The sequence below is a fragment of the Podarcis muralis genome, chromosome 4 (assembly GCF_964188315.1).
Source record: "Podarcis muralis chromosome 4, rPodMur119.hap1.1, whole genome shotgun sequence".
NCBI lineage: Eukaryota > Metazoa > Chordata > Lepidosauria > Squamata > Lacertidae > Podarcis > Podarcis muralis.
Genome location: NC_135658.1, coordinates 92,912,988 through 92,985,076, shown reverse-complemented (window position 1 = coordinate 92,985,076; position 72,089 = coordinate 92,912,988).

Sequence of the window (72,089 nt, the reverse complement as noted above, 5' to 3'; positions counted from 1 at the left end):
CCTCTGGCTGATTAACATTTTATACCCCTTTTAATTGTGTTTGTGGGAAAGGGGGGGTATTGTTTTGTGAGAGTTTTGTTTTTCTTCTTGCTTCTTATTATGCATTTTGCATTTTTATCTTGTATTTTTATGCTGTGTGAATCACCCAGAGATCTACAGAGAAAACAGTATGTGGGCTGAAGTTACAGGAAAATAGGTTTTAGGGCAGCGATGGTGAACCTGTGACATTCAAGATGTTGTTGGCATCCAATGTCTGAGCAGGCTGGACCTGATGTGAGTTGGAGCACATCATCATCTGGTTCTCAATCCTGTTTTCATAAACATGATAAACTAAAACCTGACATACTAGCATGTTGTTGTTTAGTCGTTTAGTCGTGTCCGACTCTTCGTGACCCCATGGACCAGAGCACGCCAGGCACTCCTGTCTTCCACTGCCTCCCGTAGTTTGGTCAGACTCATGTTGGTAGCTCCGAGAACACTGTCCAACCATCTCGTCCTCTGTCGTCCCCTTCTCCTTGTGCCCTCAATCTTTCCCAACATCAGGGTCTTTTCCAGGGAGTCTTCTCTTCTTATGATGTGGCCAAAGTATTGGAGCCTCAGCTTCAGGATCTGTCCTTCCATTGAGCACTCAGGGCTGATTTCCCTCACAATAGATAGGTTTGTTCTTCTTGCAGTCCATGGGACTCTCAAGAGTCTCCTCCAGCACCATAATTCAAAAGCATCAATTCTTTGGCGATCAGCCTTCTTTATGGTCCAGCTCTCACTTCTATACATCACTACTGGGAAAAACATAGCTTTAACTATACAGACCTTTGTCGGCAAGGTGATGTCTCTGCTTTTTAAGATGCTGTCTTACTAGCATCTGAAAGATAAATGAGAAGCTGGTACTCACCACAAACGATGCTGTTCCTCAAAGGTTTTTTGTAAGCTCTTTCCAAAGCTCAGTCTCCAGTTCCATCCATTCAAGCTTGCTTCCACCTACCACACGTTGGAAAGTATGATGGGATGTCCCTATTTTTATTGGGAAAATGTTGAAAGGTATGGAAGAGGACATCCCCATGGCTTTTTTTCAGCTAGAACTCATTGGAACTCTCAGGTGGGCACCATTGCCATTCTAAGAGAATGAGGGAGGTGTTTGTGGTGAATTCCTGCACCTCTTTTCTAGAGAAATAACACAGAGAAATATTGGAGGGTATGCTCAGGTGAGACATGCTTTAGGGTGGCTGGTGTATACTGTTGAATTGTCACTTTAAAATGTGAAGGTTCATTCACAAGTTGTGTATGTCTTTAAGGGCCAGGGCAAATAATGACACCCAGTCTTACAGGTGTGAAACATAGCAGGTGCTGCTGAGTTGTGTTAATCAAGCTGTGTCAGCAATTGGGTATAGTATATAAGGAGCAGCACCTAGCTCTCCCATTACCCTGGGGGATGGGTTGGTGGCTGGGTATGGTTTGTTGTTGATGTATTTAGTGTATAAGGAGTTTTTGTTCTTGTTATTAAAACCTTGTTTAAGTTATTTTTGAGTCCCTTTTTAATGCATGGACTCCCCAGAAAGCTCTCTGCAGCGCTACTAAACTGCAAATAGCCAAATCTTTAAGAGCCAATGCCATGGATAAGGAGGTCTAAACCAGCCTGAAGGAAACATGTTAAGAATTCACAAGGATGGCAGAAGGACAAGCACAACCTGCTGTATCAAATAAACTATATATGTGTGAGACTTGAACATTCAAGGACCAATCCCAAGACAGTTTGCAGAGCTTCAACCGGAAATCAGGCCTTTGCAAAGAAGCTTGCCACAAAACAATAAAAACACGTAAAACTTTGAAGGTATACCCCCAATAATGTGGTAGTCCTACACCCACCAAAAGATGGGTGGGGAATGAAACAAGGTTAGCTAACCATATAAACTGAAGCATTCTGAAGACTAGCTCATGCTGTGTGCAAACAGTTTGCAGTGACATTAACCTAGATGGCTGTTGCTGGCAAACAAACAAACAATGAAACCATCAATGTGACGTAAGTCTTGCAGGGCTGACACTTGTCTGTACACAAATATTTCTAACCAACTCCTATGGAAAGGTGATAAAGAAAAATAAGTTGGCCAAGTGAGAACTGATTTGATAAATTGTACAGGGATATAACAATGGTCCATTCGTTTCATGAACTGCTTATGTTGCAGTTTCCACAAATTACCTTTGGCTTTTCCTGGTAGTTCTCTAAAGAGCTAAGCCGGTTAGCCCGTCCATTGCCAATATCACTTTCCCAAGTAGTATGAAAGCAGAAAACAAGACTAATGCAAGTTTGCAAAATATTAAGTGAAAGGGCTTAAGGGGCTTATTATCCCATCACCTTTGAATCAAACTTTCTCAGTCTGAATATTGTCTGAGTGATTGTAAGCTAATCCTTTTAATGTCCTTCACTTGTGAGGCTCTATTGCCTTTAAATGGCAAGTACATATGTATATATTATCTCCAGTAAAGGGAGAGCAGGACGCCCTAAAAGCAATTGTTTAATGCAATTGATTTATAGGCTTGGATCTGATTGGGACATAATCAATTTAGACGTTAGCTATACAAAGATAGAACTGCACAAGGCAACACATTTGCCCTGAAGGAGTGTGGACATTCTCTCCTTGTACAAGTAAGGCTCCAATCAAATGACACATAGGAGGATGCAGTATTCTCAGGAGCCTATGATTTCTGGGGAGACAGGTAAAAAATGGATCTAGAGGATTTTCACTGACACTAAGGGCTTGTGCACAGTTCCTCTTGTTCCACTGCTTTCCCACAGGGAAAACCACTCTTTAGGACTCAGTAGGAGCAAATGGCAATCAGACTGTTCCAATTTCGAGCTAAGGAGCAACTTTCCCCTGGGAAAGGGGCAAGGCAAGGGGAAAGCCACTTGGACCCATGTTTTCTAGGCATGGGAGAAACAGAAATGTGGACAAGCCCTAAGAAAGCAAGAGACTTTAGAGAACAATACCTATCATTTTAAACTCTATTTCTCTCTCTTAAGAAGACACCAGTGTAAGATAAGGAACAAAGCTTCTGTCACAACAAGTTTTAAGGCCAGCTTTAAATCATGAATTAAATTGCAGCTGCCCCTGAATTTATTATAGCTACATCTTAAATGCTTTGCTTCATATCGTTAAATGTTATTGTGATTTCTAAAGAAATTTCTTTTTATGCAGGTAAAACAAATACAGAAGGTGGGCTGCTGCGATGAGCACGCTAACATGCCCTCCCCATTCTGGCTGCCTTCTCTATCATGGAATGGGACCCTTTACTCAAAGAAACTCCATGCTCCCTTCTAAACCCAGATTTCCAGGATACTAAAACATGCAGTGAGCCTTCATAAGTGTAGGACGCCCCCACTTTGCAAGCTCACACCTCCAAGAGTTGGAATTACTTGGGAGCAAATGTACCATCAGCCGTGGAGTCAAAAAGGATGAAAATATCTGCCCTAAGCTATTGATCTGTTCCTTCTAGGGGAGTGTAACTCCAACTAGTACAGGCTGTTTCCCTGAAGAAAGAATTAAGATTACTTCACATTTTCTCAGGATTCAGCTTCAGTTTATTGATCCACACCCAGCCCATCATCATCTTCAAGTACTGCTTGACGATACCTCAGCAGATACCTCAGCAGAGCCAATTTAGTGTTCCAGCCAGTGCGCCACACAAACGCACCACTGCTCTGCCTTGTCCTAACCAGGTAAGCTGCAGTAACAAAGGGGATGGGAGACATTTGTCATTACTGGCACTATCTAGTAGCAATAGGCTCCTCACACCAGCAAACCAAGCGGTTGCAGCCCTAAGAAGTTGGAGCCACATGTGTCCTCATTCCTTCTGGCCTGCTTGGTGTCGGTGTTCCCATTGCGCCAGAAGCGGCTTTCTCATGCTGGCCACATGACCCGGAAAAACTGTCTGTAGACAAACGCTGGCTCCCTTGGCCTGTAAAGCGAGATGAGCACCGCAACCCCAGAGTCGTTCACTACTGGACTTAACTGTCAGGGGTCCTTTACCTTTAGGATTTCAGAACTGCCCTGCCTCTGTGGCTATGGATGTAGAATTAGATTCCTCCTGCAGGATTGTTCCTTAAGTCAATCCAAAGCCATTGCCTCTCTGAAGCAATTAATATGTATTTCCAAATAGACAAAGTTTGCCTGATAATAGGTCTTTCTGAAACCAATTTCTAAACTGCAGATATGGAAAGCATTTTGAAAGGCTAAACTTTTAACGAGTTCTCCATCCAGTGCTTTTACTCAAAACTTTCCATTACAAAAAGAAATTGCTGAGCTACATATGTTTCCTGAGGGGAGCGGGGGCAGGAAATCAAATTTAAGGAATATCTCTTTGTGAAGATGTGGCAAACAAATAATTACCCAATATCTTCATTCTGTGTGCATGTTTAGGGACCTTGCATGCTGAAAAGAGTAAGAGAAGTGTTAAGTATAGTAATTTAATTCACTGAAATTGTAAATGTTTGTATGCATTACTATGTTTTTAAATTTAATTGGTTGGTAACTGGATTCTAGAGAGTTCTCTAGTAGTTCTCATGTGATTGGCTAACATTGGTCACATGGGAGGTATCTAGTGAAGAAGAGACTCCATTTTATGTGAAGCAAGATGAGTGTGTTTTAGAATCCACTGTGAACACTGCTAAATTGAATGGCATGTCAGGGTGCTTCTTCTCTGCTTGTAAGAAAGAGAAAAAAAGCTGCAGGAGAAAGTAAACATGGAAATCTCTCATAGGAGCTGCAAGGCATGGCCTGATTGAGATACAGAAGGCTGAGTGCTGTACTCTGGAAAGAGAGGAAAATACAGTTGTTTGGAAGTTAGAAGAAGAGACTGTAAGCCCATGCTTAGAAAACTATGTGACTGCAAATATTATGTTTTAATTCATCTATAACTAAAAGTTTCTGCAAGTAAAGTTTTTGAACGTTAAAGTTTGGACATTGGTTTAATTTCCAAAGAACAGTGTCTGTCATATACAGTGGTACCTTGGTTCCCAAACGGCTTGGCTCCCGAAGAAATTGGCTCCGAACCTCACAAACCCAGAAGTAAGTTTTCTGGTTTGCAAACATTTTTTAAGAAACTGAATGTCCGTTTTGGCTGTCATCATTGTTTCCGGGGCCAATCAGCCAACCAGAAGCCACACTTTGGTTTGTGAACGTTTTGGAAGTCAAACAGACTTCCAGAACAAATTGAGTTTGGGAACCAAGGTACCACTGTATATGATTTGAGCTTCTGAGCTGTGATTTTGCTACTCATACGTCAACAAGAAGAGCCATCACGAAGAAGCTACGTAAATCCTCCTTGTACACCAGGAGTAAGAGGAGCTTACACCTGAATTATCTTTGTTGCTGTTTTTACTAGCACACCACTAAGCAGAGGCAGGTACAAAGTAGCAAGACAATGAGAAACGGAGAGAAACCAAAACTGACAGATTTGCCCATTCTTAACTCATTAAATATAACATGTGAAGGGGTGCGTGAACAATACATGATAAGGGGTCGGCAGAAACACACTGACAGACAGATGGAGAGTTCTGCAGAAGCAAAGGCAACAAGCCCAAAGCACATGGAGGAGCAAAGGACAATCTGTGAATGGAAAGGTAGCTAGAGACAAACCAAACAGTAAGATGATGCCAAATCTGCGGACCTAACTGCCTTCTGATATAATTGTTTGGATGATGGGTAGGGAAATCTGCAGTCTAATTAAAGAAAGAGACCAGGACATCTTTCTGCCTTTATTGCAGGTCAGCATTTATCACAGAATGAAGCTTCCTGCCTCAGTCAAGCTGGAACTTATTAGCAGTCTAAATAAATGGCTTATCGGAGAACAAATCTTTGCCAATTATGGCTAGATTTCAATGGACTCTCCAATAAGCCAGAGCCAAATAAATAAAATTAGAGAGGACCCAAATTACAGCGCTCAATTAACAAGATGAAATTGGTCAGGGGACAACTTCTAAACCAAATTTACCTAGCAGGTGGGAAATGTTTACGTTAGACTCAATGAAACCAAACAGGGAGTTAGTTGCAGAAGCTTGCAGCTAATAAGTCACGAGGCGTTTTCGCTTCTTCTTTTTCCCCAGTGCAAATTTTAAAAATGTCGAGATGGCATTCTGCTGAGGAAGAAAGACAGGAACTGGTCTTGCAGAAAGTGACTGGTATAGATTCCTGCCTTCCCTTCTTCCACCACTCAAAGGACCAAACCCATCTCCACTGTGGTTTCTTCATGTTCCCTAGTGCTTTAATAGCACTCTAAGATGGGGACAGGGAACCTCAGGTCCAGGAGCCACATGCAGAGCATCAGTCCTCTCTGTTGGGCCCTCAGGATTCTCCCTACACCACATGCACTCTCCATGCCAAACCTCCTCTCTCCAGGTCATCAGACCCTCCAAGTGTCCCTATTTTCCAGGGACAGTTCCATATTTACAGAAGCCATCACGGTTTCTGATTTGATCCCAAAATGTCCCAGGTTTCCTTAGGATGCCCCTATTTTCATTGGAGAAACATTGGAGGGTCTGGAGTTATGTAAGCTCCTGAGTCAAGGAGATAGCCAAGGAGATAAGTACAGGTGATAAGTACATCTCTTTTCTGATGAGAGCAGCTTTTGCATCTCATTTGGAAACCAAGGCCCCAGAGTCTGGAGGAAGAATGGGGAGGCACACAATGCCAGATGCTTGAAGTCCAGTGTGAAGTTTCCACAGTCTATGTTGATTTGGGGTTAATTTGGGTTTTTCATCAGCTGTACGCCATGATCATCACAATTATAACAAAGACTTGACATATCTTGCTTTGCATGTCATGAATCTATCTCATATATTAGTTTTACCTTTTAAGTTGAATTACTGAAATAAATGAACTTTTCCATGATATTCTAATTTTCTGAGTTTCACCTGTAACTATCTAACCTTTAGAAGACATCTGAAGGCAGGTTAAGGAAGGTGTTTTTTTTAATGTTTAATGTTTTATAATGTTTTTATATATGTTGGAAGCTGCCCAGAGTACCTGGGGCAACCCAGTCAGATGAATGGGGTATTGATGATGATGATGATGATGATGACAATTGTTGCTCTGATTTGACCCTCTTTGGATGATTTTGCCTCTCTTAGATGTGCCAAGCTCTGGAAATGCCTGTTGGTTGCATGGATGGAGGAGGATAAAGAGGGGGTTATTTGGGCAGAAGCTAGCCTACTGTACAAAGGTAGAATTTTCATTTGTTGCACTGTCTGCTTTTGTCAGTGGCATGCACTGGTATACAGCCCTGCCTTGGTGGCAAAAGGCTCAATACCCGAAGCAGACAGTGATATGACTCTTCGTTGATCCAGTCAATGACCCAAGAATATTAGAACAATTGGGATTAATTGGAGTGATGGCAATTCCTTCTCTTTTGTATATATAATCCAAGTTCCATTGCTTATCCCACAGCCATGCAATTCCACTGTATTTATCGGAAGTATTTTATATTCATGCTGGCGTAAACACAACTTGACTGATTGTGTCTCTAATATTTAGATACAGAACACCATTACATTTAGCAGATATAGGAGGTGGAATATGAAAGTAATTGTCTCCAAATTAGTTTTCAGCTCTGTGGATCTTTCGGTTTCATTAAAAAAGGGGGGAGATGAAAGAAAGAAGAACCATCTTCTCTTTTAGCGTTCCATGAGTGTGCTTAATATTTACATAATGATTCCACTCCAAAGATTAAAAAAAGTATGCCTGAGCAACAAATAAATTTTGACCTCATCACATAAAGACACTACCTCTAGAGACTGATTGCTGGAGATATGCTTGGCTGAATCCAATATATCAATATTTATTAAGCAGGCAGAAAGTCAATTTCACTATAACTTGCTTCGCACTAGGTAAAGAATATGTCTTTTAAAATAAAACGCTGGTCCCCATTTCACTGGGTTCTATCAATGTTATTAGCAGGAACAACTTTTAGAGATTGCAATAGCAAAAGCAAGGAACAGCAGAGAGAGAAGACTAGGCTGCTGGACCTCTGTGTAGATCAGGGCTGCAGGATCTGGTGTCCTCTAGATGTTGTTGGACTGCAGTGGCAACATCTCTGACCACTAGCCTTGCTGGCTGGGGTGAATAAGAGTTGAACTTTGACCACATCTAGAGAGCCACAGATCGTCCGTCCCCCCCGTGCGGATGGAAGGCTACCTGAAGGTTAGAAGAAGTTGGTTGTCCTTGACATAAACAATAGTCCTCTAGTGTCTGTTTGGCACACAGAGACGCTTGCACACTGGCTCTTGCACTATCATTTTCACAAATGTTCCTCTATTGTCATTGCACTAGTTAATGTTCCATCAGCTACAGCAGAAGGAGAGATTTCAGGGTCTCTCCATCAGCTCAGCTGAGAGTAGTATATCAATAATAATAATAATAATAATAATAATAATAATAATAATAATAATACCCCACCCATCTGGCTGGGTTTCCCCAACCACTCTGGGCCACCCCCATCATCATCATCATCATCATCATCATTATCATAAAAAGCAATAAAACATCAAACATTAAAAACTTCCCTAAACAGGGCTGCCTTCAGATGTCTTCTAAAAGTCAGATAGTTGTTTATTTCTTTGACATCTGGTGGGAGGGCATTCCACAGGGTGGGCACCACTACCGAGAAGGCCCTCTGCCTGGTTCCCTATAACCTCACTTCTCGCAATGCCTGAAGCAAGATGAGCGCTGCAACCCCATAGTCACCTTTGACTGGACTTAACTGTCCAGGGGTCCTTTACTTTTACCTTTTTATAGGAGGACACAAATGCACCCTGTTTTTCCAAGGAACATAGGAAACTGCTGTATGCTGAGTCAGGTCATTCTCCCCTCTAGCTCAGTAAAAAGGGTAAAAAAAGGTAAAGGACCTCTGGATGGTTAAGTCCAGTCAAATTCAACTATAGAGTGTAGCGCTCATCTTGCTTTCAGGCTGAGGGAGCTGGCGTTTGTCCACAGACAGCTTTTCCGGGTCATGTGGCCAGCATGACTAAACCGCTTCTGGAGTACGGAACTCCGTGACGAGTGCCAGAGCGCATGGAAACCTTCCTGCTGCAGCAATAGCTATTTATCTACTCATGCTTGTATGATTTCAAACTGCTAGCTTGGCAGAAGTTGGGAGAAAGCAATAGAAGCTCACCCTGTCTCAGAATAAAGTCAGGAAAAGCTGCGCTGGTAAATAGATAGTTGGAAAAATATATATTTACAAATAAAGTTGTATTCGATGGATGAAAGGACATATGATTTTTGACATGACTGAGAATCGCATAGCCAGGGACGGAGAACTTTAAGTGTTAAGATCAGAAGGCGGAAAATATAAAAACAATGAGAAGAGGCAGGAATGAAGATTTGGAGATATGCTTCAGAGATCCAGACTATGGGGAGCCCGGAAAAATTAATAATCACAATTTGGAGTACAATTTGGTCATTTTTAAATTTTAGTTTATTGTTTTTAAGTAGATTATGATGCGGATATGTTGATTGGCTGTTTTTATTGGGAAATCAATAAAAATGATTTATTTATTTATTTATTTATTTTAAAAAAGAAACTCACCCTGTCATGCAGATTCAAACTGCCGACATTATGATCAGCAAGCCCAAGAGACTCAGTGGTTTAGACCACAGTGCTACCCTCATCCCTTCTAGCTCAGAGTAGTCTACTGAACAATGATGGACAACAGATCTTCAGGGTTTCAGGCAGGGAACATGCCCAGCCCTTCCTGCAAATGCCAAGGATTGAGTTATAGTTCTTTCCTTCCCTTCAAACCCACTAATCTAAAAAGCATTCCCACAGCCCAGTACAAGGGAAGTCACACATGATTTCAGCTGCTGGCAGCATATCAGAAACTTCCATTTTGGAATCAATCAGAAAGGAATAATAAAGACCTTAAAAGCATAACCTTTATAGATATGCACATGGATTACAGTCCACATAAACTTATACCATAATAAATTGGTTAGACTTTAAAGGTTCTACAAGACACCTTGATTTTTCACTACCAAACAGGCTAATGTGCGGAAATGGAAATGTACTCCTACATTCTTTGCAAAAAAAAGTGCATTCCTGCTTTTTAAACTCTTCAGGCATAACATCTTAAACAACAATAAGGAAAATGCTTTTCAACTGAAAAACAAAGCTAATATTCTCATTGAACATCCCATCTGAAAATAGATGTGCATAATGGTAAATGTTAATTGTTCTTCAAAGTCACCTTTCTGTGAATTCGTAATGAAACACCAGAGGCCTGCTTTTCAACACAGCGGCTTCTGTCAAGAGATTTTCATTTACTTCAGACCTTGATTAAACTACCCACAAGGCTTACCATGCTAAAATTTGCTTTGATGTGCTGAAGAGGGTGTCCTTTAATAGTGGCTTGTAATAGCAGTGTTTGTAATGGCAAACATCGCTATTACAAACTGTGAAAAAGGGGGTGGGTGGGTAGGAGCAAAGACTATCATGCACCTTGACCAAAGTTTAACAGTGCGATGTACATTTCTTTTTTTAGGTATTTATAGGCACTGACAGTTATTTGCCTCACAACTCCCAAAAAAACCAAGAGAACGCAGCTCCAAAGTGCTAGCTGTGTATACTTTACCCATAACTCTTGATCACAATGTCTGGAATTAATACATCTTAGAAGTCATAGCCACCATCAGTTCTGAGGCAGAAAATGTACATCTTGCACTTACTGATCACTTACAGTCCTTTTTTATTTTATAAAATTCCATCCGCATTGTAACGCCATTGATAGTCAGGATGCTGTATAAAGACAAGGAAAAGCTTCTTATCATCCTTTTTTATTTCGAACTTTACAGAGAGAGGCTATAGAGCCCAGCTTATTGGATAATGGCATTGTCCCTAGTGAATCTCCACACATACCCCATCTCTCTCACTTCTCCATTCATCACTTCTACAGGTGTTGCTACGTGCCCTCTGTCTTTGAAGTCTTTGCTCTCCTACTTTTAAGGCTCGCCAGGTTCTGGGAGATGGAGGGTCTGGAATGCTTTCTAATGACAATGTGTCATCCAGCTGCTTCTCTGGCTTGCTCATTATTTCCCCTCATCTGCCTCTGAGCTGTAACCTCCAGAAAACCCCTGTTGTAAATCTATACTGTCTTCTTCCTCTTCCTCCCTGGAAGGGTCGGGATGGGGAGGCGGTCTCCACCATTCCTCCTCCTCCTCTGCCCAGTCCCTGACAGCAGGAGAGATCCCAACCCCATTAAACTGCATACCCTCCAACGATTCTCTGATGAAAATAGGGATGTTCTGTTCTACTGTTGTTGCTGTTGCTGTTGTTATACCCATTTGACTAGGTTGCCCCAGCCACTCTGAGTGGCTTCCAACATACAGTCATACCTTGGAAGCCGACCGGAATCCATTCCGGAAGTCCGTTTGACTTCCAAAATGTTCAGCTTCCAAAGTGTGGCTTCTGATTGGCTGCAGGAAGCTCCTGCAGCCAATCAGAAGCATTGGAAGGCCCATCGGATATTCGGCTTCCAAAAGAACGTTTGAAAACTGGAACACTCACTTCCGGTTTTTGATCGTTCGGGAGCCGAAACATACGAGTTCCAGGGTGTTCAAGAACCAAGGTATGACTGTATAAAAACATAATAAAACTTTAAACATTAAAAAACTTCCCTAGACTCGGCTGCCTTCAAATGTCTTCCAGATGTTGTATAGTTATTTATCTCCTTGGCTTGGAGGTCACATAATTCCATACCCTCCAACATTTCTCCAGTGAAAATTGGAACATGCTAACTGGGGACAGTACCACCAGTTTCAAAACTTGTCTGATACAGAAAGGATCTCATCTAGGTTGTTTGCTTGCAAACCCTTTCAGACTGGTGTCTGTTTTTTGAGAGTGTATTCTTCAACATCACCAACACAAGGACGTCACATTAGTGGTGAAATTATTTATTTATTTATTTATTGAATTTCAATACAGCCCTATACCTGGAGGTCTCAGGGCAGTTCTCAGAACAAGATCAGAATATAAAACCACAAAATATATAATCAAAATAAAAACAAAAACCCAATAGCACAGTGCACAAACCATTGTTTATTAGCTGTTCTGCAATGCTTCCCCAATGTTACCGCACTATTGCTGTCTGTGATATGTATATAAAATAATCCCAATACAGATACAGAGTTCATTCTTAACATTGAGACCCTCTTTCCTTCCCAGAACTCAATGCTGATTCCCAGTTTTTACTGGGTATCTCTCTGTCTGCTGTACTGAATGAGCAGTACTTACACACGACATAGAGTTCCTTTATGCTTTGAAAGCCAAATCATCCTCTCCCCCCTTGATATAATTCCTTACATCTATGAAATGCAATCCTTTTCCTACCCCATGAGTGCACATTTGTGCTCTCATGCCAATCTCCAGACACTGAAATTGAGTGCATCAATATTAATCACATTGCCATGTTGTGTAAATGTGCTGCCAGAGTTGAACAAGTTGACTAAATGCAAACAAATAAGTAAACAAACAAACACACACACCCCATAATACAATTAAAAGGACAATTCTTTGTCTTTGAAAAACTTAGCTTTTGTTGGCCTATTTAAAAACAATAGCAGTCATTTCATACTGTGTAGGATTGCTTTTCAATGCTGTAAAGTATGCCCCACCCTCTGATACTGATTTAGGTAAAGCAAACCAAGCTATTCCCCCTTCCATCAGAAAATAGCTTGTTAAAGTCTGAGCCCAATTTGGAACCAATACATGATGCAAAAACAGAGCACATGGCTCTTTTCTCTGTTTGGAATAGCACGTTCACCAACTTGGCTGTTTCAGATTTCAGATGGGCTCCTGCAATATTAGCATCCAGGAAGTTCGAAGTGGGCTCCGATTCAGGGTAAAATTGATTAAACTTTTTTCCTGCAGGGACTGGGTATCAGGCGATGAATGCGGTCCTATCCAGGGAATCACGGAATTCTTTCTAGTACTTTAAAAGGTAAAGGTAAAGGGACCCCTGACCATTAGGTCCTGTCGTAGTCAACTCTGGGGTTGCGGCGCTCATCTCGCTTTATTGGCCGAGGGAGCCGGCGTACAGTCATGGGGCCAGCATGACTAAGCCGCTTCTGGCAAACCAGAGCAGCGCACGGAAACACTGTTTACCTTCCTGCCAGAGCGGTACCTATCTATCTACTTGCACTTTGATGTGTTTTCGAACTGCTAAGTTGGCAGGAGCAGGGACCGAGCAACGGGAGCTCACCCTGTCGCCGGGATTCAAACCGCCAACCTTCTGATCGGCCAGTCCTAGGCTCTGTGGTTTAACCCACAGCGCCACCCACGTCCCTTCTAGTGCTTTACTTACAGGGAAAAGTTTGAAGGATAGAACCGAAGTAGGAAACTCACTCACTTTGTGAATGAATTTAGCAGGTCTGGTTTTTATCCAGCACTGTCCTTATGCAAGCAGAGCAACATTTTCCTTTGTTTACTACCTTGTGTGGCCCCTAAATCTGTTCTGGAGAATTGGGGGAACCCCTGGAGAAGATAAGTGGGTGCAGGAGGGAGAGAGGAAGGGGGACTTCTATTGCACAACAGGAGTCCTTTTGCACAATGTTGGATGCAACCAGTGCTTTTTTTCTATAAAAAAAAAAGTTTAGAGGAACTCTCATTTTGACTCAAGAAAACTACCATTTAATAGTTCAAATCAGGAAAAATAAATTCAGTAAATGGACAAAAGTGCAAAGATTCACAAAATTATGGCAAATGATCCATAATGAATAGGTGAAAAAAGTTTTACAGTACTTTCTCAAAAAAAAAAAACCAGAGTCCTTTCTGTTGGGGATAATTCAGACTGAATTTCCCAGGTGTCAAAAAAGGTTATTTATGTATGCCATTACTGTGACCTGGGAATTTCCCTCTGAATTATCCCCAACAAAAAGGACTACGGGATGTTTCTTTTAAGCCGCTCTCATCCAAATGCACAGAAAACATACTCAGGTGCACAGAAAGCGTACGAGGTACGAAGAATCTATTGGATATATAAGTATGAAAACATGAGAGTGAATTTTTAAGCCGCTCTCATCCAAATGCACAGAAAACATACTCAGATGCACAGAAAGCGTACGAGGTACGAAGAATCTATTGGATATATAAGTATGAAAACATGAGAGTGAATTTTGTTGCCTAAACAGAACAATTGCCACCGAGGACACGCTGTGAAAATTTAGAATGAGAAGGGTGACTGTGGAGCACAGATTATTGAACTTTAATTTTTAAATGAGCTCAGACATCTGTGAAATTTAAACCCCAGGGCCAACAATTTATGTGACACTGTGTTAAAAAGGGAACAAAGCTTTGACATGCAAATTCCAAGCCTTACATTGCATCAGAACAGGTAACCTTGCAAACAACCTTCACACACATACATACACAGCCCCGTTCTCGTCTGTCTGATGCCTTACATATGGATCTGTTCCTCCTCTCCCTTTTCTAATCAAGTTGACAGCACTTCTCAGTTCATTTTCTACCAGGACTGCTAAAAAGCCAGGCTCGTCCTGTTATTAACCTCTCTTGTACTAGAACTACCCATATTTTCTCCTTTGAGATAAGCTGCTACACTGCATGATCTGATCTTTGCATATGGGACATTATAACGCACACACAAAATAGGTATTGCAAATGTCAGCCCATTACCGGGTCATTAAAGTCAGGGCATGATATTTCTGAATTTGATGTTTTTAACCTTTTCAAGAGTTAACCAACACGCGTTAGACATTTATTCATTCCTGCTCTTAAAGGAGTTTTGTTTATTCTTCAGTATGGGCTCGCATACACACTATGCCATAAAATTAGGTCACATTGGATAAACTTTGCACTCAATATTAACAAGTGCTGCTTGAAGTTTTCTTTAATTCAAACGAAGAGCTTTTAACATAGGTAAATATCCTGATTTTATAAATTACTGGCCAAAGATTAAAACAAAGAGAATCAACCTTATAGCACAATCCAAACTATGTCTTCTCAGAAGTAAGTCCTACTGAATTTAATGGGCTCCATGTAAGTGGAGATGGTTCCTACTACTCAAATGAACATATGTCTTAGCAATTTGTCTTAGCCAAAAGGCTTTTCTTGAAATAATGGTTCTGATTCATCAATTCATAATTTTAATTTAAAATATGGCAAAACCTCAGTGCAAGTACCTTTGGGAAGATCTTGAAAGCAATAGATGATTTTAAGTGGGGGGGAAATTATTGTACTTCTCATCTACTAAATAACCAAAGAACATGATTTAAATTGTAATTCCAGGTTCATTAATAGGCTATTATCAGTGTTTCATTAATTAAAATTTACAGCCCATATTACAGTAGAATATCAACTTTCCATCTACAAATATTTATAAATATACCCATTTTCTTGCAACTTTATGCCTTCCTAATTTTGGCTGTCTGGTGACCAGAGCTTGAGTTCCTCAGGCCAAGCAACCAACAGGACTAGGGGATGAATTTGTTTCAGTTATTAATACAAATTAGCTAATTGGCACCTCCCAAAAAAATACACAAACTAAAACAAAGTCATCCATCAAACTTGGCACTTCTCTGAATTTTGCAATGCAGTTCTCAAGCCATGGAATATGTAGGAAAAGTGCATAGGGTAAAATGTTCACAGCAACGTGTATATTTGTGAAAATTAAAGCATTCTATTAGTCAAGCCTGTTTTCAAAAAATATGATTAGGTAAAATCCCACACAACTATATGTATATTGGTAGAAACTCTCACTAAAATACTAATGAGGTTTTTGTTTTTTTAAGCTGATAAAGTAATACGTAATACAATTAAGATTGAGGGGAATTGTAATACGTAATACAATTAAGATTGAGGGGAAATGAGAAGCTCAGGAGAAAACACAAAATGGACAGATTCTCCCACCCCAAGCAACCAAGCATACCTGCGGGTGATTAGGTGCCACCCACTTATTATGCTCTGATATGTACGTATCGGAATCAAAGGTGCAGAAGGGGCTGGAAAGTTATCAGCTCAACCAGAGCTGGAACTACCAGTAACCCTCTGAAATTTAGGAGCTGGGGGCTGATGATTCATGGACATGATAAAGCACAATGCATGTATCTGATAGCATAATTTTATGCTTGATTACTCAGAAGCAAGGCCCATTGACAATAGCTTTAGACCCTCAAACTGGGTCCTCCAGATGTTTTTGGCCTACAACTCCCATGATCCCTAGCTAGCAGGACCAGTGGTCAGGGATAATGGGAATTGTAGTCTCAAAACATCTGGAGGGCCCAGTTTGAGGAAGCCTGCTTTAGACTGCCCCCTAAAGCACTTTACACAGTTGATTCTAATCCCTGGTTCAGACATCCTCCATAAATCAGCCCACAGGGCTCACTGGGGACTTCTTAGAGCCTTACCTAGGAAGAGGCTCTTCCCCACTATAGAGCCTAAACCCCAATAGCTTAGAATACAAATAGCTCTGACATGCATTCTTTCAGTCTCTGGAATAACTGGTTTGTATCCAGATTAAATTAGTCAAACTGTTCCATTGAAATAAATGGCAATTCACTTAAGAAATTACTGATTTCACTGCTAATTTCAATAGGATCTAAGATCAACTATCTGATCAAGCAATATTTACTCTGATCTGCATCGCTGGGGATGGAGGTAGGCTTTGGTTGAGGTGTCCCTTGGGTTTTTCTGCTGAGGGTGCTTTTCTGGCAGATATGTTGCTGCTGAAAATGTGTGGTATTCTGGAGTTCCTGCTGGCAATGTTCCTGCTGGCAATAGGCAGTGCAAGGTCCCAAGTGGATGGGATAGAACAGGGTTGGCCAAACTTGGTCTCCAGTCCCAAATTTTTGGACTACAATTCCCATCATTCTTAACAACTGGTCTTGCAGGGATGATGGGAGCTGACGTGCAAAAGCAGCTGGAGACCTAAGTTTGGGAAATACTGTTCTAGATCTTTGAATGGCTCATTTGTTGGAGATGGACCCAGTTGTGGGGGCCTGCTTCATCAGCCTGGAGCCCGTGTAGTAAAAAGACAAAGGATAACCCAATCCTTTCCATCTAGACCAGAAAAAGCCAGCAGGAGTTTGGGTCTGATGGTGGCTCCACTGCACCAAATGACCCCAGGGCAGAGTTAGGCTTGTTCTGCCCAACTGAGCCCAACTCATAGCTGTCAACCGTCCCTTATTTGGCGGGAAAGTCCCTTATCCCAGTGCCGTGTCCCACTGCTGTCCCTTATTGATGATGTCCCTTAAATTTCCCGGGTTTCAAAGGAAGCAGCTCCTCTCCCTCCCTCCCTCCCTGCCGGCCAGGGAGGAGGGAGGCTCCAACTGTGTTGCTTGGCTGCGTTGCTCACCCAATAAGGAGACTAAGAATGACTGGGGGGGTGGAGCTTGCATGCATTGTGCTGATCAAATCGGCTGTGTTGCCTGGGGACTCGCCTTTGCTCAGTGCTTCCCAGCGGAGAGATGACGGTGCTTTTACTTGCTGCATCCCCTTTGCCGGGTTGCTGCGCTGTGGGAACCACCGCTTGAGGCTTCATTTGACTGCTGGTTGACTAAAAGCCCTTATTTTGGCTGCTGATCCCTTTTTTTCGAGGCTGCTGTTCCCTTATTTTCAAATCTGTAAGTTGACAGCTATGACCCAACTCATTCATTTTAAACCAGTTAATCATGTTTATAAATTTAAAGTTAGTCTCTGTTCAGTGTTACGACTGAAGATCATTTTCCATCTTGCGACAACCTTTTATAGGCAACAAAATGCCAAAGGATGAGGAAGCCGAGCAAAAGTTCACAGATCTGTTGAATGAGAAGGCTTTTCTTCATCTCATAGCCTTTGTTTTGGTCGTGTCTGACATTCCTTCATTGCTTTTTGGAATGTCATATTTACAGGCCAAGTTCTGTGCTCCTCTTTTTGACTTTGTTTGTACTTTGCCTTTAAAAAAAAAAAGTGTCAGAAATCTCAGGAGAGCCACCCTCCTTCTGAATTACAAGCCCTTTCGGCTTGTGCAAGGTTTGAAACAAGAAACAAGAATAGTCTTTCTCTTGGGAGCCTGGCGCTTCAGTTGATTTTGGTCCTGGCTGACACACGGAAATGCAGAGCAATGATGAATTAAGCTTCTGTGCCCCGTCCATGTGTCCTGTGCACTCTGAGCTAACAAAGACAGGAGGAAGGGAAGCTCACGGAGGGAGAGGAGAGGAAGAAAATTCATTAAAAATGTGTCAAAACAGAGAAATGAAAGAGCAACTTTCAATTTGGCAGCATACAAGGGATGTGAATTCAGATCAATGCGCTCATCTTTTGTAAAGGTGCAAATACACAAGGGAGATCCTTGAATCTTAACTAATGCCCAGCAGGGAAGAGTGCCAAAGGAAGAACAAAATTCTGCTAAATTATCATGTTTATCATACATTCTGGGTGTGGGAAAGTGACTGTCTCCACTTTTCCCTCCATGCAAATATGAATGTACAGGGTTGAATGAATTTTCAGTTGCTTGAAACTATAGCTGGAACAAGACCATTGGCTTCCATATATTTCATTAAACAGCTTGATCCTATGCAGATTTAGATGCAGTTAAAGGGGGCGACAGAGGACAAGATGGTTGGATAGTGTTTTCGAGGTTACCAGCATGAGTTTGACCAAACTGCGGGAGGTAGTGGAGGACAGAGGTGCCTGGCGTGCTCTGGTCCATGGGGTCACGAAGAGTCGGACACGACTAAACGACTAAACAACAACAACAAACCCCAATGAAATCAATGGCACGGGACTGCAGCTTTCTATGTATGTAAATTATCGATTTAATTTTGAAACACATTTCTTGAAAGCTGACCTGGTTTTACAAAGAAGCGTAAGAAACTTTTGAAACAATCAATTTATTTTGTAAACAATGGGTTGTCCAGCTCCTGCTTTTCCCAAGCCATTTTGTTCATTGTACAGAGTCTAAGAGGAACACATTTTTCTTAGTAATTGCAATGCTAGTAGATGATTTTGGACACCATAAAGGCAAAATATTTCTCTTCCATCCTATAGCAGAATTAATTATCTTCAGTGAAGGGAAGTTGAAGCAGCAGCTTCTTAGTCAGAGGGAGTTTTATCATCACAAACTCATCAGATATTTGTGCTGCAAATAAATTTGCTTGGAAATGTGACCTCACACTTTCTACTGTGTACTCCATCTTCTGGTGTAACTTCCCTCCCTGCAAGAAGTGAGGTTACAGGGAAACCGGCAGAGGGCCTTCTTGGTAGTGGCACCCACCCTGTGGAACGCCCTCCCATCTGATGTCAAGGAAATAAACAACTACCTGACTTTCTGAAGACATCTGAAGGCATCCCTGTATCAGGAAGTTTTTAATGTTTGATGTTTTGTTGCATTTTTAATATTCTGTTGGGAGCCGCCCAGAGTGGCTGGGGAAACCCAGCCAGATGGACAGGGTATAAATAAATTGTTGTTGTTGTTGTTGTTGTTGTTGTTGTTGTTGTTGTTGTTGTTGTTGTTACTATTTGCCCTGCAAGGGAAAAACAGCTCGTTCACAACAGGTGAACTGCTCAACACAAGTAGGAAATGCCCTGAAAAGCAAAGTAAAGGTTTATCCCACACCCTGTGTTCATCTATATGAGTGATGGCACTGATTTTCCTGCCTTCTGCCTTGACCTTTTTGACCTTGTCATTTACATGGAATCCAAAATTTTGATGGACACAAGAAATGGGGAAGGAGTGGGACTAATGACTTTAAAGCTCTTCCTGTGCCCAGTGCCTTGTACAGGGCAGAAGAAGACCCCCCCAAAAAAATATTAATAACCGTATACCAGGGGAATCTGAAATAAAATGCTAGCCTATAAAGCTGGAATTCAAGCTTGCAAAGAAATTAAACGGATTACACAAAAGTTAGACTTCACTGTCCCTCGCCGCATCTTGCTACCAGAAAGCTTGTCTTATCACAGATTTCAGAACAGGTGCAAAGGTAACTGAAACCCATTATGAATATATTTAGTGATAAAACCTCCCCAATAACAGCTTACTGTGTCTGTCACAGTAAATAAGCATACTTGGCTGAGTTGTCTTCAAGATTCAGCTCTATGTATCATAAGGGATTTCTTCTTTTAATTGTCAACATGGACTTTTTCCAACCATAGACCCAATTAAGTAGCCTCCTGTTTCTCTCATGTCCCCTGACAAACACGGAGATAATCCTGAGCATGCACATTGAATCAACCACAGATAGGAAATGCAAATATTTTATTTGGCAAGGGAAATCGGTTTGAAAACACTCTGAGAAACTCTTAGTATTTCACTCTGTCAGTTTTGATTGCTCGTATAATTCCTTGCATATGCTGAGGGCTCTTTGTTGCAGATGATCTCCAATCTGCTAAGGGTGGGTCCATCGACTGGAAATGCCAGTCTCTAAATGCTTCGTCAAAATGGAAATTGCAAGGTCTGTGCTGCCTGAAGGACAACTGGAGAGGAAAGAACAGTTGGTACTGCATATGGCATGGGTGTCTGGAAAAAGGGGGTGACAATAGTTTTGCAATAATAGTGGATAAAATATGAGCAAGTGTGCATAATATTTTATGTGGCTATGTAATTACCAAATTACCCTGTTCCTTAGGGCACAGGGAAGAGGAGAAACCGGCTGAGATATTTTCCTGTTCACAAAGGTGGCAGTTGAGTTGGACATGCATGAGCAAAATTTGGCCTCCCACCGTCTCACGAGACTGGAGAGATAATCCTTGAGAAATCTTTTGGACCAGGTATAGCCAACAGGGACACGGGTGGCACTGTGGGTTAAACCACAGAGCCTAGGACTTGCCAATCAGAAGGTCGGCGGTTCGAATCCCCGCGACGGGGTGAGCTCCCGTTGCTCGGTCCCTGCTCCTGCCAACCTAGCAGTTCGAAAGCATGCCAGTGCAAGTAGATAAATAGGTACCGCTCCGGCGGGAAGGTAAACGGTGTTTCCGTGTGCTGCTCTGGTTTGCCAGAAGCGGCTTAGTCATGCTGGCCACATGACCCGTAAGCTGTACGCCGGCTCCCTCAGCCAATAAAGCGAGATGAGCACCGCAACCCCAGAGTCGGCCACGACTGGACCTAATGGTCAGGGGTCTCTTTACCTTTATAGCCAACATTTGGACTAAACCTCCCATTAGCACCAGCCAATGATCACACATAATGGAAGTTTCCAGTCGATGACATCAAGAAGGCACCATGATGGCTACATTGATTGAGACCAGCTTCCCAATACTACAAAATCCCCACCCCTGAAAACTGTTGCTAATCTTAACAAAATTATTTATTTTGTCAACGTTCTGGCAGGTTACTTGTCTTTGTGGATCTTGGATTTTATTTTAATCTTACTAAAAACAAGCCGTGTGTGTGGATTGCCTGCAGTTATGCTGGAGAAAACAAAACAACAACAACAAAAAAGCCAGCCAAAATTTACCAGATAATCTGGTTCATCAGACTTCATCATTGAAAATTGTAAGGTAAAGGTAAAGGTACCCCTGCCCGTACGGGCCAGTCTTGACAGACTCTAGGGTTGTGCGCCCATCTCACTTAAGAGGCCGGGGGCCAGCGCTGTCCGAAGACACTTCTGGGTCATGTGGCCAGCGTGACAAAGCTGCATCTGGTGAGCCAGCGCAGCACACGGCAACGCCGTTTACCTTCCCGCCAGTAAGCAGTCCCTATTTATCTACTTGCACCCGGGGGTGCTTTCGAACTGCTAGGTTGGCAGGCGCTGGGACCGAGCAACGGGAGCGCACCCCGCCGCGGGGATTCGAACCACCGACCTTTCGATCGGCAAGCCCTAGGCGCTGAGGCTTTTACCCACAGCGCCACCCGCGTCCCTCTGAAAATTGTATGCATATTTAAAAAATAACTGTCAGTGGCAAACAAACAAAAAACTCGGAGGGCAGCGTTATGCTAGCGTAATGACCATTAGCTATGCAATGTGACTTTCCTGCCTTCTCGTCTCTCTTCACCCTCCCACTGCATGCCTCTTAAATATGCTCTGGGGTTTCTCCCAACCCTCCAGAGCAGATTTACAGAGCACTCAGGGAGAGGAGAGGATGGGAAAGTTATATTGTACAGCTAAAAGGCATTGTGTGCTAGTGTAACTGTTTAGTTGAATATTGCCCTAAACTACTAACTTTCCTTTATTTTCTAGACTACACAAAACTGTGATTCTGCAGCCAGCCAACCTCTTTTCAGATATTTCCCACTGATAAGTACTTGGACCAATTCCGCTACATTAAGATGCAACATTGCAAACTATCCTGGCTGAATTAGGGTTCCAGTCCAGGAAATGGGAGAGATCTCTTGTTGCATCTATGTGAGGGGGAGGAAATAGCAGCATGCGAGAGGAATGACACAGGCAAGGAAAGGGTGTGTGTGACTAGACCATCCATCAAGAATAATTTGCCGTGCAGTCATAAAGTTTTCTTTAAATATTTGAAAGCCAATTTGCATTGAAAACCACTGTGAGCGCACATCTTGGCAGGCAGGTACGGCTATTGAATGGGATGTCTTCTGCATACATTATTTTCTCCATGCATCATGAAGATGTGGTCCTTCCAATGGCTTGCAACCAAAGAGCTAAACAGCTGGCTGTATTCTGCATTAGGGAAACAATGTTTGACAGAGAGTAGTGAAGCAAAAGATGCCCTGACAATGTATTCCAAAAGAAACACGTTTGAATGCAATATGGCAGGATGACACTTTAAACAACTAATTAATATTTAAATCCTGTCATGTTTCTAAATGTGTCAGACCTTTAGTAAAGGTGGAAAAAATATATGCCAGCTTTCATGAAAGGGCACCTTAGCCCTTACTTCTTCCCTGTTTCCTCAATGCAGGAAAAGAATATAAATATATATATAGTTGGGGTGCTCTTGCCTAATATCTGTTTGAAAGAATTAATCAGAATTGGTCCATTATTTAACCAACATAGAATGAACTGAGGTCTGATGCATCTGTTTCTACTTACCGTAGAAGAGCTACATCTCAAATATATTCAAACATGTTTACTATCTAGACAGGATTCAGGTGAAACAGAGCACACCTGTCTTAAATAGTTATTCACAAAACATTTTTATTGCACCACAACAAAATATCTAAGCAGCAAACAATGTCAGTTTCTCATAAATGCAATATGAATCTGATTGGTTGCTATGCAGATTAACATACTCTCCAACTTTTCTCTGAGGAAAATAAGGACATCCTATCCCATAATAATAATGTTATTATTTATACCACACCCATCTTACTGGTTTGTCCCAGCAACTCTGGGCAGCTCCCAACATATATAAAAAAACGATAAAACATTAAACAACTTCCCTTTAGGTGTCTTCTAAAGGTTGCATATTTACTTATCTCCTTGGCTCGGGGTCTCCATACCCTCCAACCTTTCTCCGATGAAAATAGGGAGGTCCTAAGGAAAAGCAGGAGATTCTGGGATCAAATCAGCATAATGGTCACAAATCCAATACATTCAGGATTGGCAATGTCCATAAGAAATCCAGTTGCAGCAGACTTAACTTAAACTTGCAATAACTTATAATAAGACTAAACCTTAACACTATTTACAGAACACCACACAGAAGGAAGAGGGAAAGAGAGAGAGAGAGAGAGAGAGAGAGAGAGAGAGAGAGAGATGTGAAACCCAGGCTCCTTCTGGCCTTATTATAGTCAGCATGACCTTGAAGAAAAGATAAAAGAACCAGTTTAAGTCAGCTGTACTCAGCTTCTCTGAAGGTATAACCCAAACATCATCAACCTTCTGCTTGTTTCTTACACACAGAGAAGCTTCCAGAACCCTCTTGAATTAATTAGAATAGGAAAGATCTCTACACATCAGATCAATACTTTCTGCACTAAGAAATGAAAACTGACAGTCATGTGGCGTGTGTGTGTGTGACCATATGTTTAAGAAGAAGAATATGCACAGAAGAAGGAGATACACATTGGCTGTGTGTCTCCCCTTTCCACCCCTCTCCTCACTGCCATACCACCACCCCTCTTTTTGACAGCCCCAGGTTGCTCCAAATTTGACCCAGGGTGGTCCAGGGCTGATTCAAGATGATTCAGCCAAATCCCAGGTCAGTCTGAATTTGGTTTGTCATTCAGCCAGAAAAGTGTTTCTTCTGATTATCATAAAGATCAGCCAGGAATATAGGGGGCAAGGAGGCCCCTCAAATAAGTTGTTTAGAGCACTGTATACTAACAACAAAATGTTGTGTTCAGGCATGTATGATAGAATTTTTAAAAGCAGAAAGCATATTGTGTTATACAAACAAAATTGTCAAATAACACAGTGTCATACTTGGGGTCTAATGACACAGGGCACTAAAACGTGTTGCTGTCAATCAGGGTTTTCCATTTCTTTAATAATAAGCACTGGGAGATGCTGACACACCTCACCAACAGCATTTTTGGAAGAAAAAGTCATTGATTCATTCTTTAGGGGGATAGATATGCAGTTAGGAAGCTCCTGGGAACTTCTGGAAGTTCCTAGAAGCAGCTGGAATATTCTGTTTTGTCAAAATCCAGGTTGTCTTAATTAGAACTATTCTTCTCTAACTTACTCTTCCTAGACAGTATCTCATTATTTCTGGCAATTAGTTGCTGCACCTGGTATAGATGGTTCCATCTTTGATGACAAATTATGTCTTTCATGAGATAACAGGAAGTATTAAATGTTGAATTCTTTTTTGGCAACCAGACTGATGGGTAACAGTAAATGTATCCAGTAAAGCAGAACCTAAAACTTTGGGCAGGAATCCAGAAAAGATGGATTTATTATCAAAGTACAACCCCACTGCAGAATGATAGAGTTGACGTGGATCTGTCTAGTGTAAGTCCCTGCAAAATGCAAGGAATCCAGGAGAAGACCATCCAGTGAGGGAGAGCTGCTACCACCACCTGGTACATAGGAAGCTGCCTTAAACTAAGTGAAACCATTTGTTCTTCTAGCTCAATACTGTCTACATTAACTGACAGCAGCTGTCTGGTGATTCAGACATGGGTCTCTCCCTGCCCTACCTAGAGATGTCAGGAATTGAACTTGGAACCACCAGCATTGCAAAACATATGTCAAAGAGATACAGTGGTGCCTCGCAAGACGAAATTAATTCGTTCCGCAAGTCTCTTCGTCTTGCGAGTTTTTCGCCTTGCGATGCACGGTTTCCCATAGAAATGCATTGAAAATCAATTAATGCGTTCCTATGGAAACCACCTTCAGACCAGGTCCGGGGACAGTCTGTCCCCTGACCTCTTCTGAAGGCTGGGGGGGGGGGGGACAAGGGCTTTTCTTCCCACCCCCAGCATTTTAAAAAACCCCGGGACAGTGGAGGACTTCTCCGCTGTCCGGGGTGATCTTAAAATGCTGGCGGGCGGCATTTTAAGATCGCCCCGGGACAGCGGAGGACTTCTCCGCTGTCCGGGGTGATTTAAAAGCCCCTGGGAAGGCAGGCAGGGGGGACAAAGACTTTTGCCCCCCGCCAGCCTTCAGAAGAGGTCCAGGACCTCTTCTGAAGGCGGGCGGGGGGCGAAAGTCTTTGCTCCCCCCCACCTGCCTTCAAAAGCCGTCCGGGACAGCGGAGAAACGCAGTGCGTTTCTCCGCTCTCCCGGGAAGGCAGGCAGGGGGGAACAAAGACTTTTGCCCCCCGCCGGCCTTCAGAAGGTGTTCCCGCCCCGCCGCCCGGCTTCGGAGCATCGTTCCGAAGCCGGGCGGCGGGGGGAGGCGTTCCCGCCCCGCCGCCCAACTTCGGAGCATCGTTCTGAAGCCGGGCGGCGGGGGCAGACGTTCCCGCCCCGCCGCCCGGCTTCGGAGCATCGTTCCGAAGCCCGGCGGCGGCGGGAGGAGGTGTTCCCGCCCCACCGCCCGGCTTCGGAGGAGGTCCGAGGACAGTGGGGAAGACGCGCTGCGCTTCCCCGCTGTCCCGGAGATTTCCCTATGGGCTTTCGTCTTGCGAAGGAAGCCCATAGGGAAATTCGTTTTGTGAAGCGCCTCCAAAACGGAAAACCCTTTCGTCTAGCGGGTTTTCCGTCTTGCGAGGCGTTCGTCTTGCGGGGCACCACTGTAATTAACTATACAGCTTGCAGACCCTCCAAGTGTCCCTATTTTCCAGGGACAGTTTCAGATTTACAGAAGCCATCCCAGTTTCTGATTTGATCCTGGAATGTCCTGTTTTTTGTGTAAAGGCATGGACCTCACAAATTTAATAAACTTGTACTTGTACTTAGGACATCCCTATTTTCATTAGAGAAATTTTGGAGGGTATGGTAGGCTGTCCCTATTGTCATCAGAGAAAATATGAAGAAGAAGAAGAAGAAGAAGAAGAAGAAGAAGAAGAAGAAGAAGAAGAAGAAGAGGAGGAGGAGTTTGGATTTGATATCTCGCTTTATCACTACCCTAAGGAGTCTCAAAGCGGCTAACAATCTGCTTTCCTTTCTCCCCCACAACAAACACTCTGTGAGGTGAGTGGGGCTGAGAGACTTCAGAGCAGTGTGACTAGCCCAAGGTCACCCAGCAGCTGCATGTGGAGGAGCGGGGAAGCGAACCTGGTTCACCAGATTACGAGTCTACTGCTCTTAACCACTACACCACACTGGCTCTCTTATGGAGGGTATGGAGCTATGTGACCCCCAAAGAGATAAGTAACTATATAAACTTTAGAAGACATCTGAAGGCAGTCCTGTATAGTTTAATGTTTTATTACATTTTTTTTGTTTATGCTGGAAGCTGGCCAGAGTAGCTGGAACAATGTACATGCATGTGAACTAGATGGCTCTAGATACAGCCATTTCCTATTTAGAGAATTTAGGGAACTCTGTGTACACTTAAACTACCATAACTTTGTGCAATGACCCTGGATATCTTTTCCATCCCTACAGCAACTTGCTTCTATCTTGTGACTGGCATTGCTTGTTAGATCCTTTACCCAGTGTTATCAAGATAGCAAACCTATCATCAAACTATAACAAACCATAAAGCTTTTGTTACAATGGTCAGCTGAAACAGCAACAATTCTATCTTATGAAAATGAAGTAATAGTACCCCTTAAGTAGAAAATGTGACATGTGGGACCCATAAAATAAAATGAATTTCCAAAACACATTGTAAGGCGTAGAAAAATTGGCTTTAAAGATCTTTGTAGGTATTTAGCACATAAATTGTATTAGCTAGCATTCCTATTTTCATTTTTAAATGTTCTGACGTGATTTGGGGCATAAGAGGAATCTCAGAGGTGCTAAAATGGAGAGTGAAGAGGCTAGTCATGTCTCTTTTCCCCATTTCTTGCAAAAAAAAAAAAATCTCCTTTTTTCATACACACATTTTTTCTAGCTCCTCTGGCACAATTGGGATATGCATAAGTTCTACAGACAAAGGTTATAATAAGCAGCAACTAACATCCTTTGCATATTCAACTTCCGGCAGAACAAATATTAGCCATATTGCAAGGGAGGTCATACTTCATGTTGTTATATGTCAAGGGCACAATTCAGTCAAAGTTAAATGCATTTCAGCTCCACTGATTTTAGCAGGACAGAGGCATATCCAGTTCCTGTATATATTCATTTGAAAGGACCTAGATATGCTCTGAAGGCCACCATCTCACTGAAGCTAAGCAAGTGTGGGTCTGGTCAGGGCCTGTATAGGTCACCAGCATGGAATCACATGTGAGCTATCTTGGGTTCCATGACAGATGAAAAGCAGGCTATGAGTATGAGAAAAGTGCACCAAACATTTAGCAGGGATCCCTGGCAACCCCACAGAGGGACTCAGGTGGAGGGTTGAGCTCTCTAACAGAATTCTTAGGTACAGATAGGTAGCCGTGTTGGTCTGCCATAGTCAAAACAAAAAAAATTCCTTCCAGTAGCACCTTAAAGACCAGCTAAGTTAGTTCATGGTATGAGCTTTCGTGTGCATGCACACTTCTTCAGATACACTGAAACAGAAGTTGCCAGATCCTTCTATATAGTGAGAAGGTGGGGAGGGGTATTACTCAGAAGGGTGGCGGGAATGGGTGATTGGCAGATAGCTGTGATGAGCCTGTTGACGACTCATAACGACTGCAATAGGTCTTACAGGAAAAAGCAAGGGGTGAGAAGGTGAAAAATGGCTTTGTCATGTATAATGAGATAAGAATCCAATGTCTTTGTTCAGACCAGGTCTCTCCATGGTTTTAAGTTTGGTAATAAGTTGCAATTCAGCAGCTTCTCTTTCCAGTCTATTTCTGAAATTCCTTTGTAGTAAAACAGCTACTTTGAGATCTTGTATAGAATGTCCTGGGAGACTGAAGTGTTCTCCTACTGGTTTCTCTGTCTTGTGATTCTTGATGTCAGATTTATGTCCATTTATTCTTTGGCGTAAGGTTTGGCCTGTTTGTCCAATATAGAGAGCTAAAGGACACTGTTGGCATTTGATGGCATACACAATGTTAGACGATGAGCAATTAAATAGTTCCGAGATGGTATGTGTGATGTTGTTGGGGCCAGTAATGGTGTTGTCCGGGTGTATGTGGCAGCAAAGTTGGCATCTGGGTTTATTGCAGGCTCTGGTGCCAGTGTCCGTGTTAAGTCTGGTTGTAGTATTATTGTGGGTTAGGAGTTGTTTAAGATTGGGTGGCTGTCTGTAGGCAATGAAAGGTCTTCCTCCCAGAGCTTGAGAAAGAGAACTGTCATTGTCCAGGAGAGGTTGTAGATCTCTGATGATGCGTTGTACTGTTTTAACTTGGGAGCTGTATGTGATGACTAGAGGTGTTCTGTTATTTTCTTTTTTGGGTCTGTCTTGCAGCAAGTTCTCTCTGGGTATAAGTCTGGCTCTGTTGATCTGTTGTCTAACTTCATCTGCTGGGTATTTTAGTTCTAAAAAGGTTTGCTGTAGATCTCTTAGGTGAGAGTCTCTGTCTGTAGAATTGGAACAGATACGGCTGTAACGTAGTGCCTGGCTATATACAATGGACTGTTTGGTATGTTTGGGATGGTAGCTAGAGGCATGTAGATATGTTTGTCGGTCAGTTGGTTTACGGTATAAGGTGGTGTCTATGCGCCCATTCTGTATTTTTATAGTAGTGTCCAAAAAATGTATTTCTTGCATAGATTGATTCATTGTTAGGTTGATTGTGGGGTGAAAACCATTGAATTTCTGGTGGAAGGTGTCCAGGGTCTGTTGACCATGTGTCCAGATGATAATAATATCGTCAATGTATCACAGGTACAAGAGAGGTTTGAGTGGGTAGGAGTTTAGGAAACGTTGTTCTAAATCTGTCATGAAGATGTTGGCATACTGTGGGGCCATGCGGGTGCCCATTGCTGTGCCGCTGATCTGAAGGAACAGGTCATCACCGAATTTGAAGTTGTTGTGGGTAAGGACAAATTGGCAGAGTTTGGTGGCAAAGTCCGCTGTGGTTTTATCTGAAATGGTGTTCCTTATAGCTTGTAAACCATCGTTGTGTGGGATGTTCTTAGGGTCATCGTTGTCAGGGACTGGGCAGAGAAGGAATGGTGGAGACCACCTCCCCATCCTGACCCTTCCAGGGAGGAAGAAGAGGAAGACAGTATAGATTTACAACAGGTGTTTGAGGGAGGTCACAGCTCAGAGGCAGATGAGGGGGAAAGTTGGGAAATCATGGGAGAGCCAGAGCAACACCTGGCTGACATGTTGTCATTAGAAATCATTCCAGACCGTCCATCTCCCAGAACCTGGTGAGCCTTAAAAGTAGGAGAGCAAAGACCTCAAAGACATAGGCACGTAGCAGCAACCGTAGAAGAGGTAATGAGAATGAAGAATGAGGAAGTGGGAGAGATGGGGTGTGGAGATTCACTTGGGACAATACCATTATCCAAGAGGCTGGGTTTATAGCCTCTCTCTCTAAAGTCTGAAATAAAAAAGAACTGTAAGAAACTTTTCCTGGGCAACCAGCCGGGAGTCACTGACAACATCCTGACAATCATCAAAATTAGACTCCTAGGATACAAGCTTGCAGGACTAACAGTGTCACAAACTATTAGCACTGGCCATGATAAATTTAAGAAGAAGAGCAGTCAGGTAATAAAGAAGGAGTAATTGGTAGCAGGAAGAAAAGAGGAAGCTACAGTGAACCCACATTATCAGCCTTCCCCACCCTGGTGCCCTCCTAATATTGCAGGACTACGGTTCCCCTCACTTCAGACAGTGAGAGTTCAGTAGATGTGGTAGAACCCAACAGTACTCCCTCCCAAGCTTGATACATTTAGAATTCTCCTCTATAGCTGTCTTGTGCTTTTTTCACAGTCCTTAGTTCTTGAATTGCTCCTTGCTGCTGCAGAGAAGTGCCTATTACACTGTGGAAAGGAATAAAGTAAAGTAAAGGTAAAGGGACCCCTGACCTTTAGGTCCAGTCGTGACTGACTCTGGGGTTGCAGTGCTCATCTCGCTTTATTGGCTGAGGGAGCCGGCATTTGTCTGCAGACAGCTTCCGGGTCATGTGGCCAGCATGACTAAGCTGCTTCTGGCGAACCAGAGCAGCGCACGGAAACACCGTTTACCTTCCCGCCGGAGCGGTACCTATTTATCTACTTGCACTTTGACGTGCTTTTGAACTGCTAGGTTGGCAGGAGCTGGGACCGAACAACGGGAGCTCACCCCGTCGCGGGGATTCAAACTGCCGACCTTCTGATCAGCAAGTCCTAGGCTCTGTGGTTTAACCCACAGCACCACCCACATCCCATGTGGAAAGGAATAGGGAGTGCTAAATCTGAAAGTTTGTTTTGCTTGTGATGAGGGAAAGTGCTCTCAGAGATCAAAAGGAGAGGATGAGATGGGAGATTATAGCTTGGATTTCCTGCTTCATTCTTCTTATGTAAAAAAAGTTAAAGGTAAAGGACACCTGACAGTTACCGTAAGTCCAGTTGCAGATGACTCTGGGGTTGGAGCTCTCATCTGGCTTTACAGGCCGAGGGAGCCGGTGTTTGTCCGCACACAGTTTTTCCAGGTCATGTGGTCAGCATGACTAAGACGCTTCTGGCGCAACGGAACACTGAAGCCAGAGCAGCGCACAGAAACGCTCTTTACCTTCCTGCTGGAGCAGTACCTATTTATCTACTTGCACTTTTCGGCGTGCTTTAGAACTGCTAGGTTGGCAGGAGCTGGGACCGAGAAACCGGAGCTCACCCCGTCGCAGGGATTTGAACCACTGACTTTCTGATCGGCTCAGTTGTTTAGGCCACACCACCACATGTGTCCGTTTCTTCTTAGGGAGGGTGGTATAGATCAAGAAAAGAGAGAGTGGTTGAGGTGAAGACAAAGTCTGTCAAGCCTTGTGTCTACATGTTCACTAGAAGAAGAAGAAGAGGAGGAGGAGGAGGAGGAGGAGGAGTTTGGATTTGATATCCCGCCTTTCACTCCCTTTAAGGAGTCTCAAAGTGGCTAACATTCTCCTTTCCCTTCCTCCCCCACAACAACCACTCTGTGAGGTGAGTGGGGCTGAGAGACTTCAAAGAAGTGTGATTGGCCCAAGGTCACCCAGCAGCTGCATGTGGAGGAGCGGAGATGCGAACCTGGTTCCCCAGATTACGAGACTACCTCTCTTAACCACTACACCACACTGGCTCTCCACCCTTCAGCTGCTTTGGTCTCCAGCTGCTATCAGCCCCAGCCAAGCTGGCTAACAGTCAAGAGTGATGGGAGTTATAGTCTGAAACAGCGAAAGGATAGCAGGTTGGTGAGGCCACCTTGTAAGGAAACCTACAAGGCTCAGAAGTGCGATTGGTCTTTAGAAGAAATACTTTCGTGGGTATTTCTAAAGGCCTTGCTTACACGCAACATTATATTGTAGACTTTTTTATTTTGCACAAAGCATTGCGAAAGCACGCAGCCAAAATTCATCTCGCAATAACTGCTTAGTGAAAATAAAGTGGTGAATTAAGAATCATGGAGAAAACATGAATTTCCAGGGGCTTTATTAATCTGATGTAGAATAATTTTATACAACCTTTGCAAAGGTACACAAAGAGGAAGGTGTTAATCTGAAAGCATAGGAGTAGATCAGGTTTGCTCATGATATAAAAATACAATACTTCACACATTACTCAGCCAAAGGGGCAATGTCCCTTATAGACACCTTACCCCTGTGGGTGAATAATGTGGGAAGTATTTTTTTTTCTAATAATAATAATATTTATTACTTTTACAACAATTTAAACACTGCGAAAAAACAACAACAAAAAAACAATACAATACAATACAAAAACACTACATAACACTAAAACACTAAACTAACAAGACAAAACAAAAACAATTTAAAAACACATCAAAAAAAAGAAAGAAAATTTTCAATATCTTATCTTTCTTTCACATATTTCAACGACCTCCTCACACCTCCCTTTTTGTATTCCACTTCTATTAATTATTTCAGCAATTCCTTTCCATCTTCCTCTGTTTTCTATCCTATAATTATCTTAACACAAACTAACCTTATTTTCTCCTTTAATATTCTATTAATCTATTTATACTTAGTTCCTTATAACCTTTCTACTAAAGCCATATAACTTCATTCCAACATTCTCCTAACATTCATTAATTTTACAATATTTCTGTAAATAGTCTTTAAACTTTTTCCAGTCTTCTTCCACCAACTCTTCTCCCTGGTCTCGGATTCTTCCAGTCATTTCTGCCAGTTCCACCAGAAGTATTGTATTTTGAGGCCCAATCCCTGAGGATGTAGAGTTCCTCCCATTCCCTCAAGCACTGAGGGGCAACATCTGAAGGAAGTCTTTGATATCCAGGCAGGGTGTCTGTGTAATTTAGGACCGTCATCTTCCAGGGTTCTAAATTGCAGAGGGAGGCTAAACAGACCCAAAAGGAGGCTACGAAAGATATTTTTCTTTAACATGGCTTTTCCCGAAGTCATTTTTTATTGAATTTTTCTTGTACAACTGGAGAAATGGATTTCCCCCCTCCACTTTAAAAGAATGCTTTCCAAAGTAATTGAAAAAGAAAATATCATAAGGAAGCATAAGGAGAGGACAATAGATAGTAAAACTATACACACAGACACACAGAGAGAGATTCACCTAATGAACTACATTGTCAGAAGGGCTTCTCCTCCCTCTCCTATCATTGTGCCCCCCTGAAATTGGCTCAGTGGGTTCAGGAGGAACCCCACAACAGTGGGGGGGGGGCGGTCATTCCATTTGGCAAGCTGATATGTCTGTGCAGACAGAAGGTTTGTAATAGCACGATGTTGAATTCAACCCCAAGTTTGTTATTCTGATAAACTGGTTAGGAAAAGGAATAGAATTTGTTGGAGGGGAACCCATAAAGGAATGCAAAATAAAATTTAAAAGCAAGCGATTATAGCAAAACTGTCATCAGAAAGAATAAGATCCATTATTTGACTATTGACCCAAACCCCTAAAATGTATTTTATATAATTGACTTTTTACCTTTATCCTCTGTATACCACATTTTGATTGTTTTATTGCTATGTCTGGTGGCTGATGCAAATAAAGATTCATTTGTTCATTCATTCATTCATTCATACCAAAGATATAGTTGGTTACAGCTCTTGCAAAGGTAGAAAGGGGTTAATACTAGCTGTAGTCTCCCCTTCTTTCCTATTCCAGTACAGTCGTACCTTGGAAGTCGAATGCCTTGCGAGTCAAACGTTTTGGCTCTCGAATGCCACAACCCTGGAAGTGAGTGTTCCAGTCTGCAAACGTACTTTGGTACCTGAATGTCCTGTGCAGGTTCTGCGGCTTCTGATTGGCTGCAGGAGTTTCCTGCAGCCAATCGGAAGCCACGCCTTCTTTCCAAACATTTGGAATTTGAACAGACTTCCCGAACGGATTCCATTCAATCCAGAACGGATTCCATTCCATCCTTCCGAGGTAAAACTGCATTCTCAAATTGTAGGAAAGGTTTCAGGTGGTGTTTTTTTCGGAATCTGTATCATCTGTTTTACTTTTTGAGTGTTCAGTGGTTTATTACTGAATAAATAAATATAAGGATAAATTTAAGTCTCCCTTTAAATATGCAGAATTCATAGAATTGTGTGATCCAGTTGACAGCTCTGTTCTGATCTGTATATAAATCTGAGTTGAGGGAATTAGGCTGGTTCACTTTAATATGGGGAGCAAACAAATTCCTCCTCCATCCCTACCTGCCATTACGTTTCAAAAACAACAACAACCTACATTGGATAGCCATCTTTTTAGCTGCCAAAGGTCAGTGCAGAGAAGTAACTGCACCCAAAGACATTGTACATAAGGCAGATGCAAACAAACTGGGAAGAATCACAGGATCAGCTCTGTAAAGTTCACAGCCTCTTAAAGGCCTGTCTGAGACAAGATGCTTCAGATGGATAAAATCGTCTGCTTACCAATTCTGTAAGAAAAATGTTTTCCCACTCAAACTATACAGTTTAGGCTCTGAATTACAAAGCCAACCTTTCTTTTGGAATGAAAAAAAAACAAGCACCTTTAGCCTCCCAGCTTTAAAAACAAGATCAACATTGGAATGAAAGCCGCTTCCTAAAACCACTTAATTGACAGGTTTCCAGAGTCTAGCATTTTTAGGGCATAGCAAAAACTCATAACTGATCGGTTCGCAAATAACAGAATTTGCCTCTATCCTATATTTAGATGTTATTTCCTAGGAAATTACTTTCTGTTTACATTGAAACCACAACACACTGAGACCACTTCCATTGCTATTATGAGGGCAGGACAGAATACTATTAGAGCCAAGTGACACACAGCTCCTTTCCTCTCGTTTCTACGACGTTTTGAGACCTTTTGAAATCTGAGTTTTGCTATTTTAAAAAAGAAATGTTTCAAAGGCTTTGGTAGAGAAGGCACGCCTCTGCTAGACCGCTCAAGTGTGGGAACATTTACGCAGCCATTGTGCAGACAGCTTTTTAACAAGTTTGTGGGAAAGAAATGCATGTCTCCCTAAAGAGTGGGAGAGACTGCAAATAAAGAATGCCTATGCAAGAAGAAGAGGCTGGCCAAAGCACCACACCAGCCCAGGTGAGACCCAGTCATGCTGATATTATTTGCATACTCAAGTAGCCTACCTCTTTGACACTGATGCAGAGAGACAGGTATGATGCTTCAGAGAGAGAGAGAGGGAGGGAGGGGGAGAGAGAGAGAGAGAGGCATCGCTGAAAATGCATGATTGAATGAAGCTTAACTCTGGCCTTGTTAGCCAATGTTGCCCCTGACGGGGATGCACAATATGTCAGAACAGCAGTGTGCAACATTGCTGCACATATCAGGATGGGGAAGGGAATGATCAGGTCTCATCAAGTCTCCAATACCGTTTGCTGTAATGCTGGCCTTGTTCTCTGGTGTGTTGTTCAAAGGCCATGGCTTAGTGATCTGTCAACCCAAGTCAAATATGTTTCTGTTCTCTCTATTGGAAGCATCTCTGCCTTTGTGAAAGCCCTTTCCCTTCCCTTTTCATTTTTTTTAATGGGGTTTTATAGAAGAAGAAGAAGAAGAAGAAGAAGAAGAAGAAGAAGAAGAAGAAGAAGAGGAGGAGGAGGAGGAGGAGGAGGAGGAGGAGGAGGAGGAGGAAGAGTTTGGATTTGATATCCCACCTTTCACTCCCCTTCAGGAGTCTCAAAGCAGCTAACAATCTCCTTTCCCTTCCTCCCCCACAACAAACACTCTGTGAGGTGAGTGGGGCTGAGAGACTTCAAAGAAGTGTGACTGGCCCAAGGTCACCCAGCAGCTGCATGTGGAGGAGCGGAGACGCGAACCCGGTTCACCAGATTACAAGTCCACCGCTCTTAACCACTACACCACACTGGCTCTCCATCTAAACAAGAGTCATGTTATACAAATAAGTACACCAGGTTTTCTCATGTCATTTGTATATCACAAAAATAGCATAATAAATGTGGAAAAATTATCTACAACATATGTTTCATTATTAGTGGTCAACGTATAAGTTCTTGGTTCATGAATTGGTTTAAACAATTAGGAAGGAGAAGAAGGAGAAGAAAAGAGGGAAGAGGGGGAGGGGAAATGGCGAGTGGGGTGGTTATGTTTCTATTCTTCTACTTAGTGTGTGTGAGGGTTTGTGTCAGCGTTACTTGTATGGGTTCTCTTACTATTCGCTTGTTGTATTTCCTTGGTGGTGCGAGAGGTTGGGTGTGGCTTTGGGTGTGTTTGGTTGTGTTTGGTTGTATGTAGTGAGAATCGTTTTTGTGTGAGAGCAGGGTGTGAGTGTGTAATTTTGAATCAGGTTAGCCAGATTGTCTGGGGATTCCTGTTGTTGTCTTGTTGGGCTGCATATGTGATAAAGGGAATCCAAACTCGGGTTAAGGCATCTTCTTCTATTTGTCTCCATGTCAGTTTCAGTTTATTGATTAGTTTTTCTAATAAGGCTGTTTCCCATACTATTTGGTACCATTGGTCCATGCTTACTCCTGACAGGTCTCTCCAGTGTCTGGCTATGATGTTTCTGGCTGCTGAGAGTAGGTGGGTTATGAGCTCTTTGTGGTGTGAGTGGGCATTATTATCTTGGAAGATGTTTAGTAGGGCCAGTTCTGGGTTGACTTCTAATACTTGTTTAGTTATTTTGCATATTTCTTGTATGATTGCAGTCCAGAAGAGTTGGATTTGGGACATTCCCTTTTCATTTAAAAATATTTTTGTTCCTTAAATTTCCCTTTAGATCCCACCACCCAAAAATACATTATGAATACTGGTAACTGTCTTTCTGTACATCTGTAAATCATATTCTTAGTAAGTGATGCAGAAGTTAGTATAAATCATTGGAACTGGTCAGTGGTTTCCTGGAGTATTTGTGGATGAAATAAAGCTCCACCAATCTCCAGTGTTGTTGTGCTTTGTTACTCTTGGCAATCTTAGAATTATAGGATTGTAGCTTTGGAAGAGACTCTGAGGGGCATCTAGTTCAATCCGTGCAATGCAGGAATTTCAACTACAGCATCCATGGCAGATGGCCATCCAACCTCTGCTTAAAAACCACCAAGGAAGGACATTCCACCACCTCTCATTGGAATCCGTTCCACTGTCGAACAGCTCTTAATATCAAAACGCTCTTCCTCATCTCCTTTCTTGTGACTTGACTCCATTGGTTCAAGTCCTAGCTTTCAGAGCAGGAGAAAACAAGCTTGCTCCATCTTCCATGTAACAGCCCTTTAGATATTTCAAGATGGCTATCGTATCTCCTCTCTGTCTCCTCTTATTCAGGTAAAACATACCCAACTGCCTCAACCATTCTTCATAAGGCTTGGTTTCCAGACCCTTGAACATTTGGTCACCCTCCTCTACACACGTTCCAGCTTGTCAATATCCTTCTTAAATTGTGGTACCCAGAACTGGACACAGTATTCCAGGTGTGGTCTGACCAAGGTAGAATAATTTGTCAGTCAACTTTTTCATAAGGCCAATACACTTTACTTTCTTGTACCAAGCTTGCACCTGTTAAGTCCTTCCAGTACGTGGCTCTAGCCATACATTCTGCCTCTAAGATGAATCCAGTTAGTGGTTTATTCACCCAATCCTGAATCTTATTTAAGTACAGATTCATCAATGCAAGCTTTGGAGACTTTGTGATGTGCTGATGAGTAATTTTACTTATCTCATTAAGTACTTGTTTCCCCAAATTTGCCGTGTCTGGGCATGTCCACCACAGGTGCCTATAGCTGCCTTTGTTCCCACACCCATACCAGCTCATAGATGAAGCATGTTTACGTTTCCAGAGGGTCTTTGCACTGTGACATTTTGCACCAATGCTAACCATGCTTAGAGAGAAGCAAGAACTTGCAACCATGATTAGAAGCAGGTCCACAAACTCTGATTTCACTTAACTGCATTGAGTATCAACACTGGTGCAGATGGAGCTCCAAAAAGAGAAAGCCATGGGATTTTTTGGGCGAGAGGAATGGAGAAGAGATCAAGACTGTGAGGACTTCTGATTTTCTAACTATTGTTAGGAGGTCAAGAATGTTTCATCTGCACAGGACAATAGACTCTATGTCAGAAGGCGGCTTTTTTGCCATACCTCTCAGAAGCATCTGCCTTGATTGACTCACTAGACTTCTTGTTCCTTTAATTCTGTCAGCTTGCAAAGTTCGCTTTCCATAAAAACAGAGTACAAAAAGCTTTTATCCTTTTTGCTTAAGGCCCAAAAGAATCTATGTAGCTCCCCTCCCCAAAAAAACCCCAGTTTGTCTTATGCTCAGATCGGATTGGATTGCAGCGCTTTTGGTCTCTTGTCGTAACCGGGGAAGATTCCTCTCCCCGCCCTGAGTATGAGCTCTGACTTCAATAGTCCTTTAGGGGAAATTGCATCCTTTGAAGAATGTAGAGAAATAAGGCACAGAAAAGCAATCCCTTAGAGCAATTTGCTGAGAACAGAGTCTTCTGAGGGCACACTGTGTGCACAAGGACTAATGCCAAGCAGCTGTGAAAAAGCCAGTTATGCTAAGGGCTCCCTCGCTCCCCACCCCACCCCAAAAGAGCTAAAAGAAAATTTCATAACACAGCCATGAAAGTAAGTGAACTATAGGGATAACACAAGTTGTTTGGTCTCTTTTCCCTGTCCTGATGCAGCAGGTAGAAAAGAATATCCCCTGTGGTTCTGCATTCAGTAACACAAGTGGCATTAAAAGACATTTCTAAACAGCAATGCCAAATCTCATGGGCTGTGTTCAGTGCTCCACCAGCAGGGTTTAGCTGGCACAAGGGGACTTGCCTCAACAAGGAATGGGTGGATACAGTGGTACCTTGCAAGACGAATGCCTCGCAAGACGGAAAACTCGCAAGACGAAAGGGTTTTTGGTTTTTTGAGTTGCTTCGCAAGTCGATTTTCCCTATGGGCTTACTTCGCAAGACGGAAACGTCTTGCAAGTTTGTTTCCTTTTTCTTGAAACCGTTAATACAGTTGCGACTTGACTTCGAGGAGCACACGGTGTGGTAGCCTTTTTTGAGGTTTTTGAAGACTTTGGTGATTTTTGAAGCTTTTCCAAAACTTTTCCGACACTGTGCTTCGCAAGACGAAAAAATTGCAAGACGAAAAAACTCGCGGAACGAATTAATTTCGTCTTGCGAGGCACCACTGTATGTCCATTTTGGTTCCTCTTAGTTTCTCATTTTCCCTGGCTTAATTTCAGTACTTTACATTTGCATAACAGTCTTATGTAGGGACGCGGGTGGTGCTGTGGGTAAAAGCCTCAGTGCCTAGGGCTTGCCGATCGAAAGGTCGGTGGTTAGAATCCCCGCGGCGGGGTGCGCTTCCGTTGTTCGGTCCCAGCGCCTGCCAACCTAGCAGTTCGAAAGCACCCCCGGGTGCAAGTAGATAAATAGGGACCGCTTACTAGCGGGAAGGTAAACGGCGTTTCCGTGTGCGGCTCTGGCTCGCCAGAGCAGCGATGTCACGCTGGCCACGTGACCCGGAAGTGTCTCCAGACAGCGCTGGCCCCCGGCCTCTTGAGTGAGATGGGCGCACAACCCTAGAGTCTGTCAAGACTGGCCCGTACGGGCAGGGGTACCTTTACCTTTACCTAACAGTCTTATGTACATATCTTCATGACCATTCATTGACGCTGTCAGGGGTTCAGGGAGAGAGGCACAGATGAGGGAGGAGACTGAGAGCGAGGGGGAAGAATCCCGGAACGAGGAGGAGGAGGATGACAATGACTTGAGGGTTTCCATGAGTCTTTCAAGTGAATCGGAGGATTCCCAAAAGGGGGCGCCCCTGGTCAGGCCAAGGGGAGCCACAGGGGGGACTCGTCAGGAGCAGGGGAGCAGCAGGGAAACCCTGAGTGGGAGTTGGAGATCGGGGCCGGCTTCCCCGCCGGAACGGAGTGGAGAGGGTGGAGTTCCCAGTGTGACAGACAAAGCAGAGCAGGAAGCAGAGAGGGGAAGGAGATCGGGGCAAGACGTCCTGCCGGAAGGGGCGGAGAGTAGCACAGAGAGTAGTGTAGCTGTCAAGAGGAAGGTCAGAGGTAGCGAACGCGCGCCAAGTTCAAATGTGGAGGCGCGCGGAAATGCGGAGAGCCCGGAGGAGGAGCCTGGTCCCAAAGCACGGAGGAGGGGGGAGCAGGCGTCTGGGGACTCAGCATCAGGGGAAAGCAGGAGGGAAGGAACCCAGGGGGGCAGAAAGACCCTGCGGAAAAGGAAGGACAGGAAGAGGTGGACCAGCAGAAGCCTCTTAAACTGGTGTGGAGGCGGGACTGATTCAGAGGGGACTTCAGCGGTCTAAGCGTAACAGACGTGGGGCTGCGCGCCTCGGCTGTGGAACAAACAATGTACTTCAATAAAGACTTTTGTAAATAAAGTGGACTTGGCGTTGGTCTCTTGTGAGCTGGGACCTGAGGCGGCCCTGACAGACGCTTTAGTGAAAATTCATCCTAACGGACACCTATTTGTATGCAATTTTGCCTAATATACACACTTTTGCAAAGCTACACCTCCCAACACCATGCATTTCAGTACGATGTTTTCATGAATTTATGCATTTTTATGCACACTCCACCCTAGTATATGCATTTTTGTACATGTCGCTTGGCGGGAGAACTGCATTGCAAATTCAGAAAAGTGCAAAATTCAAAAGAGATGTTTCAACATGTGTATTGTTTTGGGATGTGAGAATTAGGTAGGTTTATCTTTAAGCACAAACTGAATAAAATTTATCACCCATCTCTACCTACGACACTTTGGAGTTGATTTTCAGGGCATGCGAGGAGAGGGGAGGAGGGGGCAGGAGTGAAAGAGGAAGTTCTGTAGCATTCACGGAAGTCCCTTGTGGAGCTGCCACAGCAGAGATACAGCCCATAGTATTTCAAAGAGAGGCTTATCTATATTTTTAAGAACATGGAAGAGCTGCCAAACAATGAAAGGAAAAGGTGGAATGGAAAAAAAAAACCCTAAACAAACCTAAATACTAATCAGGAAACTAGTAAAGAAGAAAACAAGGTTTGATTATTTCCGCCCTTCTTTCACTGTTCAATTAATGTATGTTAATCATAGAAATTAAGGCTCTATTAATTTGTCCCTTGGGCAAGGAAAGTTTAAAATATGAAACAGCTGCTTCCTTTGAAAAAGTGCTTTACACAGTAAATAACCTGCAGGCAATCCACAGGGCAATGGTGTAAAGAGCCCCAGAAGAGCATATCTATCTGCATTTTTAGAAAAGATTGTTCATGCATTATTTTGTAGAAAGGAAAGTGTTCTTCAGTAGTGGAGGAAATGCCTAGCTTTGAGCATTTATCAGCAGCATTTTGTTGATTTTATTGTAGGAATAATACCTTAGAAAAATAAAGGTGGTATTTACTACTTGGTTTACTGCACATACTTTCCTTTATTTCTTCTTTTATTTCTTTTTCTTATTCGCTAGTACACAGGCACACATCAGCTGCCCTCTCCACTCAATACATTCTTGTAAAGTTGTGGCAACTTCGGAACTCCCAGTCTTCTGAGTAACTGTTGGGGTTATTTAGCAGATGACATCACTCCAAATCCATTTCTAGGGCCTAACATTACTCAAGAAGAAACACAGATGAAATTAGCAGTATCTGCTGGAGAATAGCATACAGACTGTCGAGTCTGACTGTTGGGGCTTAGCTAACCCCCTTTCTGATCCCTCTGAAAATGGATTAATGGGAAGCATGAATAATGCCGTAAAGTGCATGGCCAAAATTGGTTCCAATTGGTAGAGTTCATCTCCCTAAAACATGACGTCTGACTGCATTAGATGGAGTCAATGCCAAATCAGACCATTAAATATGGTCATAGCCACAACAATTTCCACTGTTACGTATAGCTGGCATTGATATCAGAAATGTATTTGATACTTCTTTATACTGGGCTTACAACAACCTATAACAGGAAGGAGATACCTAATAAGAAGATTGCTAGGGAGTGATGTCATTAACAGCTGGAGACACAAAAAGTCTGAGTAAGAGACTAGCAGGGGAGAGAAATCAAAACATCTCAAAGCTGATATTGCAACGAAACATATCCCTGGCATAGGAAGGTCCCTTGTTAATCTTAATTGTCTTGGGCATTGTGTCAGCTACAACTGTGTTGAAGAAAAAGAAGAGACTAAACCAACATATGCATCACTTGATGAGCTGTGGGCCACCCCAGAAGGAATGAAATTATCCCCACAGGTAGTAATGGAAGCTGTCTGGAATATATGATGCTGATGCCAACGTTGTTGATAGAAAGGGACTTTCCGCGACACGGTTGGTAGCTGCTTTCAGAATATTGTATGGAGAGCCTTAGAAAAGAGAACAATTGAGACTGCCAAAACCCTCAATAGCGACAAGGAGGAAATGAGCTCTCACAGTTCCTGGCTTATGACTCAAACCATACAAAGATGAGACAAAGAATATTAAGGAGAACAGTTGTGGCAAAAGGTTTGTGATTCCTGCATTAGGCACCGCAGATCCTGCACTGAGTTGGGAGTTAAACTATTTGGCCTTCAGATCCTCTTCCAACTTTCTGATTCTATTATCCTGGACAGCACTCATTCTGTTTGGTGCTACATGGATGTTGCTGGCATCTAAGTTGGAGGAAAATCCAATACGGGCAGGTTGGGATTCTGAGGTTTTCCTGATCTATTTCTCACAATTCAATTAGTCTTTAATATTACTAAAAAATTGTGGAAAGAGCAATGGAAAGATCCCTCAAAATAGCTGAGGCATTCCAACAGAAGCACGTTATTGTGAAATGTGACTTGGCCCATTGGCAAGGTTGCAACACAAGCTGACAACAAGCCTAAGCTTGACAAGTTGTTCATAATGCTTGTTGGATTTCACACCTGTCTGGCATATTTTGCACCCCAGTACAAGTTAGAAAGCTTTCTAAAGGACCACAGAATGCCTTCATGAAGTGTGCTCACTGCAACACATCCCTCCCTTAGTTGCAACTATGGAAATCTGACATTTCAATAAATTCTGTTCCCATTTTGATGTCCCTTCTGAAATAGTTTGTGTGACATGCATTCAGACTCCAGAAAATAAGAGCTGACTGAGGAACTGAGGAACTGTGGAGTTTTCAAGGAAAGGAAAACTGAGTCAGCTAAACATGACACAATAATAGTTCACTTATTTCAAACTCATTTACCTGTTTCGCAGGTTTTCCCACAACATATACAACAGCAAGTACTACTTACTTGTATGCTGCTTTTGATCAGTTGTCCAGGATGTTCTTTGCCGTCAGCCAGACTATGTGAGATTGTTTGTCTGACTGCAAGATAACATGCTGAAAATGAAAGAAACTCACCCTGGCATTACAAAACAACTCAAACACAAACAGAAGCACTCTGTCACCATGCAAGTCTTGCCATCCAAAATAAAAAACTGCAGACAAATTTCATTTCTGGAATCTGGAACCAAGCTAAGCTAAACCTCCTGGGCTGTAAATTGCATTGGAAATGTCCATGAAAATAACAGGCTCCCCATTGCGGATGCACTTCCAATGCGTAGAGGATGATGGGGCTTAAAATGAGGATGGCATGGAGGGGGCATTTTCACTCTCCCCTTAAATGATTCTAACCATGTGAGAAGAATGCCTGCATAGGTCAAAAGGAAGCTTCTGTTGTCCAAACCAGAGGACCGTGAGCAAAATGTTGAAAGTGGTCACCCAAGCTTTCTGATAGGGATCTATCTCTTGAAGTGTTTCCAGTATGTAGAGAATGAAACCTCAGCACATAAAAATGATGAAACGAAGAAACACATTCACCCCAGTGACATAAATGACCACATAAATTGAGAAGGAAAATTAATAATTTGTTTAATGGTGTTTGTGTTTTCACATTTCATTGCCTTACAAAATTATTTTAAAAACTGCAAAATTGTGGCTGAAGTATAATGGGGAGTTGGAGTTGATTTTGTTGTGGGGAGAGGGATTGTATGTTAATTTCTAGTGTTCACATAACTTTTAAGCATATTTATTCATTAGCAAAATAAAAAATAAAAATAAAAATTCCTTTGGCATTATTGCTTAGATGAGTCATGATTTCAGGAGCCCCTCAGTAGACTTGTTTTCTAGTAGGTGATGGCCAAAGAGTGACACCAGGGAAGACCAATTGCAAGGTCAGGAAATGCTGCTTGAATAGCTCTGGCACCAAACAGACTCCATGGTGGGTGCTTTGTTCCTCTTCTCTGTTCAGAATGAAAGGGAATGTAAATTTCCTGTCCTTGCATCAAATGAAATGTGGACATGTTTAAGGAGACATGCTCAGTGTAGGAGAGACTGAACCAATGCAAACAGGAACTGAGCAGGAACAGCAGACAGTCTCTTGTTCATTGTGGATTTTTGAGGGAATATTTATTGAGGTAAGGTAAAAAAGGCAAGGGACCCTTGGATGGTTAAGTCTAGTCAAAGGTGAATATGGGGTTGCAGTGCTCATCTCACTTTCAGGCTGAGGGAGCCAGTGGTTGTCCACAGACAGCTTTATGGGTCATGTGGCCAGCATGACTAAACCGCTTCTGGCGCAACAGAACACTGTGATGGAAACCAGAGCGCACAGAAACACCGTTTACCTTCCCGCCGCCGTGGTATCTATTTATCTACTTGCACTGGTGTGCTTTCGAACTGCTAGGTTGGCAGGAGCTGGGACAGAGCAACGGGAGCTCACCCCGTCATGTGGATTCAAACTGCTGACCTTCCGATCGGCAAGCCCAAGAAGCTCAGTGGTTTAGACCACAGTGCCACCCGCATCCCATTGCTGCATTGACTGGTATAGGGATCAGCTGAGGTGGAGTTCAGCTACACAGACAATAATGTATCAAAGGCCATCCCACTCTAATTAGGCATGTAAGAATGATTATTTTCTCTTGCCCCCTGTATTTTGTCATGCAACACTGTTTCCATTCCACTGCTATTCATCTTCTGCTAAAACTAAGTTTGTCTCGCTATCCGCTTTGTTCCTTCTGATCGGCAAGCCCAAGTGGCTCAGTGGTTTAGACCCCTTTGTAGCCACCATAGGAGGTACTGGTGGACACACTGTTGCCCACGGGAGCTGTGTTGCTGATCCCTGAAGCAGCTATCGCTGCGAAGATTGCTGCTCTGAGGATGGTCATAGCACTGCCTTGCCTGATTTATCAGCTGGGGTTGGATCACAGCACTAGGTGGCGAGTCACTTTTTGTTTGCAAGGAGATAAGACATTCATTTAACTTTCCCTACACTTTGGAGGCTGACAGACCTCTTAAAGGATATAAGGTGGCACTTGCGAACAGCAGGCTTTGTAAGAGGCATTCCCTGGAGGATGCTAATCAAAGTAATGCCCAGAGCAAACCATTTGGTTTCCTTATATTACTGCAATGCCAGATGGTGTGGCATCATGATTGCTGTCTCTCGTCTTAGAATGCATAGGGAGGATGCTGTTCAATCCATTGCTTCTGTACATAGCACCTTAATAAATAAAACTGTATGTGCTCATTTGCATGGTCAACAAACAACACCAAAGGCATTAGAATCTATTAAGGATCCTTTGGGTGTGCTTCAGTGGCACACAACCAATAACTACAGCTCTCCACATTGAACCTTTTTAAAGTCTCCTTCTAGGTTTTAAGTGACAGATTTTGAGGCACCATTGAAACATATGTGGGGAACTTTTGGTCCTCCAGATGTTGCTGGACTGCAACACCAATCAGCCCCAGCAAGCATGACTAGTTGCCAGGGGTGATGGGAGTTGTAGTTCAGCAACCTCTGAAGGCCCAAAGGTCCCTCACGCCTGCATCAAAGGGTAGCAAATTGCCCACTATTCGGATAATTACATTTTCACTATCACATAGGCACCATTTGGATTTTCGTCCTCAGACACCAACATGTATTGATTTTTAGCTATCTGGTTTTGAGCAACTGATACAATGTTTGTGAAGAAAGTTGCTTAGCGCATCAATGTAAGGAGAGATACACAAGCTGTTTCAGGATAGCCCCTTCCTTTTCAAATGCTACCCAGACTGCACAGGAAGCACAACTCACTTGCTTTTTCTCTCCCACCACATCTGTGGAATGTGTAATACTTCCATGAGGTAATGGCTGTAACTTTTTGGAGCAGAGAGTTGCATTCTCTCTCTCTCTCTCTTTCTCTCTCTCTCTCTCTCTCTCTCATTTGGTTGCATACAGTGGAGTCTGGATAAGGCAGCTGCTCATGTGCCCTTCCTGTTTTTCCAGGTGGTAGCAATGACACGAGAGGAACTTCAGAGGCTTACAATTATCCAAGTTTTATGTAAGACACATGCTTCTGACTCAGCGAAAGCTGAGTTTCTTGTTCTCTCCCCCACTTTTTAGCTGCTAATTTTAATTGTTCCCTCTTTTCCAGTATGGAGACAGCTCATTCCACACAACTCCTTTCACTGCCGATATTGGAAAGAGTTTTAGACAGAGAGAAAGTGAATGCTATAGTTTATCCTCTGTACCAGTGCTGTTTAACTTGTGGCCCTCTAGAAGTTGCAGATGGACTCTATTTCCAATCAGCTCCAGCCAGCATTTCAAATGGTCAGGGATAATGGGAGTTGTAACCCAACATTATCTGAGGGGCACGGGTTCCCCACCCACCTCCACTTATAAATGCCATCTCTATCTCAAAAGATTCCATCAACAGGGTCTCCAAAAATGTTTACCCATCACTTGGGAAGAAAGGTGAACTAATGCCAGTGTATTGGAAGAAGCAAAAATCACCAGTGTCAAAGCAATGGTTCTTGAACATCACGTTTGTTGGACTGGTCATGTTGTGCAGATGCCTGATTATCATCTTCCAAAGCAACTACTCTATTCCGAACTTAAAAGTGGAAAGTGGAATGCTGGTGGACAACAAAAGAGGTTTAAAGACTCTCTCAAGGCAAATCTAAAAAAATGTAGTATAAACACCGATAATTGGGAAACACTGGCCTAGGAGCGCTCCAGTTGGAGAACATACTTTACCAAAGGTATCATGGACTTTGAAGACACTTGAACTCAGGATGAAAGGGAGAAATGAGCTAAGAGGAAGGCACGTTTGGCAAACTCTCACCATGATCAACTCCCACCTGGAAACCTATGTCCCCACTGTGGAAGGATGTGTGGATCCAGAATTGGCCTCCACAGTCACTTACAGATTCACGGTTAAAACTGTGTTTATGGAAGACAAGCTTACTCTGCTACGAGTGATCGCCAAAGAAAGATAGGAATAGCAAAGCCTATATCTGTGTATGGATTCTGATGCAGCTAAAATCGTACTGTCCACTCACAAGAGTGAGGCATGTACAATATTTTTAAAATGAGAGGGGGAACCCCTTAAGGGAATCCCCCAAAAGAGCACTGAGGTCTGAATATTCTCTGTGATCATGCAATGTTGATTGCTGGTAGGAGGAATGGAATCTCCTGGATACTTGGCCTTCCTGATGGAAATCAGCCTCCAGAGGAAATCACAGTACCAGCTTATCTGCAAGGGTTGCCAGAAGGAGGCAAAGTAGATTCCATCCAACCATCTTAGGGACTCCATTCTGTATTTGTGTAGCCTTATCTTCTCCTGAAGATGTCCCGTAAGGCATGGTTTTGAAAAGTATGCTGAAGATAAGTATTCTTGAAGAAGAAAGTTTTATTAAGTGGTCCACCAAGACATCTAGCAATTTTCAAGCAGTCTGCAGAGGTGGGAGAGAGTTTGAGAATCACTCATCTTAGGAATTAATAGGTCATGCTTCAGATGAGAGCTGGGAGGGAAGCATTAAAATTATGCAGTGCTAAATACAGAGAACAATGACTATGAAATCTGCCTCCCTACCTTAATGCTGTTTTGAGCCTACACATTTCTATCTAAGCACACTGAATGTGTTAAAGGAAGTTCCCTGACATTTTTTTTTTTTTACTTGGGGTGGGAGTTAAATTTACTTAAACTGTCAAAATGAAATGGTTATCAAAATGGTGATGTAAACCTTGTTCTTGAGCTCTTCTCCATAGTTATCTTTATTTTGATGCTAAAGTTGAGTGGCATCAAATCTGCCATTTCCTTCCCCTCCAAAATGACCAGCTGATTACTGTCTGTATATTCCTCCCCCAACTTGCTATTTGTCCGAACCTGCCATAATTCCCTTTTGAGCCTACCATTGTTTAATAGCTCTTCTGCTGTTAGAAATTTGAAAAGGTCTAGTTATGGATGACTGTCCTCTTTGGTCCAGCAAAAAGATTCAGCCAGAAAATTGCTCGGTCGATAAAAGGGATTTTATATCTACCGGAACACTGACTGATGAACAACTATCAACAAGTCGGCATATTTTTGCCTTTAGTGAGAAGAGCTTTGTAGCGTAGTCATGGCTTGGAAAGACTACTTGTTGTTTCCCAAAACAGTGTAATTAAAGTTGAAACAAAAGCTCTATTCAGGCATTCTAATTCGCCATGCAATAAGACAATCAGAAAAGTCCTGATGGATTAGGAAACAGGCCAATGTAATCCAGTGTCTTGCTCTCACAAGCCAACCAACAAGATGCACGTGGGAAGCTCACAAGCAAGACCTGAGTACAATAGCTCACTATTTTAAAACATTTGATGTGTTTGAATTTAAATGTGTGAGATCCAAGAATGGCATTACATTTAGAATGAATGCACTGCATGCAGTTTGTACAGAGAAGAATGACATTTTCTGACGTGTTCCACAAAGTTAGGAGTTTGCCAAAATATCACAACCAAATAATTTTGTTTGATGTTTCCTGAGATCAAGGAGCAGGTTTTCATCTGTGCTTGGATACCATTGGAAACCATGTTGAATCAAGATGGCAGACCGAACCTTTCAAAAGTGCACTGATTTTAACTACTGATTTCAAAATTTCACTGAATTTTCAGAATTTTCAAGCAGCGTCAGGCATGAGGCTGCTAGTATACTGCAAGCCCATAATGATGCAATAGAGTTAAAACACTATATTAAAAACTAGTCTACTTCATCAGAACTTCAGTTTTTTTAAATCATAGCAAACAATTAACAGCGTGGCAAAGCAATTAATTTTACTATTTTATGTAGTCTTCCAAAATTCTACAAGAGGTTGTCACTCAATCATTGGTTTTACTTTCTTCTGTCTTCCACCTCTCAATCTGACAATTTAGCCAACTGCATTGCCTGCCATACACCTATTAATCACACTCTCTATAGCGGACCTCTGGAATTTCCCCCATTCTTAGCAATAAGGTAAAAAAGGTAAAGGACCCCTGGACAGTTAAATCCAGTTAAAGGCGACTATGGGGTTGCAGTGCTCATCTCGCTTCAGGCCGAGGGAGCCAGCGTTTGTGCACAGACAACTTTCCGGGTCATGTGGCCAGCAGGACTAAAACGCTTCTGGAGCAATGGAACACTGTGATGGAAACGCTGTTTACCTTCCCACCACAGTGTTACCTATTTATTTACTTGCACTGGCGTGCTTTCAAACTGCTAGGTGGCAGGAGCTGGGACAGAGCAATGGGAACTCACCCTGTTGCGGGGATTCGAAATGCCGAACTTCCGATAGGCAAGCCCAAGAGGCTCAGTGGTTTAGACCACAGCACCACCCACTCCTCCCTTCTACCTTTTACGTCTTGGGAATAACAATTTCAGCAGCTGATAATAAATCTGAAATCAATTTGAGAACATATATTTACGTTACTAATTTCTAATTTTGGTTCTATTTGTAAAACATTTCCGATCACCCTATGTACGTCTCCTCTATTGTGGTCCTGACTCTTTAGAATTCTAAGATTAGACAATCAAATGTGCAAATGATCTACTGCAACTAATCCACATTCCTAACAGGCAGATGTGATTTTTGTCAAACTACCACTCAGTTTTTGAGACACTCACTCTTCCACCTAGGCGCACTAACATAGTGCCTTTTCCCCATTTCATTAGAAATGTGTGCTTCAGTGCAGCACTTCACATATTATATGTGCAATAATTGTGAGGGGTAGTCAGTGACTATTCAATATCCTTGCACTTGATTAGCCATCTTCTCTCATTTCCCCTCATTTACTCCCATATTAATAAATGGGAAAGGACAATGTTCAGCCAGACAAAATTAGAAAGTCAAATGAAAGTTCAGGCCAATAGCTTTCCTGATTATCATTGCTGCCAAATCCACTGTCTTACCATGGACTACTGAAGGCTCTTAAAAGCCATCATAGCTAGGGGAGAAAATCCTGCATATCTTGGTAGGAACAGGCTCAAATTTATACTTGTCAGGGCAGTGGATACATTTCCTCTGACGTTGCTCTGGCTGAGGAAAGTACACATAGGAGCTGAACACATATGTTCTCTGCCCTGTTCCACTCCAAACAAAAGGCTTGTTTCCAAATATAATAGGCAACTGAAGGTGTCTTGCTAGTTCAGTGCTCCTAGACCTAGTCTTGCTTCCAACATATTGACTCAAGATTATCAGAGTACAGTGGTACCTCGGGTTAAGTACTTAATTCGTTCCGGAGGTCTGTTCTTAACCTGAAACTGTTCTTAACCTGAAGCACCACTTTAGCTAATGGGGCCTCCTGCTGCCGCTGTGCCGCCGGAGCATGATTTCTGTTCTCATCCTGAAGCAAAGTTCTTAACCCGAGGTAATATTTCTGGGTTAGCGGAGTCTGTAACCTGAAGCATATGTAAGCTGAAGCGTATGTAACCCATGGTACCACTGTAGTTTGTTCTTTTAATAATTCCATGGGAGTTATCCTAAGCATGAGACGCCAACATAAACTATGCCAATTTATTTATTTATTTATTTTATTAAATTTATATACTGCCCCATACCCTGGAGGTTTCAGGGTGGTTCACAAAAAAGATCACAATATATAAAATAAAAATAATAACAGTAACCCAGTAATACCTCCACCAAAAAGAAGAGCTGCATTTAGGATGTAGTATAGGATGCTGAGGGGACGCGGGTGGCGCTGTGGGTAAAAGCCTCAGCGCCTAGGGCTTGCCGATCGAAAGGTCGGCTGTTCGAATCCCTGCGGCGGGGTGCGCTCCCGCTGCTCGGTCCCAGCGCCTGCCAACCTAGCAGTTCGAAAGCACCCCCGGGTGCAAGTAGATAAATAGGGACCGCTTACTGGTGGGAAGGTAAACAGTGTTTCCGTGTGCTGCGCTGGCTCGCCAGATGCAGCTTTGTCACGCTGGCCACGTGACCCGGAAGTGTCTCCGGACAGCACTGGCCCCCGGCCTATAGAGTGAGATGGGCGCACAACCCTAGAGTCTGTCAAGACTGGCCCGGACGGGCAGGGGTACCTTTACCTTTTACCTTTATAGGATGCTGATTAGGTCAACCAAAGGCTCATTAAAAAGGAACGTTTTTGCCTGGTGCCCAAAGGTGTATAATGAAGACGCCAGGTGAACTTCCCTGGGGAGAGCATTCCACAGACGGGGAGCCAGTGCAGAGAAGGCCCTGTTCTCGTGTTGCCACCCTCCGGACCTCTCAAAGAGGAGGCACACGAAGGATGACCTCAGAAGATGATCACAGGGTCCAGGTAGGTTCATATGGAAAGAGGCGGTCCTTCAGATATTGCTGCCGTGAGCTGTTTAAGGCTTTATAGATCAAAACCAGCCCAGAAACTAATCGGTAGCCAGTGCAGTCGGACCAGGATCGGTGTAATATGCTCAAACTGTCTTGCTCCAGTGAGCATCCTGGCTGCTGAATTCTGCACCAGCTGAAGTTTCTGAACCATCTTCAGGGGCAGCCCTATGTATAACGCATTGCAGTTACCTTTAACCTTGAGGCTATCAGAGCATAGACAACAGCAGTTAGGCTATCCCTGTCCAGATAGGGGTGTAGCTGGGCCACCAGCTGAAGCTGATGGAAGGCACTCCGGGCCACCAGAGCCTCAAGCGACAGCAAAGAATCCAGGAGGACCCGCAAGTTACGAACTTGCTCCTTCAGAGGAAACGTAACCCCATCAATTTAAATTAAGCCAACATAAAGCACACCTGATCCAAACTGTGTTCAGCAGTGCAGATACTTCTGGCTGAACCAGTCAAGTTGTCCACTCAGGTGAATGTTAGGATGTAGTTCCATTCCACCTTAAAAGGGTACAGGAATGACGTTTGTGTATCACATGCCTGTTTACTCCCAGCATAGCCTGCTGGGAACTTCCGTTGTATACTGCTTTTGTGTTATGGCTGTTTTGCTGGACACGAAGGCAAGCAGTCATGTTTTCCTTTGTTCCTGAACGATGCTGAATAAATGCTGTAAATATGCTTGCACATCTCTCTCTGTCCACCTCTTTCGTTGTGGAGATTTACACACTCTGCTGACAGAGTGTCCACTGGTCTCTAAATGTATCTGAGACCCGTGTCACTGTTTAATGCTGTTCCAAGGGACACCGGCTGCCGGGCGGTGGCTGGAGCCAGCTGGGAGCCTGCCTGATGCCTGCCTGATGCCTGCCAGTCTTCCTGGCTGCATCCCAACAGTGAATGATGTTCAAATCTAGCATAAGTTGCCTCTGCTCAGTCCTGTCCCCATCAGGTACCCAGAGCACCCATTTGTTCCAGGGTTTACAGGCAAAAGTTCTACTGGGCTCAGCTTAGGTGGTTGGGGCCTGGTGGAGCCAGGAATTGGGAGCTATGCCAGTGTATCGCTGGCTGAGCCAAGACTGGGGACTTATTTTGGTGTAGCTTAGCTGAGCTAGCAACCAGCGTGCCGACCTGGTGATTCACAGCATTTTCTCTCGCTCATACAGCTTGATTTAGGGTTTGGATTATGATCTATCAAACTGACACTAAGGCTTCTATCCAGTAAGGGCATTCTGATAGACCAGCTGGGGGAGAAACCCAAACCCATGAGCCCCTGGTGGACCTCCAGCTAAGCTTTCAGTCAGCTGAAGTCCCTCATCCGATCTCTGTCGGAGATAAGTAAAGGTAAAGGTACCCCTGCCCGTACGGGCCAGTCTTGACAGACTCTAGGGTTGTGCGCCCATCTCACTCAAGAGGCCGGGGGTCAGCGCTGTCCGGAGACACTTCCGGGTCATGTGGCCAGCGTGACATCGCTGCTCTGGTGAGCCAGAGCCACACACGGAAATGCCGTTTACCTTCCCGCTAGTAAGCGGTCCCTATTTATCTACTTGCACCAGGGAGTGCTTTCGAACTGCTAGGTTGGCAGGTGCTGGGACTGAACAACGGGAGCGCACCCCGCCGCGGGGATTCGAACCGCCGACCTTTCGATCGGCAAGCCCTAGGCGCTGAGACTTTTACCCACAGCGCCACCCGCGTGTCGGAGATACACTGATGTAAATTTTCCATCATGACTCAGCTGTGGTTTAGCTGGCAGAGCTGAGGCCAGAATAAATTCTAAAATGGTGGCATTCCAGTGGCAAGGGCAGGGCAAGAGGAGACATACCCCTTTATAAAAAAATTCCATTAAGCTTAGTCACGTGCAACCTAGCAGAATTTGCGCTTGCAAAAAGGTTGGTGTATGTCAAACTCTATTTTAAAGGCTTGTTTTCCCTCTGCCAGACTTGGGCCAACAGTATCCCAGTTCATGAACACAGCTTGGGATAGAGTAACTTACCTTGGTTTTGGATTGTTCTATGAAACTCTAAATTACATCAATAAGTAAAAGGTAAAGGTACCCCTGCCCATACGGGCCAGTCTTGACAGACTCTAGGGTTGTGCGCTCATCTCACTCTAGAGGCCAGGAGCCAGCGCTGTCCGCAGACACTTCCGGGTCACGTGACCAGCATGACGAAGCTGCTCCGGTGAACCGGCACCAGAGCAGCACACGGAAACGCCGTTTACCTTCCCGCTAGTAAGCGGTCCCTATTTATCTACTTGCACCCGGGGGTGCTTTCGAACTGCTAGGTTGGCAGGCGCTGGGACTGAGCAACGGGAGCGCACCCCGCCATGGGGATTCGAACCGCCGACCATGCGATTGGCAAGTCCTAGGCGCTGAGGTTTTACCCACAGCGCCACCCGCGTCCCTAAATTACATGAATACTTGTCATCTAATAATACAGCTTTAAAATCAAAGGCTTTAAAAAAGCAGCATACATTTACTGATTTATTTATTTTTTACGTGAGATTTAAGCCAGTAGCTCTTGTAGCAGGTGATATTACAATAAGCCAGAAAGCCCATTTAAATAAATAAACTTACCAGAAGAATAAGCAACCAAGATACGTTTTATGGAAATGGTTTATTGAATATTTACAGATAAATTGTAAACAGATAAGAAAATTGGCAGGATTGTTGTAACAACCTGCAGTTTCATAATAGTAGATCTGTAAAGTAGATGAATAAATGAGCAAATTAAGTTAATTTGGATATGCAGAAGATCTTAAATATAAATTTAAGGAACCAGAGAAAGAGGGGAAAGGAAGTCAAGTTTTGAAATGTTAAAATGATTGTAAAATCAGTGAAATTTATAAACCTGAGAAGTATATTTTTAAAAAATATAAATAAATACATATAAGTAATTCTAATCTATTGATTTCAATGGATCTGTTCAAAGCTTGAACTAATATTGAATATTACCCCATGTTTATAAGAAATGTTTGAATAAGAAAACTACATGGTGAGTTCAATATAATAAATATTAAACCATTTTATTCAGTCAAATGTTGAGATCTAATTTCCCACTCTTGTGACAAATGTTCTGGGGGTTTTTTCCAGATGTGAAACATAGCACTCTGAGAGAGGAACTCGACACAATTTATATGGAGAATACAAATTAAAACAAATCACAATAAAACAAGACAATAATGCAAACCAACAACAACATAATTAAAACATGTCATCTCAGGGCAGAATTATGCATAAGTCACATAGTCACATCTTTTGAAACAGAATGGGCGAGAAGCGGAGTTACGAGAAAATAGCAATCCACAATACCCAGGCCCAAGGCTAATTTGAAATACTTAGGATCTTCTCTCTTTCTTGCTATATCTTTTGCACACTGTCATCCAATTCATGTTTGAATGCAGGTCTAGCTAATTCACAACTACTGAACCAATATGTCTTCCAGAATGCGTACTTCTCCAAATTTTATTAAGCAAACACTCAAGCAAAGAGAAAAAGTATACAAATCTGTGAATTAGTGAAAGTTGGGGAAGCTACTCACAAAAATATGTATAAAATGAAAAAATATGCATGAAAATGTGTGGGTTTTATTCTAGACTTTGATTGGGTCTCTGCCTGGCTGGAAATCTCTCCCCGGCCGCCCAGTGAGACCTTGCCAGCTTGGGATCACAACAGGGTTGAGCAGTGAGTGACTCCCATGGCAAACCCTCACCTTGATCAACTCCTGCCCAGAAACCTATGTCCCCACTGTGGAAGGATGTGTGGATCCAGAATTGGCCTCCACAGTCACTTACAGACTCACTGTTAAAACCGTGTTTATGGAAGACAATCTTACTTGACTACGAGTGATCGCCAAAGAAGAAGAAGACTCCCATGGAATGAGTTTGGTGTACCATAACCCAGCAGATCCCATTCCACCAGCAGGGGGTGAGTGGAACGACAAAATCATCCTAGATATCCTGCAACGCCAACCCATAACCTGCCTGCCTACTGCAGTCAATAAAGATTTGGCCTCATTTCACCCCACCACCCAGTATCCTGTCTGTTAATTTGCTGCTCTTCTGGGACTCAAAATGAGCCTGCCAGGGCGATGGTTTAACTGCCAAGAGGTGGCGAGTATGAAATCTTGACTTGCTCATTTAAACCACATTGGTGGATTACAGAAATTCTAATGAATTAGCAAGACTCAGTCAGCCCGACTCCATCTAAAGTAAGAGCAACTACAGTACCTCTCTCAGCTGTCATTATGATGCATTAGGTAGTGCTGTTCGCAGTGATAATAACTGTGGCTAAATTCAGTAAATTAATAGAAGACATAAAATAAGGCCAACTAAATCAGAGAAATGAGGTGACTGCTAACACAATCCTTGGCATGTCTGCTTAGAAGAAAGTTCCACTGGGTTCAGTGGGACTTATGCCCTAGTAAGTATGCATAGGATTGCAGCATGCGGCATTAATTGTTCCTATAGTTTTGTATTGTTTTTTTTAAGAGTGATCTGTGGCATATAGCGTTATCTAAAGTTCATACTGGAATGGTTTGCTTCTCCATTTTGTCTGACGAAAATACACTAGTAGCCAAAAATGGAGGGAACCTTTTGGAAAAGGTGTATTTCTGAGCTTTGATGGCTCATAATACCTGATTGGCTCTCTAAACACTCATGCTCATTGGCTACACTCAAATGAAGAAAAGCTACTGCATATCAACCTAAGCAAGTTGTGCTTCCTTTTTCTGGTTATTTGGCTAGAACTTTTGAAAGAATACAGAAAATTGAACAAACTTTGTTGCATTGCATTCTTCATTAAATTATCTTTCCACTGATATATAATTTTATGGTATTACCCCCCAAAAAATGGTGTTATGATGTAGCACCCTGCTTGTGGTTAACGCTTAGCTGGAATGAAATATTCAACGCAGCAATAGAGAAATTAAAATAATAATTTATTTGTCAGACAAATAAATGAGAGACACAGTGGTATATGGTTACCAAAGCTCTGCCCACTCCAGCCCTGATAGCCAGCACTTATATTTCCTCAACCCAGCCCCCTTGCTCCTCCTTTGGCTGCCTCTGTCCAATCAGCCTGGTTGAAATTCCTATTGGCTGTTTGCTAGAACCAATCATAAAAGATACACCCATTTCCTATTACCTTTTATGGGAGACAAAGAGCTATATTTCCTTCTATCCATAAATGGCAGACAAGTAGCCATATATCTTACATTTGCCTCGACCAGGCACCTTAATTAACATTTCACCTTTTGCCCTATTGCCCTATTACCCCTTCACTCCAAAACAGATGGCTAAAACAGATGGCTCATGGTAACAGAGATCTTGGGTTCACCTTCTCACACACCATCAATGCAGTAAGAATCTAACATAAGAATCTAACATTTCTTACTTTCTAAATCCTTTGCATAATTACATTAAGCCAATATATTTCATACATTAACATATATAGCTTTTTAGAAGAAAAGGAACTTAGTAAAAACAGTTTCAAAAAAAGCCTCTTCAGTTTACAACTCCCTTTCCCCAGCCAGCTGCTGTTCCCATTAGCTCTTGCCCTTTAACCTTAGGAAAATATTGCTCGAGTCTTCTGTTAAACAATAAATCTTACTATTTACCAACTCTTAATTAGTGTTTTTGCATCTTGATTGTATTCTGTAATTTGTATGGTCAGTATGACCTTTGCTCCCAGCCTGTAACTTCCCCTTACAACCCTGAGGTACTGCTATAAATCAGGGGGGCCCTGTTCAAGAGGCTAAACAACTGCCAAAGTACTCAACCAGCTGCTTTTCTGCCTGGCATGAAAGATACAAACATTTGCAAATATATCTTTTAAGCTCATTTTAAAATACAGGTCTTGATCAGATGCCTCAATGAGCCACCAAACCTCAGAAATACACTCTTTCTAAAAGGTTTCCACAATTTTGGTTCCTAGTGTTCATGGCAAGGGAAAATTTTGAACCTGATGGATACCTCAGGAACTGCAGTGTTCAGAATGACTCTTGTGTGATCTCACAGACAGAAACAAAGGAATGACTGCTATTAGAAAACTAGAATGGCATTATTATTATTATTATTATTATTATTATTAAAATTTATATACTCCCTTCAGCTGAAGATCTCAGGGCAGTTCACAAAATAAAAAATACAGGATAGTAGCACAAAATAATTAATACAGAAACAAAACGAAACAAAGCCCTCTTGAGATATCTGAGGGTTGCTCTATGAATTCAGTGAAGGTTCATAGGAATTATAGTTTCATTTCTGTAGGGATTCCCTACCCCTGCTGTGGATGTGGATGTCTATGGAGTAAAAAAAAAAAAAAAAAAAAAGCTAAAGAACCCCTGGAAGGCTGTAAGGTTAAGTCCAGTCAAAGGCGACTATGGGGTTGTGGCGCTCATCTCGCTTTCAGGCTGAAGGAGTCGGTGTTTGTCCACAAACAGCTTTCTGCGTCATGTGGCCAGCATGACTATACCACTTGTGGCACAACAGAACACCGTGACGGAAACCAGAGCACACAGAAATAGCATTTACCTTCCCGCCACAGCAGTACCTATTTATCTACTTGCACTGGTGTGCTTTCGAATGGCTAGGTTGACAGGAGCTGGGACGGAGCAGCAGGAGATCACTCCATCGCGAGGATTCGAACCACCAACCTTCCAATCGGCAAGCCCAAGAGGCTCAGTGGTTTAGACCACAGTGCCACCTGCGTCCCAATGCCTATGGAGTGGTTCCTACCTGTGTACAAGTGTACATGCATAGGCAATCTGCAACAGATGTCAAGAAACATGTTGTGGAGTTGGAAGCAGACTGCCGTTAACATTTCTTTTTTAAAAAAATATTAATTGAATTTTCAAAAAATTCAAAGAAGTTCCTCTTGAGTTGAGAAAGCAAAAGGTTAACGCACAAAACAGAAGTAAGCACTCACCACTTTCCCCTTCAAGATATTTATTTATGCAACATACCGTATTTTTCGCCCTATAGGATGCACCGGCCCATAGGACGCACCTAGATTTGGGGGGGGGGGGAATAAAGGGGAAAAAATTATTTTCCCCCCCAGGTGCAGGGCTGGGGCGGGGGAAGCTCGGGCTTCCCCCGACGCCAGCCCCCAGAACAGGACCCAGAGCGATGCCGAAGCTGCGTGCAGCTTTGGCATCGCTCTGGGAGCTTGCAGGGCTGGAGGAGTGCTGCGCCTCCCGCTGTCCCCCGAGTTTGCGGGGCTGGTGACGGGGAGGAGCAGGCTTCTCTCCCCCCCGCCAGCCTTCTAACCAAGTCGGGGGACAGCGGGAAAGGCGTGCTGAGCCTCCTCGCTGCCCCCCGAGCTTGTGGGGCTGGCGGTGGGGCTCTCCTGAAGCCTGGAGAGCGAGAGGGGTTGGTGCGCACCGACCCCTCTCGCTCTCCAGGCTTCAGCGAAAGCCTGCATTCGCCCCATAGGACGCACACACATTTCCCCTTCATTTTTGGAGGGGGAAAAGTGCGCCCTATAGGGTGAAAAATACGGTAGCTAGAAGTAACTCTGAGATTGTGTCCCAGAATATTTGTGGGTCATAGAAAATTACCAAACCAAGAGATGATACAAATCAGATTTCTGGACCATCTTCAGTACTTAATGCCCTTGTCTGATCGCAATGCTACTGGACGGGGGGGGGGGGGCGGAATCCCATGCTGTCACCAACATTTAGACACGATGACTAAATGGGCTGCACTTAGTGTGCACTCAGAATCTTGGAAAGACAGACTCCGCAGCCGACTTGGCGACACAAACCCTTTGATCGAGTTATTAAAAGGCAAGCGAGCTACTCTCTTGCCCCTGCCTCCCACAACACACTTTCCCTTTAGGTTTCAATGGTTTGATTTCTTGTTTAGGCACCACATTATCTCCTGGGGCTAACAATTAATTAATAGGGAGCTTGTTCGAAGGATATGCTTTTAGTGAAGCATCTTCCTCTTATTGTATTTCTTTGTGGATAATCAATTTAGGCCTTTTTGGCTGTCAATAAGTCTGTTCAGTCACCTTCTTCGCTCTTCTCCTCTGTCATTAGTAAGTAGTGTTGCCGCCAAGAGGTAAACTATCTGAAGAGCTTAAAAGCACACAGAGAGGGGTGGGGGGAGGGAAGAGAATAGGGAAACAGAATCCCCATGTACAGAAGCTTTTTGGTTCAGTTTTCTATGAGAAGTAATTTTCAGCTGCCCTGACTCTGAAGGGTCTCTAACTGTGGCCATATTGTGGTTCTCAGTTGGGCAAAATTTTCCTTAGGAGGGAAGCAAGATTGACAGAAAGGATCAAAGGCCTGCTCTTTGATATTCCAGGACATTCTGGGATCCAATCAGAAACCAGGAAGGCCTGTCCCTGGAAAATAGGGGCACATCGATGGTCTGATATTCTTAAATTGTTAAAAAAAATAAAAAAAAGCAACAACAACCAAAACTTAAGACTTAAGATGCAGTTGTGTTTTAATACACCCCAATTATAAGCAAGCATTGCTCTCCATGCAGAGAAAACAGTCTGTGAAAGGAATGATTCCGTTAACTTAGGTACAACACAGATCCATTTAACTTTCGGTACCATTTCAGGTACCGAAATGGCAGGTGGCGCTGTGGGGGCAGGTGGCGCTGTGGGGGCAGGTGGCGCTGTGGGGGCAGGTGGCGCTGTGGGTTAAACCACAGAGCCTAGGACTCGCCGATCAGAAGGTCGGCGGTTCGAATCCCTGCGACAGGGTGAGCTCCTGTTGCTCGGTCCCAGCTCCTGCCAACCTAGCAGTTCGAAAGCACGTCAAAGTGCAAGTAGATAAATAGGAACCGCTCCGGCGGGAAGGTAAACGGCGTTTCCGTGAGCTGCTCTGGTTCGCCAGAAGCGGCTTAGTCATGCTGGCCACATGACCCGGAAGCTGTCTGCGGACAAACGCCGGCTCCCTCGGCCCATAGAGCGAGATGAGCGCCGCAACCCCAGAGTTGGTCACGACTGGACCTAATGGTCAGGGGTCCCTTTACCTTTACCTTTTTACCATTTCACTCTGGGCCAGTTCAGATGCAACGTTCCCAAATATTTTATTAGGTATGGAAGAAATATCAGGCTTGCATACCTTCCATTCCTTGCCAATCATCTTGGCACTGTGATTTTGGTCTCTTTAAACCAGTGTTACCTGTTATGTCCAAATTTGTGACCTGAGTGTTTAATGTTGGTTACTACTGGCCCAGAGATGGAAAGAAGCTAAAATCCTGACCAGAGACGAATGGCTGATGAAGATGATGGACTATGCTGAAATGGCAAAAATGGCCGGGAAAATCAGAAACCAGGAAGATAGAAACTTTAAGAAGGAATGGAAACATTTTATAATTTATTTAAGAGAACACTGCAATCAGCTAAAAACTTTGGCAGGATTTGAGTAATGCTTGTAATGTATTAAAAACTAAGGTAAAATGGACTATTGAAAGAAAAATAGAGAAATTATGTGATGCAGCAGGAAAAGTTTGATAATGGAAATCATGGGAAGTCTAAGGATTAAGGGAATCCAAAATGGGGATGGGGATGATTAATGTTGGAATTCAAATGTAGAATGTAAAATTGAATAAAAGTTTTATATATATATACTTTACTCTCTTCTTTATGAGATCTCTTTTCATGTACTCCCTGGGAAGGATGAATGTTAAGTCTAGAATACAGAATACTTGGCACAGGGGCCTGTTTACCAAGAATTTTTACATGCCGTTGATGCTTCATCAGTGCTATTTTTCTACAAAAAGAGGTTCCTGAACTCACCATGAACACCTCCCTCCTTCTCTGAGGATGGCAATGGTAGCCACCTGAGAGTTGCCGGGACTTAGTTCCAGTGAGTTCCAGCAGGGGGGAAAAAACCCTGAGCTTCGTGAACCCTTCTCCTGGAAACACCAGACCACACAAAGCATTTGCTAAACTTCATCAAAGTCCATATAAGAAAAGTTTACATGTTTGTAAAACTTCTAGTTATCCGGAACATGGTTTCCAAAAGACAGGCGCCCGCAATAGCCTGAGAGTGGCTTTGCCAGTCGGGTAGCAAGGTAAGTCTGGCTGGACGGCAGCTGAAGGAACATATAAAGAACAACTTGACCCTATAGATTATTCATAACTGATACTACAAAGCATGAATATTTGTAGCATGTCTAAAAACATACTGATTTATATGAGTCCTCCCCAAATTTGTTGGGCTGAAACTCCTATCAGCTCGAATCAGCATGGCTAATGGTTTGTGATGATGAGAGCTGTAGTCCAAAATGCCTGCAGGGTGAGGTAAAAAACAAGGTAAAGGACCCCTGGACAGTTAAGTCCAGTCAAAGGTGACTATGGGGTTGTGGCACTCATCTCGCTTTCAGGCCGAGGGAGACGGTGTTTGTCCACAGACAGCTTTCCAGGTCATGTGGCCAGCAGGACTAAACCACTTCTGGCACAACAGAACACTGTGACGGAAGCCAGAGAGCACAGAAATGCCATTTACCTTCCTACTTATTTATCTACTTGCACTAGCATGCTTTTGAACTGCTAGGTTGGCAGGAGCTGGGACAGAGCAATGGCAGCTCACCCCGTTGCTGGGATTAGAACCACCGACCTTCTGATTGGCAAGCCCAAGAGGATCTGTGGTTTAGACCACAGCACCACCCGCATCCCTACAGCTGGTCCCTGCAGGGTACCAAGATTGGGGCACCTAATTTAAGTGATCAGTGACAAGGTTATACACAAAGGCTTTTGTCTTTTACTTTTACTCCCTAAAAATTACAATGTAAAAATGAAGAAATTTTATTTTCAGTTTTTGTGTGCTTTTTAGAACATCACAAAACCTCAGTAACCTTTTCTAGAAACTGTAATAGCAGCTCCAATGGCATCCCATCAGCTGCCGCACACAGCTGAACTGAATAACGCAGTTGTCAGTGAGTGCTGCAGTGGCACCTTCTGGCATAGGGAAGAAATGATTGCCTTTTCTCTGTAAATGATCACTCAAAGCATGTTACGAACCAGCGAGTCGCTGGCAATGCATTGTAAGCGGAACAAAGTGAAATCAACAATAGACAGTCAAATGTGGACATAAATTCAGAAGGTACACACAGGCATACGAGATAAGTGCACATGGGGAAAGCATGTCAGTGTATTGAAAGTTCAGTGACAGAGCAAGTATTCTGAGTGCAGAAGGTCTCCAGTTTAGTCCCCTGGCAATCCAGTTCAACTGACCTCTGATGTTGCAACACTAGGGAAGACTTTGTAAGTCTCTAGGCTGACAGAGGAAGTAGGATTGGAACAGAGCAGACATAGGGAGCTTCCAGCCAGCCATCAGACATTTCATTCACACTCCTCCCCTGCTTTTCATCACTAGCATGGTGAACTTTTATTATTTTATTATACATATTTTATTATGTATTTTGTGGTTTTATATCTTGATTTTATTCTGTGAACTGCCCTCAGACCCCCAGTCATAGGGCGGTATATAAATTCTACTACTACTATTACTATTAATAATAATAATAACTGGGCAAGTAAGATAAATAAAGCTGGTACTTCTGATGGGGCTGAGCATGGCAGATTGTGATTTTCTGTGTGCTGTTTTTTAACCCACAAGAAACAGGGCAGAACAGACTTAACATTGAAAACATGCAAAACTGACATGGAATGGAATGTCATTTTCTTTTGCAAAAGCAATGATGACAGACGATAGATAAATAGATGATAGATTCACATTCACACACACAAATACACAGAACATAAATACAACAACTGGAGGTTTAAAATAGCAATAATGCAGTATAAAAACAGCAGCCGGCAATAAAAAGATACTCAATAAAATAAAAAAGGGACAAGCTAGCAAGTAAGCAGCCTGCATAAAGCACCTCAACAGTTAAAGCTAAATAAAATGACCACTCATTAAAAGCCTGTACAAGGATAAGAGCCTTAAAAGGGAAGGGAGCAGGTGGACCTCTCTAGGGAGTCATTTTAAAAAGCTTGGCTTCAGCTGCTACTGCTCACACCTGTGGCCCACAAAGCCCAGCAGTTAAATGACATGGGTGCGATCTAGTGAAAGTTAAGCAACTCTGAGCCCCATTGATTTCAGTGTAAACATTAAGCAAATGCTTCGCCTCTCCTAAAAGCCGCTGTGGGTGATCTGTGGCTTGAAGGGATATTTTGACCAGCTGTTAAGAGTTCTTTTACATCTTTTCTCTTTGGATATCAGATTGGGCTTCCTTCTGGAGAAGAGATCACTTGAAACATCCTGGCTTTTAAAAAAAGAAAAAGAACAACCCTACAAATATAAGGTGGTACCTCGGGTTACAGATGCTTCAGGTTACAGATGCTTCAGGTTAAAGACTCTGTTAACCCAGAAATAGTACCTCAGGTTAAGAACTTTGCTTCAGGATGAGAACAGAAATCGTGTGGCGGCAGCAGGAGGCCCCATTAGCTAAAGTGGTACCTCAGGTTAATAACAGTTTCAGGTTAAGAACGGACCTCCAGAACGAATTGAGTTCTTAACCCGAGGTACCACTGTACATGGTTTAAATGTGCCTAGCACAGATCTCTTGTCGCACATCAGAGAGAGGTTTGCATGCCCCCCCAAATGACTCCAACTCACAGTCCAGAACTTTTTCTGCCTCCAAGCGAAAAATATTGTCAGCTATTATGATCCTCAAGTGAGAATGGTATAAGAGTCAGAGCAAAAGAAAACTGGATCTGGAACGACGCTTTAATTTGGTGTGCCATGCATGTTTCCCTCTATAGGTGAAAGACAGTTTGAGAACACAGCACGTCTGTCTCAAGAGTGTGTGCATGGAGGCAGGTAACTTAGACAGGTTTTCCCCTCCTCCTGGGAAGGGACAGTATGTGATTAACAGCTGCAAATGAAACACCATTGATATATTGATGGCTTACGCAACCACTGAAAAATTAATACCACATACGATGCGATGGAAATCAGCCAACGTTTAACTAGCAATAAATACCTTTTAAATCTCAGGCCTTCCAGAAGGTTTCGTGCATGATCGATACTGCTGTCTAGTTTTCAGTTTTTCTGCTAAGAGTTTTTTTCAGCAACGGTTTTCACCTTAATGGCCCACCTCCTTTCGCTGCTAATGGTCTGGATGTTTTTTCTCAGTAAGAGCTTCTGATCAATCTACTAGATGTGAAAAGAACATCTGGCATCATCTTTAATTTTGTTGTTTTTTTATAGAAGAAAGAATGAAATACAAAGTTCCATTTTTCGACTAGGTGTCTGGAGGTAATGTGTTTTATGAAGCAAGACATATGAAGAATATTTGATTTTGGCACAGCGTCACAACCCAGCAATTGAAAGGCTTATCCCTTTTCACCTCCTTAGGATTTTTCTGTGAATTAAAACACTTCATTGTTGCGGATTTTTCTCCGAGGTGATCAGCTATGGGTGGCAGAGTTCTGTAGAAGTGACATTTCCCCCTTTAAGCCCTTCAGCGCAGTCTATTTTCGGACACAAAACTGCTTTGAAAGAGAAAAGGTGGGTACAAAATTTAATCTGTATATGTGGGGGGTGTCCAAAAGCCATTAAAGTGCATAGGAGACACCTCCTAGGGGTCAAGGGGTCTTCAGCCCCCCCATAAAATATCTGAGAGGGCCAAGCCCCCCCCCCAAGTTGATAGGGATTGTCATTCAAGTGGTGTGCGTGCATGGCATCATGTGATCAATTATGCTGGGTGGGGCTTACCTGGGCCCCCCAATCTTTTTTTCAAGTTGGCACTTCTGGCACAGTGTATCTTCTATCCGACAGTGAGCCTAGTTTTGCGCTGCAAACATCGTTCCACGCCCCTTGCTTTCATCATGTTTTTAAGTGCTTTATATAATCATGACAATGAAATTCCAGCTGAATATTTGTCTCCTTTGAAATAAACATGTATAGAACATGTTGATGTGTCTTAAATGCAATATTGGGAGGGAAGGAGAAATGGTTTGTACAAATCAATGACGTCATCGGTTAGCTTCCCATGCAAACACCAGGTTTTGCTGCACTTAGCCCTGCAGAGAAAATTGTTCATCCTACCAGAGCATGGTGAATTTGCTCCCAGGGCTGCTTTGGTGCTCAGATAATGAACATCTGTAGACATCCTTAGGCTGAGTGGAAATGAAAGAAATTGAACACAGTGTGGCTGGTGCAAACTTAGAGAAAAGAAGCACCTGTCTGGCTAATAGCCAGGAGTGAAAGCTTTGACGGCGAAGCGACTTTATCTGTTGCCAGTATTTTCACTTTCATTTAACATTGCATTACAGCTCAAAGGTTTGACACACTCTGTTTCTATAACTCTCTCTTTTTCATTAACCGAATCAGCGGGTTTTAATATTCCACAGCAATCCATTTGCAATCTAAACTGAGCTCTGCTGCAAAGTGAAAAGAGCATTGGGTGGTTGAAGAAAAAAATTGACTGGTTAGTTCAAATCAAGTATGCGAAATTCAGCCCTGCGGTACCAGCCGAAGGCATTTGAGGTTGGAAACAGAGCTCAAATAATGTCAGCCCACCACCTGAACCAATACTTTAAAATATTTATTTAAAAACCTTGTTGCACCATTCAGTTAGGCACTAACCTGCACACCAGGCCTGCTTTTGAGTTCTTCTTGTTCTTTTATGCTTGGCCAGTCAAATGCTGTGATGATGACAGAAACCATGATTGACAGAATACCTCTTCTCTTATATTTGAAGCAGCTATTGTCTAGATTGAGGATGGGAAGCCTGTGGACCACCAGGTGCTGTTGAACCCATCATCCCTGATCAATGGCCATGCTGGCTGGGCCTGATGGGAGCTGAAGTCCACCAACCTCTGGTAGACCACAGGATATCCATCCCTGCTCTGGAACAAGCAACTGGGTGCTCCCTGGTAATAATAATAATAATAATAATAATAATAATAATAATAATAATAATAATAATAATGTCCCACCCATCTGGCAGGGTTGCTCCAGCCACTCTGGGCAGGTTCCAACACATATAAACACATATTAAAACATCAAAGATTAAAATCTGAAGAGTTGCCTTCAGAAGTCTTCTAAAAGTTGTGAGGTTCTTTATTTCCTTGACATCTGATGGGTGTTCCACAAAGCGGGCACCACTCTCAAGAAGGCCCTCTGCCTGGTTCCCTGTAACCTCACTTCTCGCAGTGAGGGAACCACCAGAAGACCCTCAGAGGTGGACCTCAGTGTCTGGGATGAGCAATGGGGGTAGAGACGCTCCTTCAGGTATACAGGGCTGAGGCCGTTTAGGGCTTCAAAGGTCAGCACCAACATTTTGATATTATACTCAGAAACGTCACCTGTCTTGCTGCCACATTCTGGATTAGTTGTAGTTTCTGAGTCACCTTCAAAGGTAGACCAATGTAGCACATATTTCAGTAGTCCTTTCCCTGCCTCCTATATTCTTCCAATAGTGAACAGTCCCATTCGTACACTTTTTATGTTCTTTTCACTAATGTGTTCATCTGATGCACCCCCCAATATATATATATATATATGCATTTTTTTGAAAGCATTTAGAAGAACTGCATTGCAAAATTCAGATAAGTGTGAATTTTGCAGGATGGCTCGCTTTTGGTCCTCATATTGCCTTGAAAAGTTCATATTTAAAAAAAGAAAGAAAGAAAAAGAAAAGTTCATATTTGTTAGCTTCACCATTGCATGTTAATAGAATCCGATTTCTCCCCCATCCCTACTGCCTAGTTAATGTGCTTAGAATTGTAGCCTAATAGATACTCTCTATATAAATATATCCTCCATTAATCTTTTTTTTTTTAATCCTTCCTTCCGGACCAGTAGTCATCACCATATTTTATGGTAGGCAATTGCAGAATTAGCTGCCTATTGTGCAAAGCATTAGGTGAACCTGAGTTCTATTATTATGAAAGAGGAAGAAAAATGTATCTTATTTCATCCAATTCATAACTTTGTAAATCTCTATTATGTCTATTAATGCATAGATTTGTTTTCTCGTATTGTCACTGAAGGTAACTTTATGAGAGCAAATATTACTTGTTTCAGCAGAGGAACATGGGTTGTGAAAGGAAGCACAGATGAACTTTGAGACCCTCAAAACATTAGCTTTACATCTCTGAAATATTTGCCGCATTTATTAACAATAAAATAAAGCCGGGAGGTTTTTGTTCTTCTCTAAAGTTCACAGCACGCTCCCTTTGCTGCCATGAGCACTTTTATTAAAAAATACAAAGTCTTAAAGTGGCCTCCATTCTAGATGTAATGCAAAAAAAGAAAGCCATAAAAGGCGCAAGGATTGCAAGGAGAAAAATGAAATTATACACAGGCAGTGAGTCACAGAGCCCCCAAAATAACACAAGACGCTGCCTTCTGTCTAACTCAGGAAGCACTCCCTGTACTCACTGGCCATGGCTCTACAGGGTTTCAGATAGCATGCATTTTCAGACTTACCTGGAGATGCTGAACCAGGTACCACGTGCATGCAAATGAACTGCAGCCGTTCCCCAATATATCAGCTATGAAGAACATGAGAGAGTCACAAGGCTGGAGACACTGTGATATAATCACTTAGTTTAGGAGTCCCTGGTGGAAGGAGAAAGGGCACAGGCTCCCAGACTCCTCTTGCTGGAACTGGCATTAAGCTGCCCTTACCCTCACTTTTATGGGACGTGGGTGGCACTGTGGGTTAAACCACTGTGCAGCTTGAGCTTGTCGATTGAAAAGTCGATGGTTCGAATCCCCATGACGGGGTGAGATCCCATTGCTCGGTCCCAGCTCCTGCCAACCTAGCAGTTCGAAAGCACGTCAAAGTGCAAGTAGATAAATAGGTACCGCTCTGGCGGGAAGGTAAAAGGTGTTTCCATGCACTGCTCTGGTTCGCCAGAAGTGGGTTAGTCTGCGGACAAACACCGGCTCCTCGGCCTATAGCACGAGATGAGCGTCGCAACCCCAGAGTCGTCTGCGACTGGACCTAACGGTCAGGAGTCCCTTTACCTTTTTTACCCTCACTTTTGAATGTCTGCCACCTGTCGATCTGTCCTTTACCCCTTGTTTTGTCAAATGATCAGGGGGTGGGGCATAGGAGTCAACTCCTAGCAGCTGAGGTCCTGTCACACCCCCCCAATAAAATATTTGAGGGAGTTGGGCCCCCCAAAGTTGATGGGCATTGCCATTCAAATGGTGCGTGCACGCCATGCCATGTGATCGATTATGCAGGGCCGGGCTCATCTGGGCCCTCCAATATTTTATTCAAGTTGGCACCACGGGCTTGAGAATCAACAACCATTTTCATATTTTTTTAAAAAAAAATATTTATAATTTTCAGGTTTATACATTTTGAAAAAATTTACAATCATGTTAACATTTCAAAACGTGACTTCTTTCCCTCCTCTTTCTGCGGTTCCTTAGAGTTATTTTTTAATATCTTCTGCATATCCTAATTCATTTAATGTGCTCATTTATTTACCTACCTTAAATATATACTCTTATGAAACTGCAGGTTATTACAATAATCCTGCCAATGTTTTTATCTGTTTGCTATTTATCTGTAAATATTCAACAAAGCATTCCCATTCTTTTAATAAAAAGTTTGTTATCTTGATTTCTTATTCTTTTGGTAAGCTTCACCATTTCTGCATATTCCATAATTTTTTTGCATCCATTCTTCCTTTGCTGGGACTTTTGCTTCTTTCCATTATGGGGCGAGTAGCATTCTTGCTGCTGTAGTAGCATACTGTACATAAATAAATTTCTATGCAATTTGGGAATCAACAACCATTTTCCAACCCTTGCCCAATTAATTGAACCATCTTCAACTGGCTTAGACTATTTCAGGAACAGTTTGAGACTATAACCATTCGCCTCCGGATTGCATATGAAAAACAAAACAGCTCAGGCAAAGCTCTGTGGGGACCACTGTGTTATGTACTGCCCCCTACCACAGCTTTGTGTACAGAGTTGCAGCATGGGTCACAGGACCCTCATAAGAGAGGTCTCCACATCATGGCACGTTTAGTAGCTTGCAGGTCTTATCGTAATGGTTGCTGCTACAGTTAATGACTAGGTGGGCCGCTGGTCGAGTTTCAAGAAGCAGTTCTTATGCTCTCTGCTAAAGAGATAAGACGTACAATGATCTGAACAGCACAATCAAAAAGAGATTAGTCAAGGTTATGGAATTCTAATTACTGATAGTGATAGATGCAAATGGAAAAATTAATTGAAGTTTCTAGTTACACAGTACAGGAAACCCTCCTGGAGGTTACGGTACTTGGTTATTTAAAGAACACAGAGACAGCTATGTGAGAGGAAGAAGAAAGCTGGCTTTTAGCATGTAGCATGTTCTTAGCAATTGCTCCACTTTAAAAACTGTTTTGTTTAAATGTGTATCTGTATATTTTATTACTACTGTTACTGCTGTTTTATCTTCATTTGTATATTCTCTTCCCGGAAATCGCAGAGTGGCTTAAAAGATAAAGCATTAACATTCAGTGATAAAGACAAAAATAGTCAACATACCAAGTACAGTGGTACCTCAGGTTACATACACTTCAGGTTACATACGCTTCAGGTTACAGACTCTGCTAACCCAGAAATAGTGCTTCAGGTTAAGAACTTTGCTTCAGGATGAGAACAGAAATTGTGCTTTGGCGGCGCAGCAGCAGCAGGAGGCCCCATTAGCTAAAGTGGTGCTTCAGGTTAAGAACAGTTTCAGGTTAAGAACGGACCTCTGGAACCAATTAAGTACTTAACCCGAGGTACCACTGTACAAGATACTCCATGTGCAGCTCATTGTTGTATGGGCAATCTATCTGGAAGATATTTGTATTTCGAGGAGTTTAGTGATCTAACTGAGTTGCCCTCTTCCTGCCCCGTGTTCCTTCCTCCCCCCTCCCCCCCTAAGCTCTTTGATCACTAAAGAACAGCCTTTAATGTCCTAATCTGTTGGAAGGAAGTGATAGTGTTGGGTACCTTCTGACCTTCTTTGATGTTAGACATTGTTTGGAGAACACGAGGCATGGGCGATGTGGCTAATGAATAATCTGTATGTAGCTAGTAGCACGCAGTCAGTCAGGCAAACCACACAGGCTAACAGGTTAGCTATCTATAAATCAGATGGTGTTGGGCCAAGTTCTTTGAAGCTCATGCACGGACTGATGGCCAGAGGGTCATGCAAACTTAGGCTACCTGGGGGTGTCACTTTGCCACTTCTTGAGGGCTTCCAAGTGCCAGATCAAAGTGTTTGCTTGTTGATGTATATAATGCTTGCTGTTTAGAATGAAATCTATCCAGTCCATCTATCTGCCTGCAGATTAATAGATGCAATCTGTTAGTATTTTATATACAATGGTACCTCAGGTTAAGTACTTAATTCGTTCCGGATGTCCGTCCTTAACCTGAAACTGTGCTTAACCTGAAGCACCGCTTTAGCTAATGGGGCCTCCTGCTGCTGCCGCACCGCCGGAGCACGATTTCTGTTCTCATCCTGAGGCAAAGTTCTTAACCTGAAGCACTATTTCTGGGTTAGCGGAGTCTGTAACCTGAAGCGTATGTAACCTGAAGCGTATGTAACCCGAGGTACCACTGTACAATACTCCAATTAATCCCATTAAATTTACAGTCTTTTATTTCTACCTTCTTTTTCACAGAATAGGCAATGCGAAGTGTCCCTTAAATGTCTCCTGACAAAGACATTTAGCACATATCCCATTTCCCTGCAAATTTTTCAAGACTGCATTTTGCACTGAGCCACAAAGTATATTCCACAGCCTTCTGCACCAGTAACCACTTTTCATATCACAACTTCCCTCCCCATGGGAAATTACCTTACTAATGCTGAAATCAAAATTCACTTTATGAATCTTAAGAATTGTTTTGTTTTGTTTTTTAAGATGTTCCCATGTTGTATCAAATGATCAGTGCAAAGGGTTTCAAGGCATACTCCTACAATCCATTTCACATATTCAGTGTTTGTTTTATTTAAGAGCCTTGCTCAATTTCTAAAAGCACGGGGAGCACATAGAGAGATGCATGTACCATTAAAGAGTAATGTTCCATAACCACATTCTAAATATTTTAATACCTCAATCATATCACTGTAGCCACAGAAAGGAAGTTTCAAATAAAAACCCCACATGCGTTAAGTTTTATTGAGCTGTAAAGTCCTTTTATTCTTTTCTTTTTTAAAAAAAGAAGCAAAAGTCATCTCTTGTCTATAACAAAAACACAATACATGCCAAAATACATTTTCAAGGTTTTGCCAGCAGTGGAGAAGTTAGAAAAGACAAAAATGGATGACAGGATTCCCCATCATGCAACATGCCACATTGATGTGACAGAGTAGAATGTTTATTTCACAAAGAAATAGGCAAAACTGAAGAATCTTTTGTGACAACTCAGAAACAGTAATGGGGTCACAGTTTCCCAGTAATGCTATCAGGCTGGGTTTCCCAAAATAGTGGGCTATTGTGCAGTTGCATTGAATTTACATACTGGATGCCAATATTGTCCACGGGGCTGTCAGGCTGTTGAACAGAGATGGGAAACTTCAGACGCAGGTGCTGAACCCAGTCCTCCAGTCCTCTCTAGATGGTCCTTGCCACTGTCCCCAGGACCTGTCACCAACCCTGCTGTTTAACCTCCTCATATCCTTTCGTGTGGTTGGAGTTGGTTGAGTACAGGAT